The following is a 72089-nucleotide window of genomic DNA, read 5'->3' on the forward strand; positions in this document are numbered from 1 at the left end:
TTATGGATTCCGAAAATGGTGTTGATGATTGAAGTTATGTGATGCATGCATCGTGGACTTACAATTTTAATCCAAATTTTCAACAACAAAAATGAAAATCTGATCTTTTTACGAATGTTAATTTCGTGAACTAATTCTATTTTTTTTATTTAAAAGTTTCACTTCGATGCACTTCAGAATTGTAGATAAATGACAAATCAAATTCCTTAAAAATACTATCTGACTCAGTGCCTAAACCGTAACAAACATCACTTTAGTTCGGCTGTCACTGCAGTCGTCTGCAATCCCACGCTAAAATTTGTTCCAAGAACCCGCTGTAACAGATAGTATAAAGCACCCCAACGCGTCAGACACGCGCCAACGCCGCGCCGCGACGACGAGCAGAAATAATTAAATCAACCGTGTCTCGTGTGGCTGGCTGGACATTGGGGCCCTAAATCAGGCAATTTAAAGTGCCAATGCTGGTAAATCTCTCCCGCTCAAAGCTCGACTTAAGGACGGGGACGCGAGGGGGAGGGGGTGCAATTGCAGTTTAAACACTGTTGACACGGAGTAATTTAATATCGACAACTGTATAAAGCAAAAACACGAACCAACTCTCGAGATTTCACACTCTTCTCTGCGTTGAGCAGGGGCGGGAGGGTCAATATCTGAGGGGGTGGGGTGGCGTTGATCGGTGACTAATAGTGCGGTTTGCAAAGCTGCTTTTTCCTCCCTTTTTCTACTCTTGGAGATTCAATCCAATTCATAATCAGCATTATAGTTAGTACGGCGGCGCAAATCACAATTGCTAACGCATGATTAGCGTGTTTGAGGTGGTAGCTTCTGCCTCGCCGAAGAGTGGTCGATGGGCACAAATTATAACTTGGTCGGGTCCAAACCAGACTTGAACCGGTTCGCACATTACTACTTAAGCCGTGCAGCAGCAGCAGCTCCTCTGTGTGTCCTCATCATCATCATTATCGACCCCGCGGATCTTGTGAGTTGTGAATGAAACCAACCCAGCATCAACACAGGTAGCACTTACACTTATTATTATTAAAAAAGGCTACCGTGCGTTGCGTTTGTGCGTACCTACCTTGAGGAGTGGAATTGCGTTTGGGAGTCTGAGCGCGCGCGCAAAAAGCTAATCAAAACCCACTTCTCCCCCCTTCTTGCTAAGAGTGGTCCTGAAGTGGCTTTTATCGTAACTTGGCTGGGTGGCTTGATGAACTCTGGGGAGGGAAGTCGACGACGATGCAGCTAACAGTTCAATTAATATTGCACTCTGAAATTGTCCACAATTATCGGTAGATCAACTCTTCATTTATATGGATGCAATTATTTCAGCTTTTACTGAGTGGCTCTTATATTACTTTCTTTACATTGATTTCTTATTAAAAATTTAGTGAGATTGAAACATGAACAAATTTTATTTTGAAAATTACTAAAGTAATTTGCTTTGATCAAACCCTAAAAAAAATCGAAGCTTTTTATTTCCCTGATCCTTTTCAATATTTCGTCGCCGTCGTGCTATCTTGTCACACGTGCATTTTGGGCCAAATTGAGTAAAGAAGAACGCCATTTTGTGCAGCATGCAACAACGCCTCACCTTTTGACCTTCAACCAACCAACTTCAACCTAACTTCGGGACAAGGCACATAATGATAAGCCAAACAAAACGTGTTTGTTATTGTTTACATTGCGTGCTCTAGTTTTTGTTTATTCAAAGTCAAAATAAAACACGTTTTTCTTGGAACGTCAAAATGGCGGGTGCGACAAGATAGCACGCCAGCGTCGATTTAATGATAACATTGAAGTTATTGGGTTTGTTCTTCTATATGTGCAGTTTAGTTGTAAAGTGTAATTGATTCAAATGAAATTACAATTGAAAACAAGGAGAAATTATGAAACATAAATCCAATCCTGTATCGCCCTAGAATTCGGGAGAAAATGAAAAAAACCTAAATTCAATGATTCCGTAGTGAGCTGTCCCATTCATGAAGTTTAAATTTTATTTTAATAAAACATTTTTAAAATAATCAAAATGAAAGAAAGATTGTAGAACAATTTTATCCCTCGAGCCTGAACAGTTGAACAAGAACTAAAATATTTCCACAAAGAATTGGCCGTCGAAATTTTCAAAATTATACATTTTGTTTAGGCCAATACTAAAAAACCGCTTCCAAAATTAACAAGAAGATCAAGAATTAATAAAAAAAATCACTCGATAGTTATCTAAAAGGAAAACAATTCGAGACCTATGCTTTTCAAACAATCATTTTGAAGTACAAAAAAAGTAATTCAACGGTTATGTTTTAAAATATGTTTTTGTATTTAACCGGATGTAAGAAAAGTGACCGGAAATCGACTAAAATACCATCTTGTTATACAGCAATTCCATTTGAAAAGAGCCTAAACTTAAAAAAAAGTTCTCCGATCGGGCTCAAAATGTTTCTGGGAGTTCCTTGGCCAAAATTATTAGACCCATATAGGTCATCTCTGAAATTTTAAAGGTATCGCAGTTTTAGTGGAAAAAGTTGATTTTTTACCGATTTCGTCATTTTTTCGGTTTTTGCGCGTGGCGCGTCGAAAAACTCAGTTTTTATTTTCAAAAAATCATATCTCTGAAACGTACGGTTTGACATCGCCAATTTTTTTGATATATAACATATGTTATGTGAAATTTTCCGAGAAATCCGATAAAAATATTTTCAGACATAGGCTCTTTGGTCCAGACACGGTCAAAACGCCATTTTAAGTTTTCATGCGACTTTTTGAAATGGTAAGCAAGATTTTTGAAACTTCTTACTATTTTTTCCAATTATCCAAACTCATCACCTTTTTTTTGCGTCTAAGACAGCTAAAATTGGATGAAATGACGCGGAGATATGATTTTTCGAAAAAAGAGGTTTTTGCGAAAAATGACGAAAATGGCCATTTTTTGAACCACCCTAGCACGATGTAGGTCACCCTAATGGCCAAACAAAAACTACGGGTCTAATTATTTTGGCCAAGGAACCCCCAGAAAAAATTTGAACCCGATCGGAGAACTTTTTTTTCAGTTTAGGCTCTTTTCAAATGGAATTGCTGTATACATCTTTGATTAGTTAATCGAAAGATCTTTCCAACGAGATCTGGCAACCCTGTATCGAGTTATGACCACATAAATAATATTTATGTTCTTTTTGAATAAAACAAATTTTCTCTATTATTGTAAAACTTTCCCTACGTGGGTTTTATTCTCAAAAATTAATCCAATTACTTTTTTCTTCATTTTATAAATGTTTGAAAAATTTACTGACTTTCGTAAAAGAATTAATATTTTTTGTCAAATCTTGATTCTCAAGTAACATTTTTATCCAGGAGTTCTACAAGAGCTCTTATACATAGCTACAGCATAGCAGTTTGGACCGCGGTAGGATAAAATTCTCTTCAAAACTTCTTCAGGAGTTTGGAAGAGTACTTGAAGAGAATTTTATGCTACCACGGTCCAAACAACTATGCTGTAGCTATCTTGAAGAGCTCTTGTAGAACTCCTGGGAAAAAATGTTACTTGGGTTATTAAAATCTTTACAGCTATTGATACATTTGAGACAAAGTTGAACAGCCAACTTCCCGCATGGCAAAATTTTTAACTTAAATCGTCTCTTACTCAGTTTAATCATGAAATATCTTCATGAAATTTTCAGGAGTGATTAATAATCATATTTTGAATGGATTTATCAAATATTCTGTAATATAAAATTTTGTGATTTTCTACATGTATGTAACCCCTTAATCAGAAGGGTTTTTCCTTCCTCACCTTACTGAGGAAAGCTATAAAATCACTCGAAAAATGAACTTCTTAATTAGACCTTCATGTATGCCTATCGACTCAGAATCAAATTCTGAGCAAATGTGGGATGTTGATCAAAAAATTGTCACTCGATTATCTCGAGACTGGCTTAACCGATTTTGTCCATTTTAGTCGATCCGTCTTGGGGTCCTATAAGTCGTTATTAAAAATTATGCAGTTTAGTTATAAGTACTCCAAAAGTTATGCTAATAAAACGATTTTGACTAAAGTTCGGAAGATCGTAAAAACCACTTTTTTACGATTTTCCGAACTTTAGTCAAAATCGTTTTATTAGCATAACTTTTTAAGAAATCCCGTCATATTATACATTTTTAGAAAGGTTTTAAAAATACCTTTCCAACGCATCCAAGACATTGAAGATCTGACAACCTTATCAAAAGTTATAAGCACTTAAGTGTTACTTATGCACTTTTTCCAGGCCGGATCTCAGTAATTTTGATGAAAACGTTGTCCGGATCGCCCTGCAATATGGAGATCTGACTACCCAATCTAGTGGTATGAATAATGAGTCAAATTCATAAAACACTGAATGTGAGGAAGGCACCAACCACCTAAGGGTGGATTAAGAAACGTTTTTCTGATCGATTTAGAGTATTCGGTACATGGAACAATAACCATTCTTTAAATAAACTTTTTATCCCGAAAATTCCATATGAGCTTCAGGATATACGGGACTAGTGTTTTTCGTTATGATTTAAAAATAAATGTTATTTAAATTGATGATCCTCCAAAAACAAAAATCGCCAAATGAAAAAAAGTTATGAGATGATATTAAAATTCAAAAAATACGTTTTTTAAAAGGTTGAGAACATTTCTCACAAGTTATCCTTTGAAAATACAGTAATTATAACTTACATCATTTATAAGAGACTAAATGGATTGGAATATCCTTTGTAGTAAAAAACAACTTTATATCTTACTTCAAGCCATATTTTCAACAAAAAGAGCATTCTATTTTACAAAATGCTCTACTTTTATACAGTTTGCTACTCTCACAAATTTGTATGATAAAAAAATCTTTTATGTTAATATTCCAGAATGTCAAGAAAATCTGATCAAGAAACCGAGGTCCGTTTTTTGATATCTCGTGACGGAGGGGCAGTACGACCCCTTCCATTTTTGAACATGCGAAAAAAGAGGTGTTTTTCAACAATTTGCAGCCTGAAACGGTGATGAGATAGAAATTTGGTGTCAAAGGGACTTTTATGTAAAATTAGACGCCCGATTTGATGGCGTACTCAGCATTCCGAATAAACGTATTTTTCATCGAAAAAAACACTTAAAAAGTTTTAAAAATTCTCCCATTTTCCGTTACTCGACTGTGAAAAATTTTGGAACATGTCATTTTATGGGAAATTCAATGTACTTTTCGAATCTACATTGTCCCAGAGGGGTAATTTTTTCATTTAGAACAAAATTTTTCATTTTAAAATTTCGTGTTTTTTCTAACTTTGCAGGGTTATTTTTTAGAGTGTAACAATGTTCTACAAAGTTGTAGAGCAGACAATTACAAAAATTTTGATAAATGAATATAAGGGGTTTGCTTATAAACATCACGAGTTATCGCGATTTTACGAAAAAAAGTTTTGAAAAAGATACTTTTTGCATTTTTCTTCGTTTCGTCGTCCGTGTCTGTCGCGGGTGACCATGAACGGCCATGATCGATGACGGCCAACTTTTTCAAAACTTTTTTTCGTAAAATCGAGATAACTCGTGATGTTTATAAGCAAACCCCTTATGTCTATAAATCAAAATTTTTGTAATTGTCTGCTCTACATCTTTGTAGAACATTGTTACACTCTAAAAAATAACCCTGCAAAGTTAGAAAAAACACGAAATTTTAAAATGAAAAAAAAATGTTCTAAATGAAAAAATGACCCCTCTGGGACAATGTAGATTCGAAAAGCACATTAAATTTCCCATAAAATGATATGTTCCAAAATTTTTTACAGTCGAGTAACGGAAAATGGGAGAATTTTTAAAACTTTTTTAGTGTTTTTTTTTTTGATGAAAAATACGTTTATTCGGAATTCTGAGTACGCCATCAAATCGGGCGTCTAATTTTACACAAAAGTCCCTTTGACACCAAATTTCTATCTCATCACCGTTTCAGGCTGCAAATTATTGAAAAACACCTCTTTTTTCACATGTTCAAAAATGGAAGGGGTCGTACCGCCCCTCCGTCACGAGATATCAAAAAACGGACCTCGGATTCGTGATCAGGGACAAAAGTTACCCCTTAGGACAAAGTTTCACGCAAATCGAAGAGGGGTCGGGGCAACTGCTGTGTGAGTGGGCGGAGAATTACCCAGCTTTGATTCGAATAAAAATGCATACTGCAATACTCGTTCTAAATCGTTTACAAACTATTTGAACTTTATTTTTATTAAATTAATATCAATTTTTATTTACAAGTTTGGTTTTGTGACCTGATTTTTTTGGGAAAATATTGCAGTGGAGGAAAGATACAAAAACTTGACATAATAATTGCATTGGCCTAACGTTAGAATTTTGTGAAAAGGTGGAGTTTTGTACATTTTTTTATCAAAGTACTAAACTGCTGCTTTTATCTAGTCCGTCCCATATGTAAAGACAGCAAGCCGAGAAAAACGCAAAAATAAATTGTTGGCTCTGTTTTACGATTTTACGATAAAGTGAAATTTCCTACTGTTTTCTGGAATAAACTACTATATTTTGTTAGTTTTTCTGAAACTTCACATGATTTGGTTCAAACTGCATCATTGACTCAAAATTGACGAAATTACATATGGGACTGACTTGATTTGAGCGGCAGTAAATTTATATGATATTTTTTTTCTGAAAGTTAAACTCAAAAGTGATGAAATCGCATTTGAGACATTTTTGCGAACAAGTACAGTATAGCTCTTCAAGACATTGGACCAACTAGAACAATGAAGTCACGTTCACCATTGAACCGTTCAGTGTTCATAAACTTGATCCAAAATCAACTGAACCGTTACGGAAGATTTGCTCTGCTGAAGTTGCTCCAGATAAGTTAACTGGCCCCCCATCATCAACTGGGGCCATGTTGTCAGCTGATTGGGTTTATGATAAGACTTGCGCTGGATGCATCTCAGCACCATTATCAAGTATGCGAATGTAATTTCTCTAGCCACATGAATCACGCAAACTCCCTTTGCAATCGGACAATTTCCTGTGCGCTCCAACAACCTTGGAATGAAACAAATTAAAAATCATTTAAATGTGAGACCCCCTCCCCTGCTAGGACCTGGATCTTCCAGAAGCGCTCATTACCATTAATAAATTCAACACCAGCCACCGAATGTTGGGTGGGGAGGAATGGAGTACAAGCCAGCGTCACCGCTGAAATTAATACCTGGCCTGCCAACCAGCAGCAGCAAAAGTAGTCACGTGGCCATCCCGGGAGGTCCTCACAGTCTGACGACCACGGTACGGTTCTTCCAAGTCATTCACAGTTCATTAGAGACGAAAACATTCCGTTTCTGTGTGTTTGTGTGTGCTTGGAGTTGATACTTTCTTCCATTTTCTGCAAATCATTATTTATCATAGCCCAGCCAGCAGGAGCGTGCGAGGAGACAGACCTGGGTGTCCTACCCCCTTGGATTCCGAAACCCTCCCCGAGAGACCTCCACAAGTGATGGTCACGCAAAACGCGAGCACAGTCGGAGAAATTAGTATTCTATGCGTTAATTATTTTTATCGTATTCATTTATCTACGCTCATTGAGCCGTGTTTCCTTGGTATTTTTCGAAACCTGGGTCTGGGTTTGCGGGGTGTGCAGCAGGTTGCCAATTGAATATCAGCGCGAGGAAATTGTAACGGGACTAAGGCTGGGACCACGTGAAAAACTGCTCCCAATATATCAAAACGAGCCCCCAGTCATTAGCCCCCTGTCGAAGTGTGGCGACGAGCAAAAAGTTATTGGCGCGATTGTCGACATCTGTGACTTCTACTAGCTGGTTGGGGGTCTCCGTTTGGTTGTGGTTCATGATATTATCGGTCTGAAATTATCACAAAACTAGGCGGTAGATAGCGTTCAAAAGCCAACAAATGCCATGAATTGTTTGCATACCAGAGAATAAATAAAATAGAATAAGAAATTAATTTATAGATTTTTTTGAATCTTCTTAAGCGCAAACAATTTGACAAAAACTCTAACCGCACGGAGAAAAATCAGTTCCCAAAATCGTGAACAAGCGTCCATGTAATTCGGAACAAGGAACAAAGTGTTCAAATTTCATGGTACAATTTTCAAAAACGTGGAATTAGAACATTTTTTCGGTTTTATCCCATATTCCCGAATCCCACTTTCCCGAATCCCATATCCCCGAAAATCATTTCCCCGAAAATTCCACATTCCCGAAAATCATTTCCCCGAAAGTGCCATTTCCCCGAAAATCATTTTCCCGAAATTTACACATTCCCGAAAATTCCATATCGCCGAATGTCATTTACCTGAATGGCCATTTTACCGAACTGTCGTTTTCCCGAATTTACATATACCCGAATGGTTATTTCCCCGAAAGTTCCATTTTCCTGAATGATATTAACTTAGATATAAACTAAATTGTTTTTAGGGATATTTTTACAAAAGTATGACCTTAATATTAAATTCTCCTACGAGTGTTTTTAAATATGAAAAAAAAAAAAACAAATGACCGTAGAAGGCCATTCATAAACCACGCGGAAACTTCAAGAAAGCGAGGTTTTGAGATCATCCATGTTCAATAAAAAAGATTTTTTTTTGTATGGACAATTTTCAGCAAAGCACAATTTTCCAAAACGGTATCCACGTGGTAAGGATTGCACAACACCGATATCTTTAAGCGACGACTCGAAACGCAGGAATCAGTTTGTTCTAGATTTTGTTTAACTTTTTAGTGAAATCTAAATAGTTGATTATTGAATTACAAAATGCATTTTTTTAAATATTTGGGTTTAAAATTACTAAATCACTTTAAAGTAGTTTAGGGGTTATTACCCGAAGTGAACTTTCGACAAGGCCTTTTGATATCCGAGTCTGGACTGTATTTCGATTTTCAACTAAATGCAAAAAAAAGCGAAATGATCAATGTATCAAATCGACGCTGTCATGCTATCTTATCGTTTGTCGCTTTTTGACGTTCCGAGAAAAATGCGTGTTAGTATTTGACCTTGAATAAACGAAAAATAGAGCACGCTATGTAAACAATAACAATCACGTTTTATTTTGTTAACCATTCTGTGCATTGTCCTGAAATTTGTTTGAATTTGGTCGCTGAGGTCTAGAGTTATAATTACAAACGTTAACGGTAGTCGGGCATGTACGTGTGTCAAACGCATTCTGATCTGAAACCTTTTTGGCCAGTTGTCTCACTTACAGCAATTTTCAGAGTGTGTCAAGTTAGCACGAGACAAAATTTTTCGGTTTTTATTGAATATCTCAGAATTGAAATCGAGTTTTGGGCATTGTGAGCTGCACAAAATGGCTTTCTTAATTCAATTTGGCCCAAAATCGACGTACGACAAGTTAGCTCGACTGCGACGAAATGAGAAAAGGCAAATGAATTAAGCGGCACGCAGCTATTTAGATTTGTTCATTAGAAATAAGGGAGCATTCTTTTATTACGTAAAGCAAAATTTGGGATTTTTGACCCCCCTCCCCCCCCCCCCTTCGTAACAAATCGTAACAGATGAGCGACCACCCTAACCCCCCCCCCCCCCTGTAACGTGTAACGCAAGGTCTTTTTGCATTTTTTTAAGAATTCTTATATGAAAATTTTGCGTTACATAGCGGAATTTTTCAGAACTCCCCCCCCCCCCCTCCCCCTATTTTCGTAACATTTCGTAACATACACTGACACCCCGTCTCCGCCCCTAACTGCGTTACGTAATAAAAGAACGCTCCCATATGTACTCGGCTCAAGATGTTCTCCTTCTCTACATCATTTGTCATAATCGGAGTTTTTGTTGGATTCGGCGGAGACAGTTCTTTTTGAAAGGCAGTTGGAGTAACTAAATCTCAGAATCCGGGATTCGAATCCTTTAATTCCACAGACTTAGAAAATATTCAAAACTCAAGTGGAGCTGGAATAAAACGCTCGTAAAAATCTCGGAATTTTTTGAACGTTCAATTGTGGACATGATATTTGATTGATCGCCACGGCCCCGAACCCGGTCAGGCGGGTATGCCCGTTGTCCAGAACCGCGCGCGCGGTTCTGGGCAACGGGCATACCCGCCTGACCGGGTTCGGGGAAGTGGCATTCGGGGAAATGGCCGTTCGGGGATATGGTCATTCGGGAAATTGATTTTCGGGGATGTGGAAAATTAGGGGAAGTGGCCATTCGGGAAAATGGTTTTTAGGGGAAGTCGCCATTCGGGGATGTGGCCATTCGGGGAAATGGATTGTTCGGGGAAATGATTTTCGGGTAAATGTCATTTCGGGAAAGTGTCTTTTCGGAGATGTGGCATTCAGGGAAATGTCTTTTCGGGAATGTGGGTTTCGGGGAAATGTCATAGATTCCATTTTTTCGTGTTTCCCAATTTCATGAACACTTGTTCACTGATTTTTCTCCGTGCATCAACTTTGTAAGTCTCTTGGATTGCCAACCCATTGAACACGGTTGAAAACTTGTAGTCGACCAAACTAGACCAAAAACCACAACTCGTCATCGTCGTGTGCTCATGAAAACTAGCCAACAATTTGAATGGAATCTCTTGACGAGAAACCAGAGGAAGACCATTACAAACCACAACTTGAACTTGATCGCACTAGCTGCTGTGACCATAGAGCACTACCAGCGGTTGATTTTTTCTCCCCTTCTGCACTGAACAAGTGAAGCAAGTCATGCTGGATCATTGTAGGTAATGGAAGTTCCAATTAGTTTGCTAGTTCCATTCGACTCACCATTGATTATTGTGGTCTGGGTTTTGTGAATGAATTTCAGCCCTCTACATTGTGTGTCGACAATCGAAGGAATTCTAGCGAGGGAGAGCCGTTAAAAGTATAATGTTTCCTGTTACAAGGTTTTGCAATCTCGATTTAGTTGATCCTTAAAACAAGTTTTATCGTCACCGAAGGCATCATTTTTAATGCTTTCATTGCTTTATAACTCATTTATCGCTTAATGTCATCATCAACCGCCGACTTGCAGCGAAATAATCACCCTTTCCTGGCGGTCATTACCGGATTTCGTAAAAGTTAAAAATTCCCGAAAAACACACAAATTCTGAAGCACCACGAAGAAGTTGGCCTCATTTCGCCCGGTTCGCTTGGTGTCTCGTTTTGTTTTAATGTCACGTAATTAAAAAGATGCTAACTAAAGAAGACAGGTAAGATGATCTCAATCGGCTTCTTGGCGGCGGGTGAGTTGAACGACAGTGGAGCTGGCAGCAGAAGCGACGAACCCCAAGATCTTGCGCGAGTGCGCAGTTGAGTTGGAGATCTTTTGCGAAGGAATAAATAGTGGTCATTACACTTTTGAAGATGGTTGGGATGGGTTAAGGATTTTGAAAAATGAAAAGTTATCTTTTACTCAAAATGTTATATCTACAAATCAAATGAATTGTGTATCAATTCTTCTTTTCAAGAGCGGTAGGAGTTCTCTTCTAAAAGAGGAAGTTTAAAATCAACCTGCACCAAGGATAATTGATTCGTTCGACTTCCTAGAAGCCCCTGCTAACAGCATACCGCTGCAAGTCACCCTCGCAAAGCACGCTGACTGACCCAGTTTCATCGAGGCCCTTTTTTGTACAGTTACATAAAAAAAACCGTAAGGATTCCAGCAAGAACGCCCCCTTCTTCACAAAGAATCACGTGGTCGTTGCCGCCGCCAACGCGCTAAAAGGTGCGATGCTTATCAATCAATTTACCGACCTGTTTTTCACCTGCCCTCAGAACTTGTCTTCGTGAACTGCTTTTAAGGACGACCCAGACCGTTTGTTTAGTGCTGCGTGATCTATTTTGCTGATTCGGAAGAGGCCAATACGGGCCAGTCATGGCCAATTAAGGTAACAGGTCGTCGGAGGATCCCACTCCTAATGTTGCGTCAAATTACAATGGTTTGAAGAATTTCTTCTATTCAAGGCAGCTGCAAGAAGTCAAATGGTCAACCCCCAGGAGAGGGAGTAATAACAACCGTCTTGAAAGCACCTCTCGCGTTTGTCTGCCAATTTTGGACCAAAAAAGAAGCATCTTCACTGAGTTAAAGAGAAAATGATCACTTTAAGAGAAGTAGGACCAACTCATGAGCTCATGACGGCTTCATTTGAATAATAGGTTGAATCTGTGAGTAGGTAGTACCACCACCTCATTACGAATGTATCAATGTCTAATGGGGATGATCGTAATCATGAGCGTGGTCCAAGTCGCTTGAAGATGGTCGCGCGTTTGTCTCTTTGATGAGCACGTGCTGGCTTTTGGCTTCCATCTTCCAGTCAAAAGAGAAAAAAAAGAAGCATAAAAAAAGATTTGTGGTGGTGGAAGCTGTTGCCACCGCCAGGTGATGGCGGTTATTGTGGAGTGGTGGTATAGTTAATGATAGACAAAACACCTGCACGACTCTGCGCTATGGGCATTACTGTGGGCGCTGCAGAATGCCGGAGAGGGAAGTGATGGCAGTTTGGTGGAGATTTAGAGTCTGCTTTAAATTTAGATTTTTATATATTCACTTAACAATAAACGGGTTCCATTTAATGAATAATCTCTAACATCCTTCAATGACCTTTAACTTAAAAATTAAGTTGTTTTTGAAATTGTTCGATAATTCCAAACTGTTATGTTTTTCTTTTCATCGAATAAGTAAAGTTAGAGTATTTTTTCCCATGACCCATGGAGAGTATCGGGCCCGCATTTTCAAAGCGGATTCAGTGACAGTTTATTTAACAACTTAATATAAACATTTTAAAGTTAATGTTAATATTCCCTAGGTCACCTTCCCCCCTACTGTGGCATGATAAGGAGCAGCTTGTGACGATGCACTACCTTCCCTTTACTAAGAAATCGAATCCTGAAGGGAGAAGATCACCAGTTGTGTTGGTCCGAGCCGAGATTTGCACCCCGATCTGAGGCGGAATCGTTGTTACTAGGCTAAGTGGCTTGGTCAAGGCTAAAGCAAATTATGATTAAAATTTAAGGCTTCAAAGAAAAAAATACCTCAAGGTAGCAACAAACTTATGCACAATATTTTTACTTATATAATATTTATTCGTTTCATTTTTACCTGAAAAAATCGAATTGTTGATTATTTACCAATAAAAACTAATTAAATTGAATTTTAATAATAAATCTGGGGCCTTCTATAGGATGGGGAAGTAAAACGTCGGTCCATTAGCGTAAAAGAGGTTTTGAGTGACTCACCACACATAACCTTCGGACGCCTAGAAATGAGTAGAAACTTGCAACAGAGCCCACATAAGACCCGGGGTCGTTAAAGTGGATTGCTTTGCTTTGCTTTGATAAATCTGGGGGCAAAAAAACATATCTATAAAAATTTCAAAATTTCAATGGAGTTTTAGCGCAACCAGCTGAAATCAAAAATTAAAATCCCAATTTTTCTAGTTTTTGCATATCGTACCGTTTTTCAACGATTTATATTAAATTTCAGTTAACTGGCCATTTTCTATCACTTTAGAAAAGTCATAATTTTTGTAAATCATAAATTGAAGTCTTTATTAGTTTGATTCTTTCTTTATTCAAGCAAAACAATTTGCAAGCCTGTTTTGCTGCCTAAGTATGTAACAGCTATGAATAATTTTTCATTGGAAAATCAATGTTTTTTTTATTTGGGATGTTGTTTTAAAACATTTTAAAAGTTTTGATATTCAATTAGTTCAACCCACAAAAAAAAATTGTTCCTGAAAAATTCAACCAAGTTGGAAATCAAAAAAAATTAACTGGCTGCAATTTTTATTGTTTTTTAATTTTCGTTGTTTTTATTCAATTGTTAAAACCACGACGGGCCGGGACCGTGGTGTAGGGGTAAGCGTGATTGCCTCTCACCCAGTCGGCCTGGGTTCGATCCCAGAAGGTCCCGGTGGCAAATTTTGAGACGAGATTTGTCTGATCACGCCTTCCGTCGGATGGGGAAGTAAATGTTGGTCCCGGTCTAACCTAGAGGTGTTAGGTCGATAGCTCAGTCCAGGTGTAGGAGTCGTCTCCCTGGGTCCTGCCTCGGTGGATTCGCTGGTAGGCAGTTGGACTCACAATCCAAAGGTCGTCAGTTAGAATCCCGGGGTGGATGGAAGCTAAGGTGTAAAAAGAGGTTTGCAATTACCTCAACAATCAAGCCTTCGGACACCTAGTTTCGAGTAGGAATCTCGCAATCGAGAACGCCAAGGCAAAGCTGTAGAGCGAATAATTTGATTTTGATTTGATTTTTGAAAACCACGACGGATAAACGTACTGCTGTAAAAATCCTCATTTTCAACTCATCTTTAAGCAACCGTTAACAAACAATTAAATCTATTTTTAGTTAATTTGGCAAATATTTTCAAATTTATCAACAATTTTTAAAATCGACTAATATTGATATGAATGATTTCATGCATTCCTCTCAGAAAAATTTAAAACTAATAACTTTAGCTGAGCTTAAGTGATTTTCATCCAAAATAGAAAATAATTTTATAAGTTATTTGAAATATTGTGCAAATTACTAGTTTGCACAGTAATTGAGGTAAAAAAAGGAATTTCTCAAAGAAAAAAGAAAAAAAGCTCAAATATCGTGTATTGAATTTGGATGTGCAACAAAAAATCGAAAGACATAAGGTCGAGTGGACAAAAGGTCGAATGCCAAAAGGTCGAAAGACATAAGGTCGAATGGACAAAAGGTCGAAAGTGGACAAAAGGTCGAATGGACAAAACGTTGAAAAAAATAAGGTCGAATGTGAAAAAATGAAACAAATAATTGTAATTATAAACTTAAACAAAATCTTGAAAAAAAAAATCTTGCAAACAAGTCTGATTTTTTTTCTGTGAGTTAATCCTTGGTTTATCCATCCTTTTAGTAATGATCTTTATTTTAAAAATTAGCAGAATAATTTCCAAACCAGTTTTTGAGAAGATTTCCATTCTTCTAATTCTAAATAACCTATTCTTGATTGTCGTAATATTTTGGTGAAATTTTCCCTTCTTTCAAACATGAGCAGTTCCTTAAAACAAAAAATCGACTTATAAAATATTTTGGAAGTTTATTTTAATTTTAAAAACAAAATTTTCTTGATTGTCAAAATATTTCTTTGAGTTTTTCCATTCTTTCAAGCATGAGCAGTTCCTTGAAAAAAATGTTCAACTTCTGAAATTTGTTGGAAGTTTATTTTTATTTTCAAAAACAACCAATTCTTGACTGTCAACATATTTTTGTGAGTTTTTCCATTCTTTTGAACATGAGCAGTTCCTTAAAACAAAAGTTCGATTTATAAAATATTTTGGAAGTTTATTTTTATTGCAGAAAACAACAAATTCTTGATTGTCAAAATATTTTTTTTTAGTTTTTTCAGTCTTTCAAACATGAGCAGTTCCTTGAAAAAAAAAGTTCAACTTCTGAAATGTGTTGGAAGTTTATTTTGATTTTCAAAAACAACCAATTCTTGACTGTCAACATATTTTTGTGAGTTTTTCCATTGTTTTAAACATAAGCGTTTCTTCCAAAAAAAGTTGGACTCCTGAAATATTTTTTTAAGTTTTTATTTAATTTTTAAACAACTTGTTCTTGTTTGTCGTAATATTTATGTGAGTTTTTCCATTCTTTCAAACATGAGCAGTTCCTTAAAACAAAAGTTCGACTTACAAAATATTTTGGAAGTTTATTTTAATTGTTTAAAATAACAAATTCTTGATTGTCAAAATATTTTTGTGAGTTTTTCCCTTCTTCCAAACATGAGCAGTTCCTTAAAATAAAAGTTCGACTTTTTAAATATTTTGAAAGTTTGTTTGTATTTTTATAAACAATCAATTCTTGATTGTCAATTTTTTTTTATTTTTAAAAACAACTTACTCTTGACTGCCGTAATGTTTTTGTGAGTTTTTTCTATTCTTTTCCAATATGAGCAGTTCTTCAAAAAAAAGTTCGACTTCTAAAATATTTCTTAAGCTTTTATTTTATTTTTAAAAACCTATTTTTGACTGTTGTAATGATTTTGTGAATTTTTCCATTCTTTCAAATATATTCGGTTCTTTTCTTTCTCTCCGTTAGACCCAGGTCACAATAGATCCTAAGAAAAATCTGACTTCAAAAACATAGCTGTATAAATAAAAAATAATCGTATTTATTTATTTATTTATATTTTTGAAGAAAAACCCCCTCTATCCCCCCCCCCCCTTTTTCAATAAGCCTCCAACAATCCGGGGGCAAGTTTTTATTCAGAAGATTTCTAAATTTTTAAAAATAAAGAGGTGAAATTAATGAAAAATGTTAAATCACCTTATCATTATTTGTTTATTTAGGCTCAAATCAAAAGTTTTGTTTGGTAAAATGATTTTTTTTAAGTTCGACCTTTTGTCCTTTCGACGTTTTGTCCATTCGACCTTTTGTCCACTTTCGACCTATTTTCCATTCGACCTTTTGACATTCGACCTTTTGCCAATTCGACCTTATGTCTTTCAACCTTTTGTCATACATTCCGGACCCAATCCTGCAAAATTTTGATTGTAAAAACATGCAAATTTTGTTGTAAATCGCTTAATAGACAGTACGTTAGGGGATGAATAAAAAATTATATCGATAGTTCCCATAGCTTTGAAAATACTAAAATATCTGTAACAAAAATCTTGGTGCAAAAGCTCTGGTTAATGTGCACCGATAAATTGTTAGCATTTAGGCAAAATCTGTAAAAAAAATGTCAGAATTTTTTTTAATCTTCGGATAACCGAGGCTTCATATAATCAGGTCTGTAACTGCTCAAATTTAGTTGAAATATCACTTCCAGAATGACTTTTTGTTGATCGTAAGATTGGTATTAGAATAATATTCGCTAAAAGTCGTTAAATTTAATTTAAACTTCTTCTAGATGGATATGATAACAGTATTATTATTTGAAGAAAAGCAGACAAAACATTAATTTTTCTTGTCAGTAAAGCTGGCACCACTTCCTCCGGGTTCACCTCATACGCTCAGATATCCCACTCGTTTTTTAAAGTGACCACAAAACCATTTTCGGGAGACCGTAATGAAAGAAGATCATTACCGCTAATTTGGACCCAGACTCCAGCACAAACCGGGCGGTGTGATTGGTTGTTTTATTTTCTCCGTGGTGTTCTGCGTACCAACAACCTGACGTAAATCTAGTCGTGGTCAAACTTTATTTTTCTGAAAAGCACAAAAAAAGAAATCCCCAACTTGTTCTGATCTTAACCGCGCACGTTCCGTTGCTCCAAAAAGCTCGTAAGCTGCGGCTGCGGGTCGGTGACTTCAACGAACCTCTGTGGTCCTTTTACGAGCACGATTTTCGTCGTGTCCCGCTAATGACCCGTTCTTCGGGCCCTACCGGTAACCCGGTTGGCCACTACCGTCAAGCGGGGGACGGAGCTCGAGGTGTTAAAGGTGCAAACAATAAATCAATTATTCTTCCTGTCTACTGGGCGCGTTGAGTTGAGCTTTTTTTTCTTGGGGGAGGGCCATTAGAGGTCGTTAATGAGCTCCGTTGACCGGTTTCGTTGGGTCAATTTGAAATGCGTGACCGATGTGATGGTTTTTTTTCCTTTACGGTTTTTTGGAAGGGTCAAATATCGCGGCGACTAATTGCCAAGTTTGAAGTTTGGGGGGACTGTGACAAATAGAACGACAAAACACTTGTGAAGTGAGGCAAAACAGTTGTGGGGGCCCTTCTAGTCAAAATAAGCAGTGACCACCGCGCAGGTCTAAATCAGTCAACGTTGAAGGTGCTATCCTTCAGCCACGACCAGCAAATCACCTGCGTGTTTTAATCAACTGCCGTTTGATCGAAAAAGGTATTGGCCGCAAAAGAAACACAACAACGAAAAAAATGAATTATTAGACACCATTTAATAGTGACCGAGGGGCATAAATTGACTTGTCAGAAAAGGTCTCTAGCTTTGGGGTCTTTTGTTTGAGGAAAAGCCAATCTAGGACCAATGTTGAGTGTGTGTGTGTGTGTGTGTGTGTTTACCATTTTTTTGTTTCGTTCGGGGCCAAAAATTAAGTAAGTCGTTATGGGACCTAACGAGCCAGCTGCAATTTTAATTTGATTTCTTCCCCCACCCCTCCGGGATTTGTTCAAAGTAGCACCGTTTATGTTAATATTGACATACTTTTAGGCTTACGATTGTTATCTACGACCCGATCAATCCATTTTGCTGACCTAGCCGAATCGAACTCCCCGAAGTGTTTTCTGACAGAGCGTGAGACAGCAACTTTTGCGGCGCGCTATCGAATGCTCAAAAGTGCTGTCTGCTCCTGTCAGTCAGTCGGGCTGTGGTTGCACGGTTCAACACTTGTTTTGACATTGATTCTGTCAAGCAGAGTGCGTGACACGCGCTGAAGGAAACAATGGATTTGCAGGTGGATGAAGTTGAACGCAACTAGAACTGATATAGTCTATTTTTTTTAACCTTTTATTCTAGCAGTGTCCAACCTTTGTATGACAGGCCTGACAATTTTGAAATGTTATTTTGAAATAAAAATTTAAGTTATATTTATTTCTATTTTTGCTTCTCAAATTATAAATTCTAAAAATAGAACTTCTTAAAATTAAAAAGTGTACAATTTTGACTTAAACGCCTTCTGATCTAAGATGAAGAGGACGAGACGGCGTGGCAGGATCCATGGTGAGTAATTTAGTCCATTTCGCTCGTGCCACTTCCACTCAAGTCAGCTCTGCTTGCTCGTGCAAAGTTAGCTTGATTAAGGTGAAGTGAAATGGTCTGCACTTGTTGCAACAGCCAACAGCAGCCGCTAACGCTAACACGATGAACACGCGAGAGCCTTAACCCCGTCATCTTCGCGTGAAGCCCAACAACAGGAGAAGCCTTTTTTGCCTTTTTTTTTTTGCTGCCTAGATCAGATTTCAGCCAACTTGTCTTCGCGTGTGCCTCGGAGCTGGGCAGCGAAAAAAAAGAGAAGCACAAAACATCCAGCTGACGCGTGTTTGAAATATTTTCCTTTTTTCCCCCTGCTGCAGACCTTACTCCAAACTACATACTACAAACAGTGAGCGTTATGTTGAGCATTTAGTTGAAGAACTCGACCTCTCTCGGTCAGCAGGAGTTCGTTTCCTGCGCAGCAGTAGTGGAGTGTGGAATGATACTCACGTCTCGCAGCATTCGAGGGCACTGTGAGAAAGCTTACCGTTGCTAAAAATGAAACTGACTTGCTTAAAATTAGTATAAATCTTAGTTATAACACTAAACAGTTACTTTGCCTAAAGATTTATTTATTGATTGGCATAAGAAACTCCTAAAAGTAAATTAAGTTTTTGTATTCTCTGAGTATGATTTTATTTAGGGGAGAGTGGGGAGACTTGATCCCCTTTATTTGTATCACACATAACTCTGTCAATTTCTCACAAAACTATGATTTATTTGCATGAATTGAAAGCTTAAACATTTATCTATGTTTGGCTAATAAGGGTATTCCATCAGATGAACTCTTCGATTCATGCCAAGCGTTTTAAAAAAATATTTTAAACCGGCATTTTAAAAATGTTAGGGGTAACTTGATCCCCTTTTCAACATTTTGAAGAAATCTTAAGCAAAATGTTTCTTATTCATCTAAACTTTTTATTTTCTATAAGTTACAGCAATTTCACATAAAACATGAACGTTTGTGTTCAAAATATAACAAGTTTTGTTTGTAAAATATTTACAAACTTAAAATATTATTTTTAGACCAAAATTAAGCATGTTTACAAAAGCTGGAATTTTTTGATTGAAAAACTTTTGAAAAAAGGTTCAAACTGTAGTAAGTTATGTACAAATATACTAAAGAAAACTATGTATGAAAACCCTGCCCAATTGATTAATCTTGAGGCTGATTCCAGTGACTGTAAAAATGCAGGGATCAAGTCTTCCTAAACGCACTTTTTTAAATAATTGATTGTAAAAATAGTATGACGATAAATTTAACATCAAATGCGTAAGGGTTTTGGATTTGATAAGTTTATCAAACAATTCATGTATAAAAAATATTTTTTTGAATAATTTTTGAGTGTTTTCTATACATACCAAAACAAAGAAAAAAAGATCTCTTGGAAGTTTTTTGCAGCTCGTTTTAGAAAAATGTCAATCTGAATCTGAATCAATCTGAAATTTTTGTAATTTTTTTTCTTTGTTTTTTACAATGAGTTTTAGTTAATTTCGCACAACTTTATAGAACAAAGCTAATTGTTTTACCCACATGCTGACGAGATACAGGCTTGGGATCAGGTGTCCCCGGGGATCAAGTCTCCCCACTCTCCCCTAAATCAGAAATTTAACAATAAAGTTCAAGAATTACAATCATTTTCATAGATGTTTCACATTAAACAAATTTCAAAAGAAGCTTTAACTGACTTAACGAAATGCAGCAAAATGAAACGAGAGCTGAATCGCTGTAAAAGGTACCAAGCTTGATAGACTCGGTTGAATCATGATCAGTTTTAAACTTGTTCAAAACTTTAAAAAACAAGTGAAGAATCTAATCTTAAAAATAATTCTGAGAAAATAATTTATTCACCATCTAATATTTTTTTATTCGTGCAATCATGCCAAATTTTTAAACAATTTTGGTTTTAGGATTATGTTGTTGGAAGAAATTTTGCCATGCATTTCAAAATAATTATGAATATTTGAACATTTGGTTCTATCCCATTCCCCAGAATTCCATTCCCCAGAATCCCACTCCCCAGAATAGCCCATTCCCCAGAATGATCCATTCCCCAGAATGACCCGTTCCCCAGAAATATTTAGGACCTTGAAAAACATGTTAAGTTTCCCATTTGGTATAATTCCATTTAGCATAACGCCGTTTGGCATAACGTAATTTGGCATAATGACCCATAATAGTCAATTGGCATAATAATATTAAATTTTCAACATTAATTCAATATTAGAATCGCTTTAAAGAAGACATCGTGACTTGTGACAACTGCTGACACTAATTTATTTTTTTCATTCTTTAAGAAGGGAAAACTCTCTTTACTATGGATAACTGCTAAAGGAAAATTCAACTTGTGTCAGCATGCTGCAGTTATCACAAGTCAAGGGAGTTGTCCCTTCCTTAAAGAAGGCAAAATTCAACTTTAAAGCGAAATTTCAACTTTTGCCCGCATTTAGACAGTCAAGAGAGTTTTCCCTTCTGTAAAGAAGGGAAAATTCTACTTAAAAGGGAAATTTAAGCTTTGGCAACAGTACTGACAGACCAGAGAGTTTTCCCTTCTTTAAAAAAGGCAAAATTCAACTTTAAAGGGAAAATTAAACTTTTGTCAGCAGTTATCACAATAAAGGCGAAATCCGAACACTCCACACTTTAAAACTGTTCACTTTTCGAAATAAAGTACATTCATAATAAAAATAAAACATTTCTGGGGAATGAATTTCTGGGGAATGGATCATTCTGGGGAATGGGATAGAACCGAAAAGTTGTATCTTCAGAAGGGATTTAATTATCTATTTGGTGTCTTCGGAAAAAGTTGATTATGAATTGGTTTTGAATAGGACTTTATCAGGAAATCTTAGATACACGGATACAATAATCCTCTATTTTTTATTTGATTGTTTATTATTAAAAGTTGAATTCACAAATACACATTTATTATTTTTGAATTTTGTTGATATGCGATTAAAACAGATATCTTATGTGCAATAATTTAGGATGGAGCAAAATATACTACCAAAGTTATATAATTTCTTAAATGTGACTTTGAAAAAAATAACATCAAAAATGTTGTAAAATGCAAAATCAATTGTAATTTAAAAATACTCCACAATATATTTTTTTTGACTTTGTTGATCTAATTGCTGTTTGCTGAGAAAAAGTTTATGTTTTATGAAAACTGTGTTTTATTATCAGCTCATTTTTACACTCACGATATCTCAAAAACTATTGGTTCAGTTTTTAGTGTAAAAAAGAATAAAACATGAGATTTTTTCTGTTTCGCCATAATAAATCTCGGGCGAAATTTAAGAAAAAAGTCCAGCATGTTAAATTGAACAAATTAAGTAATTATTGGCCCTTTTGGAAGCTTGTTCAACAGATTACTCTTGAATTAAAAACAAAATCCAAATTTATTTAATTATAAATATGAATTTTATCAAGATAAAATTACGTTTATTAAAGGAGTTAAAAATTAAAGATTAAATAGATGACACTCAGAATTATTTTGGTTTTCACAAAATTTAAACCTTATAAGGCTGTTTTTCAACAAAGTAAAACAGAATTCGATGTTTTCTCATCCTAAAAAAATATTTTTTTTTCAGGCAGCTTTCACTCAATAACGTTTTTTTTAATTGCAAATCGGCGCAATTCAACTAAAACTAATAAGGTAAATTACGTTGAACTGCAATTTTTTGCGTCTTAAAATAATATTTTTGTTCTTTTTAAACCACTTTTCTTCAAGAAAACCAGATTTTATCACATTCCAACATTGGCACCAGAGATGCCTATTTAAATCTCCTATATTATAAAATAGTATCTGGTACATTTCGCCGAATGTCGTTTCACCGAATGGACCTTTCGCCGAAGGTCGTTTCACCGAATGGGTCGTTTCGCCGAATGGGTCGTTTCACCGAATGGACATTTCGTCGAATTAAAAAAAAAGATTAAAATTAAAGGTAAACAAAAATATAAAAACACCAAAATTACCAAAAGCTGAAACAAAGAATGATTAATGTTTGAAACTTTGCCGAAGACACTGACGCGAACAGAAGATTCCTTTCATTTTCGGATCTTGTTCATTTTGTATGACCCGCGCGCAATAAATTGTGTGTACTCTTTCACGGATAAATTTATGATGCAAAAAAAATTACTCTGACGAAAGGAATGCATGGACAAAGTTTCATCCACATAAAAAAATCAAATAAAAGTCAATCATAGACAATTGCCCTGAAGATTGAATCCAAGGGCTTATATCTTTTGACAGTGACAAGCAAAAAACTAAAAATTGTCTAAGTCGACCTATCCACCTAAATTTCATTAAACTTTTCTTTAAAATTGTAGCAGATTTCACCGAAAAAAAATCTGATTTAAAATAATCAGTATCAGTACTCGGTGATCAAAACAATTATGGAAATATTTTATAGAATTCTATAAAATCAGCACATTTAAAAACAATATTATAGAAATTTTGATGAAACTAAACAAAAACAAACTTTTAATGAGAAGTTCACTCAAAATTTCATTGAATGCGACCATCTTTATTAGGGTGTTTCATCCAAAACCAAAAGTTCTCAGAATCAGGCAAACCGAGGTTCCCTTAGTAGAGGATACCCATCGGGACTCTCATGCCAAATATCAGCCCATTTGGTTGAGAATTGGCCTGTCCCCAGCGGTTTAAAGTTTACATGGAAATTACTATGGGATTTTTGTGATTTTCGTTCAATCGTTCCTACAGGTCTGGGGACAACATGGATTCACTCGGAATAAAGACAGGTGTGTAGGGGATGGTCCAATGAACACATTCCAGAAGGAATTAGGCTTGTCCATTCTGTCCCCAAGGTGCGCATTGGATCGACGTCCGGTGTCTCCAAAACCAACGATTCATCCTTCAAATGCATCGCATTTCCTTAGTATGCTATGACGGCTAGGTGAAAACCACGACGCCCCATATGAGACGGTGAACACGTGGAGAGGCATCGATTGCATTATTAACACAAAATCATCATTTTACGTTATTTAGAATAGTTGAAATTCTTCCAGGAACAACAATAATTATAATTTTATTACTTTAAAGTATGTTTCTGAGCCAAAACTTGAGTGAATGCTCTGCCACGTGTTCACCGTCTGACATGGGGCGTCGTAATTTTCTCCTAGCCGTCATAGCATACTAAGGACAATGCGTACATTTGAAGGGTGAATCGTTGATTCTGGAGACACCGGACGTCGATCCAATGCGCACCTTGGGGACAGAATGGACAAGCCTAATTCCTTCTGGAATGTGTTCATTGGACCATCCCCTACACACCTGTCTTTATTCCGAGTGAATCCATGTTGTCCCCAGACCTGTAGGAACGATTGAACGAAAAGCACAAAAATCCCATAGTAATTTCCATGTAAACTTTAAACCGCTGGGGACAGGCCAATTCTCAACCAAATGGGCTGATATTTGTCATGAGAGTCCCTATGGGTATCCTCTACTTGGGGAACCTCGGTTTGCCTGATTCTGTGAACTTTTTTGTTTGGCTGAAACACCCTAATCTTTATTTAACTAATTGTTTTTCACAGATATTCAAATAAATTCTATGTTCTGCACCAAAATTAATAAGCAAATGCCGATTGCATTTGAAGGCACTGAAGGGATTATTGTTCTTAGTATTTTTATGTAACGAATAAACAAGAAACAAATCAATGTTGGTTTACAATGACTATTTGAACTATTTTTAAATTGCATTTTTTTTTCAACTGTGCAAACTCAACCATCTCTCACCAAACTGATAGCGGGTCTCTGGGTGACGGTGGTGGAAGCGCTGCCCAACAGGCGAAACATGAAATATGCTGTTTCGCGGTTTAATACCAGCATTTTTCTCCCTCATTTGAGTACGCTACCGGGTGGAGGTTTGCCCGGTCTGGTTCGCAGACTGGATGGATGCTGCGAGGAGCAGCAGCAGCAGAGATGTTATCTCCGGTGATCTTTATGACATTTGAAAAGACAACTCTGACAGGCGAACACCACCACCACCGCTGCTGAAGTAGCTGGGCACGCGCTCCACTCCAACTTTGCGTTTGAGTTGAGGTGGGCTTGGGCTGGGTTGATGGAAGAATAGATCACCAGCCGAGAGCTAAATATGTTGTTATAATTTTACTTCTTTCTTTGCTGGTGGGGGTTTGGGTTTGGGCTGACGGTTTTCGCCAACTTCCTGGAAAGTACGACAGGCTAATTAACCCATGGGCAGGTCGTGAATTATTATCGTGTAAAGAGGTGGGTGGGCTTTGTACCGTGTTCCGATGTCAGCTCACAATGTTGGAAGTTGTTTGCGAATTTGTACTCCTGACAGGGGGGCTGCTTGTCAAGATGCGATCTTGGTGTGTGCAATTTTGCTACAATGTTGAGTAATTGACTGTCAATTTTGAAATTAGCGAAACAGCACGATCTAATCTTGGGCAAAATATTTTTTATTGATGTTGTGATATATTCATCTCAAGAATTTTGTGAATATTTTTGAACTACTGACTCACAACCCTTTTGTAGAACCCAGCAGTCTGCATTCCTGAAAAGGTCGTTAGTTAGGTCCGCCAGACTTGAATGCATTAGACACGCGCAGAACTTCAATAACGCATTCGCGCTCTTCACATACAATACTTCACAGAACTTCAATCAATAAAATTGATGATATTTCGCTCTCAAACTAAACCACGACCCGAACAATGGAACCTGCTAATGACCACATCGCGAGATCCGACCTTAAGCAACGGGTGTTACTCCTTTTCCAGTAATGACCAAAGGGTGCACAAAGGCCCTGGTTGGACAATACCCCTTCACCAACTGACAGCATCAGCAGCAGCATCTTGGCAACAAGTAGCAGAAAATTTCCAATATTTCATCACTCATTCCAGGGGGATCGATTCGTCGCGGTCCCCGGGAAGAAGAACGTTTCCTTCTGGATGACGATCGAAAAGGGTTTCTTGATGATCATCATCTGGTACCACCGTTGCCTCGCCTTGGACAAATTGTTCTCGACATGACTCCCGCCGGCCATCACTGCTGACGATCGAGTTCCATTAATTTGAGCTAAATTTGATTGGAAAAGACATTTTTCAGAGTCCGGTCAGCACAAAAGAAGCTACTGCGCACGTCAATTGCCCCGGAGCAGCGAGCCCCCATACGGCTTTTCCCGGACCCGGAGAAGATGAACGAGGTTCGATTTTTATTGTTAAGTGGATTTCAATTACTGCCAACAATTGGAAGGTGAACTCGTTCCATCGATCTTTTCTCAACCTTGCGCGAGCGCACTCGATCTCCGAGCCGGAACATTAACCGCATGTGGTGATCTTTATTACCCCTTGGCAGTGGGACCTGGGGTACGCATTGGTTGGCTATGGTACTCCTTCCCAAAAGTACTCTCATAACCGGGAAAATGGGAACTGTCTCCGGGTTTAGATCTTCTAAAGCAACGGGGTTTTGGGAGTGAATGGAGCTCTCTGGGAACTAGCTTTTACAAAAATCAGCATTAAATTTAAATTCCAATTTGCGCCTTAAAAGCAGCACAATTGCGCCATAAAAGCAGCAATTTATTTTAAATTTTACTATCATAAAAATACATTATTTTATATGCCACAAAACTTACTTACAAGAATAACAGCAACAAAATTCTGTAATCAATTGATCGAATTTTTATGGTATTAACTTTCAATTCGTAAAAGATAGGTCATCACAAATAATAAAAATCTACTGATGATAAACAATTTTCAATTTATTTGAATATTGTTTTACAGGAATTCTCGAGATTTACAGCAAACACCTTTTCTTGCAAAAATATTAAAACAGAAAAATCGCTTGTGAATTTTACATTATTCGAAAGCATAAACTAACAAAATTTCTAATAAACTTTGAACCTGATTCATTAATTAAAAAATATCAAATCAAAATCTTCAAAAATTGACCAATTCAATCAGAACAACTGTTTTCTGAACATAATTAAGCCCCAAAACAACCTCCTTAAAATTGGGAGAAATTCATTTCAATTTGTATGGGTATTTTTCTACGAACCTAACTTAGTAGCTATTTGATTTTTGTAATTTTATTTTTTCTATCAATTGAAAAACTATACTTTCTCGAAGCATGTATCGTGCTTGTCTTGGTAAAATATACAGATTTTTTAAAACTATCATGATCATAAAATATACTCCAAATTTTCATAAAACTTGGTATTTGAAAAAAAAACAAAATTTTAATTATTAAACAATATCGTTATCAATTGATCGGAATTTTTTTTTAGAAGTAAAAATACAGTTTTTTGAAAATATTTTTTTTTTCAAAAACTACTTTTTTGAAAAAATAACTCTAAATTACAGCGATTGCGATATAATTTGTTGACCTATTGACAGTAACAATCTTTTTTGAAGCTGATAAGAAATTTCAAAAAATTACGTATTTTCAATTTCAAATTACTGAAAATTCAGGTTTTTACAATATGGATTTAAATTACCGGAAATGGTTCAAACATTCCGAAAATAATAATATTTTTTTGGAAAATACTCTTTTTTTACAAAACTACGTAATTATCAAAATTTTAGAAAACTAGTAATCATCCAAATTTGAGAAAATACTAAAAAAATCACAAAACTACAAATTTTTGAAAAAGTACTGAAAATATTATTTTTTTACAATATGGGTACCAAATGATCGGAAATTTTGCATGCATTTCGAGAGTAATAATACTTATTTTTTCATACTCAATTTTTTCTCATAGCTACGTATTTTTGAAAAAATACTAAACATTTTACGAATTGCAATCTGGGAACCAAATGATCGGGAATGTGTTTTAACTATCGCCAGTAATTTCCCAAATTTTAGAAAATACGGAAAAAATCACAAAACTACGTATTTTTGAAAAAGTACTGAACATTTCATTTTTAAAATACTCAATTTTTTCACAAAACGTATTTTTGAAAAAAAAAAGACAAAAAATATTACCAATTGCAATCTGGGGATCAAATGAGTAATTATCCAAATTATAGAAAATACTTTAAAAAAATCACAAAACTCCGTATTTTCGAAAAAAGTACTGAAAATTTTGTTTTTGCAATTCCGTCGTGAAACTATTTACTTTTCCTGTCATTCTTGAACGACGAAATAGCCTACATTTCTGTACCAAAAAAAAACAGAATCGAATAGCAACACTTTTCAAAAAAAAAAATGAAAAGTTCTACTTTTCAGCACTCAAATGGGTGCTGAAAAGTTGAACTTTTCAGCACTTGTTTCGAAAAGTAACACTTTTCAACATTTTTTTGATTCAAACGATTTATTGACAAAATACATGAAAATTTGACATAAAATTTCACTCAGTGTGTGTTTTTTTGGAATTGCAAAAAATGTTGTATGGAATTCGATGCAAAACTTGATTTTTTCAGCACTCTTCGTATTTATCCAACTCGGTAAACCTCGTTGGATAAATGTACGACTCGTGCTGAAAAAATCCCCTTTTTGCAACTTGTTGCATAAACTACTATTTTTTTACAATATGAGTATCGAATGATCGGAAATTTTGCATGCATTTTGAAAGTAATAATACTTATTTTTAATGTTCAATTTTTAAACAAAACTAGGGGAGTTTGGGGTAATATGGACAGTGGGGGTAATTTGGACACCCCTTTAAAAATCACGTTTTCTTCGGATATAAAGTGAAAACGGCAATTTAAGTGATATAGCTAGTACTAGTAATGGCCTAGAAGTATGAATAAACCAAAAAAGTTGGAATAGGTTAAGTAGTTTTGGTATAATATGTAAAAGATTCCAAAGGCCGGTTGGCCCCGCCTTAAGTTCTAATATTTGAGGGTTGGGAAATAAGGTTTTGCAGGGGTTATATGGCAAAAAAGAAGTCAATTTTTGTTTAAGGGGGTTGCTTGGACGATGCCTGAGATATGTACGTATAAAAATTGTGCATTCTATCATTTTTTTTTCATCAAAAATTGCAATTTATGATAGAACATGCTATGGGGGTAATTTGGACATGGCTTGTGGGGTAATTTGGACATACCTGAAAGTCTACCTGTCAGGTAGAAAAAGAAACTTTCATGGTTGGTTGAGTTTTTAAAGGGATTTTGTAAAATTTAGAGGGATTTAAAATGTCAAAACACTCAAAAAGGAATGTGGACAATGAGAACTTTCACAAAACCCCTTTTTTTAATTTAGATAAATTTATTCCAATATTCGAATTGATGAAAATCTGATTACTGTACATTTGGCGTTCAACTAGACTCTAATGTTGATTGCTTTCAATTAATTTCTTTGACATCTCTAATTTCTATGCTGGTTTATAATATTATTTAAATTTGAAGGGCCACAGAATGTAAAACTAAAAAAAATATGGATAGTTTCAGGTTAATTAGTTCTATATAAAGATTGATTTATATAAATCTAAACGATTCCTTAATGACTAAAAACTATACTTGTGCCTTATCCAGAATCAATGTTTAAATCATTTCAGAAGGAATGATTAAATTATGTATACTACACTGAACAATTTGTTATCTTCCTATTGAATTATAGTTCTATCACAAAATCATTATTTAAACCTTTGATGAAATATTGTGAGCAACACTTCAAAATATAAAGCAATTACAAAACCAGGTTAAGGATAAAAAACATGCTCAAAAAATCAAATGTTAAACTTTTTCTTCAACATGTGTCCAAATTACCCCGCAAAAGGTGTCCATATTACCCCACAATGTCTGTCCATATTACCCCACAAGGCATGTCCAAATTACCCCATAGGGGTGTTCATATTACCCCCACACAAAAATGTGGGGGTAATTTGGACACCTTTTAATTTTTGCGATAAAAATGGGGTTTTCATCAAAATTTATCGAAATGAACGACATTTTTCTATCAAATATGGTCTCTATTATCCTCTGGTGTCATCCACATTCCTTTAAAATATCCATACAGCCCGTGGCAGAGCAATTTCCTTAGGGTGTCCAAATTACCCCACACTCCCCTACGTATTTTTGGAAAAATAACTCAATATTTTACCAATTGCAATCTGGGGATCAAATGATCGGGAATGTTCTTCAACTATCGTCATTTATTTTCCAAATTTAGAAAATACTGAAAAAATCACAAAACTAATTTTTTTTTCTGAAAATTTTGTTTTTTTAATGCTCAATTTTTTCACAAAACTACGTATTTAAAAAAAATCCAATTGCAATCTGGAGATCAAATGAGTAATTATAAAAATTTAAGAAAATACTACAAAAAAAAAACAAAACTACAAAACTTTTTCGAAAAGTACTGAAAATTTCGTTCAATTTCATATGAGTATCAAATGATCTTCAATTTTGCATGCATTTCGAAATAAGTAATAATTATTTTAATTACTATTTTTTCACAAAACTTTCTTATTTTTGAAAAAAATAGATAACTCGAATTTCTACTGATTGCAATATGGATATTTAATCACCGAGATTTTTTCTTCCCTAGCGACAGTAATAACACACATTTTTGAAATCTCTCCAATTTTCACAAATCTAAGTGTTTTTGAAAAAAAAAAACTCAAGATTTTACCTATAGCAATAAGAGGTTTCGAATTATCGATTTTTTTTGTCTGTCGACTATAACAATGAGTTTTTCAAAATATTAAAAATTTTACAAAACTAAGTATTTTCAAAAAAGTACTGATTTTTGTTTTGTTTTTAAAATTCCTTTTTTTAAAACATCATTTTTTAAATATACGAGAATTATAAAAATTAACTTTAATAATGAGTATCTTTGAAAATACGCGGTTTTGTGAACATTTTGATTTCTTCAAAATAATTATTTGCGAATAAAAGATGTACAAGGTTGAGAAAATATAAAACAAATCAATTTTTTTTAAATTATTTACGTAGTTTGGTGATGATTTTGAGGATTAAAAATAATAATATTACTTTCAAAATATATAGTTTTGTGAAAATTTTGATTGTTTTTGGCGATTTTATTCTTTTTTCGTGTTCTTTATACATCCATGTATGAATTTTGAATTTCTGATTGTGCAATATAAAACTGAGATCAAATCCAAATTCAAACATTCCAACTTTCCATAGAAATCCCCGAGACTTATGACAGCTCGTTCCCCCCTAACCGCGTGGCTTTATAGAAACCTCTGGCTAGATCACTGTTAGCTGGTGGTTCCTGCTCCTCCTTCTCCTATGGGAAGTTGATCTATGGAGCGATTCTCAGAGATTAAGAAATTTCCAGCACAGCACGAATAATTGGGACGAACGCTGGGACTCAGTGGCTGCGATTTTTCACCCGTCTGCGCGCGACGACTCATGCTGGTGGGATCGATGGCTCCGATCTCTTCGACTCTCTAGGTCTCTAAATGATTGGTTTTCGGTTTGAACGCTGCGCTGCTGCTGCTGTTGGAACCAATCGAGAGAGCAATGGTATCAATTTTATATGATTGAGAGAGCGAAAATTGACATAAGTACCATGTATCGTTTGTGCGCTCCATTCAGCTATCGTTCTGGCATTATCGGAGCGTTGGGATTGACCAATAAATTACGCTTTCTGACTGTTGTGGATTGGGTCTAGAGTAACGGATAACCGGTAACTACGGCGAGGTGAACCTTGAGTCAATTACGTATTCAAATGGACGTTGTTACATACAAGCGTGCTAGATAGGTTTAATACTTTGTACAAGAAATTGAAAGGATTTTTCTAGTCTTCAACATTTCACGTAGGTGCCATATGCACCCAAGTGTAACGCTTTTTACGCCACACAAAGCTCCCCTTCATTCCTGGGGGCATTTACGACGTCATAACGAGTACAAGCAAATACCTCTCCCTTTTCTCCCCACCCAGAGAGAGCCATCCCCGGGGCTCCATTTAACCATCATCAGCACCGAACCCAACCCTCAGCCCACAGCAATCATGGTGACTGACTTGTGCTGCGCGCCCAGACCAATATATTTCACGGCGTGTCCACCCCGAAACAATGGCCCCCTTTCATTGGAAATGACCGCCTTTGGCTTGTGCAGAAATTCACACGCTCAATCTTCCTGCAATCACATCATTCCCTGTGTTTTTTTTTCTTTGTCCTCACGTGGCCCCGGCTCGGCCCAACTCATCAGCCTAGACGAAGAAGAACTTCAACCGCGTCGGGTTCGTCTCCTGTGTGCGTTCAAGTCGCTCTCCTAGGAGAATGCGACCGTGGGAGAATTTTTACGGTTTGTGGATTTTTGGACCCATTGTTTGAGGGCTTCTGGACTTGATGTTCTCATTTTTTTTTTGTTTTCTTACAATCTGGTTCTGCCCCAGAAGGTGTAGTTATATGTGCGCATACATTTTCCGGTCATTTCACCTCCCACTGACTGGGCTGGGCTGGGTTGGCCACGTCTTCATAAAGTGCCCCTCGCAGAGTCTAAATGTGCTTCTTTTAATGGCAAGTTGCAGTTTTCATTACATCATCCCGGCATCAGCAATTCTTCAGAAGTCGTCGTCGACGACCGTGGGGGAGGAAGAAGACAGATTAGAGCGGATCTTTACGGTTCCGAAAATGGCGGTTTCGCCGCCCCCTCTCCCCCTCTCGACGTCCAGTGACCCTCATAATGGCAAAGCAGAACAGGCCAATCCCTCTCCACCTCTTCAAATAAGGTGTATGTTTAGTGTCGTTTATTGGTCCCTCGCTCGTTGTTTGTGTGGATCTCTTGTACACTTGAGTGGTAATTGTGGGAAGAGTTACGCACTGGTGACTTCATGCTTTATGGTCAGAATAATAATATGGTACCCCCCTCAAACCCCAGCTCAGTGCTTTTGCGGTTGTTTAGCGGGTTGACCTGTATGGACCTTGTGATGTAGTAGTGATGAGCTGACATCATCGCCGTAGGTTGATCTACAAATGTTGTTAGGGTTCAAAATATGATTTGATAAATGAAAAATGAATGAAATATTTACTCGAGAAAAAAATCTTGAAAGTTATAGAATTTTCAACGATAGCAGATAAGTAATTTTAAAAAATAATCTGGCAATGCACTGATTCCTCAAAAAGGAAAAAAAGAATTAAAAATGTTCGACAACTCTCCAGCAACAATGTTTTCCCTCGTCAGCCCAGTCGCCCCGTTTGGAAATCCTCCCTCCGGACAAATTGTCAATTAGCCGCAGCTTTCCAAGGGCCTGTCGCTTCCGCACATTCTTGAGCAGCACCTTTCTCCTCCGCAGCACTCATCAATTAGTCTCGGCAGGTACCTGACACAACAGTTGCTGCTGCTTAGCTGTCTTTTCTTGTGGTCTATTTCACCTCAAATGGATCTTCGCACCTTCCGTCATCCGTCTTCGTATACATTTTGCACAGCATCGCAGATGACTCCGTCCAAACGCACGCAGCACCTTCTTGAATGGACCTCCCCGGAGGATGACGACCGTGACGTTGCTGGAAGGTGGCGAGGGAACGACAGCCGGAAAGTACGCACTCGCCCGGGCTACGGCTACAATTATAAACCAATTATATTATTCCTTTTTTGCAACACTGACTGACTGACGGTCGGGTTCTGGGCTCTTATGGCGATATGGGTTGATCCTTCCCAGCCAAGAAGGTGGATGAGAGATAACGAATAGGCTAGCCGAAGCAGCACGCAGGTTTGGATTGCTTGTGGTGAACGGGTGTTGGTTGTTTCCAATAACTTTTCCAGGGTTTCTACTATGAAAGATCATAATATCTTTGTTTTGGAACAACATAAACAAAATCGTTCGATTTTTTTACTTTTCTAAATGCCAATTTGTGCTTAAAAAATACTGAAAGTTTAAATAGATAAAGAAATTCCAGTTTATCAGAGTAATCAACTCACATAAAATGTTTAATGTTTAATGCATTAATTCAAATTAACGGTACACATCAAGCAAAGCTTTTTGTACCTAGATTTTTATTACATTCATTTTATTAACTACGGGAAATGTCACAGTAATTTTGATATAAAGGGATGAAATCTACAAAATGTATTACAGTCATCCCACATATTCGGAACGGTTTCCAGATCGGCCAATGTTCAAAAGATCATAGCAAATCGATAATTGAACTTAATGATTCGCTTTTGCCTTCATTTGAAAGCTTTTCTTGCGATCTTTCGAATGCTGTATCAAACATCTGCAAATTTTAACTTTTATATGAAGTTTTTGAAGAATTACTTTGACCCTTGAAATCCACAAATTCGGAACACTTTTTTCTTACGAATGTAAACAAACTTTGGATCTCTCCAGGAGTACATATTTATTACCAAATAATGACTTCACACACTGAAACCAATGAAACTCAAGCTTAGTGATGTTTTATACATGGTTTGATAACTTTTTTGTGAAAATATCAGTTAAATTCAGGTGTTCCACAATTGTGGGAGGCACAATAACATCCCACAATTATGAAACAGGCCATTTGGAGGCGGTGTTTTGCTGCTCTGGACAAAATAGTCTTGGAATGAAGTTTTTTGTTCAAAACATACTACTTTTACTAGTGAAATAGCAAGATAATGTCCAAATGAAGGTTCTAAAAATAGTAAGGTCGACAGAAAAGCTACTTTTGGCATGCTATTGACAAATTATCATAAAAGTGTTCCGAATTTGTGGGTGTTCCAAATATGTGGGATGACTGTACAACAAAGAAGGGATTAAATAATCACAAAAAAATCATTTTTGCAATTCCGTCGTGATACTACTTACTTTTCCTGTCATTCTTAAACGACGAAATAGCCTACTTTTCTGTACCAAAAATAACAGAATCGAATAGCAACACTTTTCAAAATAAATGCTGAAAAGTACTACTTTTCAGCACTGAAATGGTGAACCTCGTTGGATAAATGTACGACTCGTGCTGAAAAAATCCTCTTTTTGCAACTTGTTGCATAAACTACTGTTTCGCCTGCGAACTTTTTTCACCCGCGAAAGAGAGAGGAGGCAAATCACGCAAAAGAAAATCGCTCCCGAACTTCTCCAAAAAATCAATCTGTGGATGATTTTTTGTGATTTTCCTTGTTAGCATCACTTAAAATTATTTATTCCACTTTGTTTACACTCGTTGCCCAACTACAAAAAGTGACAGTTCATTTTTCGACCTGTGACGTTACACATGCAAGTGTTGTAGTGAAAAAGATGTTCCGCCGAATAATCAAGATGATGATTTTTTTGGATTCCTTTTACCGATCTTTCGTGTGCGAGAGAGGAGAGCCATGCTCCTTTTGGATTTTTTTCTTGATGAACGTCCAATGATTTTCTTTTGATGATGATTATTCCATCGCTGCAACAAAGTATGACTATATTAACAATCAGATTATAGCAGATTATTGCACTTACGTACCCAAGTTTGACAATTTTAGAAAAAGAAGACACCAATTTCCTTGGTGGCTGTGCACGAAAAAACTTGTCTTTTTCACTATTTTAAAGGAATATGCTGCACCATTTTTAAAAGAAGATTGTATTTCCTTTGATGATGGGAAGTATTGAAATAATTTTTGATTCAAAATTAGAAAGAACTCCTGAATTCAGTCTATTGGGCATTTCTCCAAGAAACAGCATGATTTGAAAAAAAGTTCCCCGAGCTTGCTGAAATAACAAGATTCATATTTTTTTGTTTGGCCGTTAATGCGACCATATTAGGGTGTTCAAATCAATGACCATTTCCGTCGATTTCCGTGAAAACAAAATTAAAAAAAAAGACGAATCATAAATCACGCCATTTCAACCGAATTTAGCTATCTTGTACGCAAATGAATGGTCATTAAATAAGCATTTTAGGAAAAATAGTAAAAAGTTTCAAAGATCTAGCCTAACATTTTAAATGGTCAAATGAAAACATAAAATGCTGTTTTGAAGGACTCCGGTCCAAAGAGCCTATGTTTGGATTTTTTTATCTGATTCCTCGGAAAATTTTGCATAATGTTATAGTTACAGGATTCCGAGAAAATTAAGAAAACAGGGAAAAACAACTTTTTTCACTAAAACAGTAACTTTAACTTTACAATTTGAGCGATGACTTATTCTTTGTTGTGTTCCAAAAATTTCGTCTTTCAATAATACACGTAATTTTAAAATGTTTTTTTTTTTTGTTCTAAATGAAAAAAAAAATACCTCTATGGGTTATTGCAAATTTGAAAAGCACACTGAAACTCCCGTAAAATTGCATGTGTTTTTGACAGTTAAATAACGGGTAATGGCAGCGACTTTTTTTTATTTTTTTTTCTAACTTTTTTCGATGAAAATATTTGTTTTTTTTGAATTTTGAATACGCCATTGAATTGGCCGTCCAGTTTTAGCATAGCACAGCATTAGTGTCTACCCGTAGATGCTACTTCGTTATTGACCAGGACCCCCAAAAATTGCTCCGTGGACCAAAGATGAAAAGTAGGAACCAATCATCACCCCTTCGCAATTTTCAAAGATCCCTATCATGCTGATCAATACCGACGCCGGCCACGACCAGTGCACAGTGGTCCGAAACCGAAATCTAGCGTGACAAAATTGATAGCGGCCATAAGTTAAGATTTAGAGCTTTGGTGTCTTCGGGACAAATGATCAGGGTCAATAGGGGCATCTTTTGGTAAGGTGGACATTAGGGTGGTCCAAAATTTAGGGTGGTTCAGAATTTTTATATTGGCGGGATGACGAGATAACGCATTGGTGTCTTCAGAAAAGTTGTAGAGAACACTATTTTGAGCAACTTTGCTGAAAAACACAAAGCTCTATCTTCAAACGGGAAGTTTCTAGAGCCATTTTTGTAATTTAGTTTGAAGTGCTTATGAAAAAATGAGTTTTTTGAATTTATCAACTCAGGCTTGTGTCGTAGCGAGTTGGTGTCTTCTAGACATTTGTAGAACTTATCAAAACACACATTTATCTTTCAAGAAAGCAAAAATCGAACCTTTAATACGAAAGTTATAGCCAAAATACGACGAAAAAGAAGCCACCTCGCTCTTAGAAGCATCTGAAAGTATACATTCTAGAGTACATTTGCTGAAAATATCTCGGGTTTCTTTTTTGTTTAACTTATTTAATCTCAATTTGAAAGTGATCATTTTTTAATCGTTTTTTGCCCATAACTTTTGATAGAATTGACCAAAATTCATTTTTCAAGAATAAAAATGTTCATTTTGACAAACTCTACAATTGTCTAGAAGGGTTCAAAAATGTATAAAATGATCTAGTGGTTGTAAAAGAAGACAAAAGTTTTGGCTGAAATATTTCAGGATTCAACAAAATAATTAATTTTTTTCCTGATTTCCGACTTCGAGTGAGTTCGCCGAAAATTACCCATTAATCATTTTTATTGTAATTCTTGTCTAATTTTTGGTTAAACTCTTAAAAATAACTTTGCTTTGCAAATAAAACATGAGCAGTTCTCTAGGATTTCGGTCATTCGATTTTTTTTGTATTTTTTAATCCGACTGAAACTTTTTTGGTGGCTTCGGTATGCCCAAAGAAGCCATTTTGCATCATTAGTTAGTCCATATAATTTTCCATACAAATTTGGCAGCTGTCCATACAAAAATGATGTATGAAAATTCAAAAATCTGTATCTTTTGAAGGAATTTTTTGATCGATTTGGTGTCTTCGGCAAAGTTGTAGGTATAGATACGGACTACACTGAAAAAAAAATTATACACGGTAAAAAAAAATTGGTGATTTTTTTATTTAACTTTTTATCACTAAAACTTGATTTACAAAAAAACACTATTTTTAATTTTTTTTATTTTTTGATATGTTTTAGGGGACATAAAATGCCAACTTTTCAGAAATTTCCAGGTTGTGCAAAAAATCATTGACCGAGTTATGAATTTTTTAATCAATACTGATTTTTTCAAAAAATCGAAATTTTGGTCGCAAAAATTTTTCAACTTCATTTTTTGATGTAAAATCAAATTTGTAATAAAAAAGTACTTAAGTGAAATTTTGATAAAGTGCACCGTTTTCAAGTTATAGCCATATTTAAGTGACTTTTTTGAAAATAGTCGCAGTTTTTCATTTTTTTAAATTAGTGCACATGTTTGCCCAGTTTTGAAAAAAATATTTTTGAAAAGCTGAGAAAATTCTCTATATTTTGCTTATTCGGACTTTGTTTATACGACCTTTAGTTGCTGAGATATTGCAATGCAAAGGTTTAAAAACAGGAAAATTTATGTTTTCTAAGTCTCACCCAAACAACCCACCATTTTCTATCTTCAATATCATAGCAACTAATGGTTCGATTTTCAATGTTAATATATGAAACATTTGTGAAATTTTCCGATCTTTTCGAAAAAAATATTTTTGGAATTTTCAAATCAAGACTAACATTTCAAAAAGGCCAAACATTCAATATTACGCCCTTTTAAAATGTTAGTCTTGATTTGAAAATTTTGAAAATATTTTTTTCGAAGAGATCGAAAAATTTCACAAATGTTTCATATATTAACATTGAAAATCGGACCATTAGTTGCTAAGATATTGAAGATAGAAAATGGTGGGTTGTTTGGGTGAAACTTAGAAAACATCAATTTTCCTGTTTTTAAACCTTTGCATTGCAATATCTCAGCAACTATAGGTCGTATCAACAAAGTCCGAATAAGCAAAATATAGAGAATTTTCTCAGCTTTTCAAAAATATTTTTTTCAAAACTGGGCAAACATGTGCACTAATTTAAAAAAATGAAAAACTGCGACTATTTTCAAAAAAGTCACTTAAATATGGCTATAACTTGAAAACGGTGCACTTTATCAAAATTTCACTGAAGTACTTTTTTATTGCAAATTTGATTTTACATCGAAAAATGAAGTTGAAAAATTTTTACGACCAAAATTTCGATTTTTTGAAAAAATCAGTATTGATTAAAAAAATCATAACTCGGTCAATAATTTTTTGCACAACCTGGAAATTTCTGAAAAGTTGGCATTTTATGTCCCCTAAAACATATCAAAAAATAAAAAAAAATAAAAATAGTGTTTTTTTGTAAATCAAGTTTTAGTGATAAAAAGTTAAATAAAAAAATCACCAAATTTTTTTTACCGTGTATCATTTTTTTCCAGTGTAGTCCGTATCCATACCTACAACTTTGCCGAAGACACCAAATCGATCAAAAAATTCCTTCAAAAGATACAGATTTTTGAATTTTCATACATCATTTTTGTATGGACAGCTGCCAAATTTGTATGGAAAATTATATGGACAAACTAATGATGCAAAATGGTTTCTTTGGGCATACCGAAGGCACCAAAAAAGTTTCAGTCGGATTAAAAAATACAAAAATTAAAATTGAAGAAAAAAGACCGATTTCGTAGAGAATTGCTCACATATAAAATTTATTTAAAATAAAAAAATGTAAACTTTCTGGGTTATGCCAGTTTCGAAAATTTTCCATAAAATGACATGGACCATGAAAATTTCATGACGAAAAATGGAAGTTTTTTCTAATCACTACTTCTTTACGATAAAAAAAACGATTTTTAAGAATTTTGAGTGTGCCTTACGCACTTACTTTTTTATAGTTCTCGGTAAAAAATGTTCCAAAATCTCAAAAGCCGAGCGCTCGGAAACCAGCTCAGTTAAATTATAAATTACTGAATGCTCAGTAAAAAATAAACGTGTTCTCAGTTAAATTTATTCTTAATTACCGAAATAACATTAAAACATAATTTTCCCTTTTTCTAAAATAAATCCTTGAGGTTAGAATGAGATAAGTAATTAGTTTCTAATTTATTTCGTTACAATATTACACAATTTAAGAGCATTTGTTTTTTGATCGAGGTAAATTATTTCAGGACAGGCCCGCGATCAGATTCTGTACGTTTCTTCAAAAATACGTGAAATCTGATTCCCTGATCATTCACTATGATGGGCCTGAAAGAAAATCAACATTTATCAGTACTCTTGCCTTGTAAAATGTAGTTAAAGGTTGTTCCCAATTTACATTCTTTAAAAACAATTTTAAGATTTGGTTGCACTGATAGAAAAATAAACGGAAGCAAACTTCGTTTAATAACAGCTGAGTTTGAACTGCAATCTATGTAAAAAACTCCATAGATTTACCGATCTATCAGCCTGCAAAAAAAAAAAAATACTGATATCTTGTGTTTACAACATTTACCGAAAGCGGTGAAGTTTCTTTGGGAAAATCGTTAAAATGTATGAAAAGCCTAATATTCTTACGGGTTTGTCTTCAGGTTATTTCCAATAGAGAGATTCTCGTTGGAAATTTAATGCTCTACAACTTTGTTGAACATACCAAAGCTGTAAAAGATGATCCCAAACATTGTATTCATCTACTTCAATGGCGGCTAACATTGAGTTAATGTTATCCAATTGTGCTCGAAATTGGTACAGTGAAACCTCTGTTTACGCGGTGCGTTACGTTTTTCTTATTTGTCGATTTCTCTGGAACGACGCAACATTTTTGCAATCTTTTAGAAGCAATTTGTAGGTTTTGTTCAGATCTACAAAACGCTGTTTGAGCTTGCAAAAATATTGTATGGTTTTCGAGAAATCAACGAAACAAAAAGCGTAACGCCACCGCGTAAAAAGAGGTTTCTCTGTATAGATAACTAAAATAACCCAAGAAACTGTTTTCCGCTTGTGGAGCAGGGATAATTTTTTCGGGGAACCCTACTGCCGATACAAAAAAGGTATCTAGATATAAAAAGAGATTAATTACGAAATTTCTGTTGAAAATGATATCAAAAAAATAATAATTCGGCTTTTAAATGCACAATCGTTAAAACTATATTTTTTCCAAAAATGATGATCTTGTTCTATATAACATATTCAATAAAGTAAATTTTCAAAGAGTTTTTGTGCAAATCGAATTTTGCGAACCCCTTCCCAGTCTGTAATCCAGTAAGTTACTAGCCTTGTCTTCGCTACAGCTGGTAATGCCAAAATTGCACTTCTCACCGTTCCCTCCGATACCACGAATGACTTCGACGACGTGAAGATCGTGCAGTTCGCATAATTCAATGCCAATCCGTTCGACACAACCCAGGATTAAGTGGAAACTTGTACGAGAGGAAGCCGGGCTCTTAATTCAAATGTCAGGTGGCGCACTCCGAATTCGGCGATGCACTAGTTTCCAGCGTCTTTGATTTAGGTTTGGTGGTGAGAAAGTCTTATTGAATTGTGATCGTTAGTGTTTCTATCAATGTTTAAACTTGAACAAAAATCGAGCGAGGTTCAAGCCGCTTCTCAGGCCAACGTCACGATCCGGGTGACAATTAGCGATCCCCGCCGTCGTCGTTCCGCTCTCAAATTCGGCAGTGGCGGCAGATCTGCCGAAAAAAAGACGGGTTCCCGTCTTCTCGGCGGCATGAAATACCGTGACATCACGGACGTGCCGCGGTTCCTTTCAAGTCGCTGCCGCACAAAGCATATTTCACTAATAGCTCACGTAACACACCGGTCGACAATCTTCGATTCCAAGGATCGCGACAACGACGACGACGGTTAGAACTCTGGATGGCCCGGGTCCTGATGGCCACCGACCGGACCAATTAGCCACCGCCGGGGAAACACTTTCGATATTTATATCAGCCGTTAACCCTCGAGGGGCCATCAAATGTTATCTTCATAAAAACATAATTTCCAAAGTGTAATTTGAAACAAAGATTTTTCTGATTTTCTCGAATTTCCAAATTTCAATTAAATTATTATTTTGAAGATGACCGGCTCAGGGTTAACCAGAAGCGCACTCGCCCGAAAAGGGATGCCGATTGGACGGCAGGAATTTGTGCAATCTCGTTTTGTAGTGGCGGTTCTCCTTCACGCGCCCGGGTAAGATCACTGGTCAACGATTTGAGGGTTTTAATGAAAATAATAATGCCCCTCTCGCTCCTTCATTGGGGGGTAAAACACCCAAGCTGCCTGATGGGACGAACGTGCCGGACGATCGCGATGACGACCTACGGAAGGACATTGCTGGTAATCGGTTGGTGAGCCAGGGCTGCCAGTTTTATTTATTTGATGATATTGAATTAATTCAAAATTATTTGTCTATTATTTTAGAAACCGCAAAACAGATTTTAAAAAAGAATTACAAAACAATATTTTTCAAATCTGGCATCCCAGAACCCAACTCTACACCAGCTTGGCGAAATTTTCACATCCGCGATCGCGATGGAATTCCGACGTGTTTCCGACGAGGCCGAGAATTGTTCACAAATTAGATTGAAATCAATTTTTGGGGAGCTGCCTACTTCTTGGCAGCTTCTGAATCCCAAGCTGCCGAATGGTTCTCGAGGCAAAATAGAGATATAGCCGGTGATTCTCAGCAGCTGCCGATGCTCGGTTGATCGTGTACCCAAAAGTGGGCCCAGGAATCCCTTTGAGAGATCCCGCAGAATTGAGATATGCCCGGGCAAGAAGCGTTCTGCTGCGGGGTCAACAATTCGCGGGAACCGATTAATTTGCACTTTTTATGGGTTCGGATTTTGATCTAAACTTTTCACGCGATTTCGTTGAAATCGTTCCCAGAAAAACCCTGGGAAATGATTTATCGGGAACGGGCGATCAAAAATCATTCCACTGCGACTTGATTTATAGCGGATTAATTGACTTTCGTGAGCAGTATGGAATTTGTTTTGCGCTTTTGTTCGAGCTCCCACTGTGAAGCGCCAGGTCGATAAATCGTTTACCAAGTTACGTGGTGACCACCTGATTGGTTCGATTGGTTTGCCATAAATCAACCCGCCGAGCGCTGTTAATTGTGGCCACTCGTGTAAAACAGCACACCGGGAATGAGTTTCAAATTATCCCGAGATCGCCAAATTCCTGCCCGGTCCAACGCCGCAAGAGGGCGATCCCCTAGAGTTACGCGTATATTCGTTGATTTTTTGGTTCAGCGGTTTGGCTTTGGGGAGTGACCCCTGCCCAGCAGGGTTGGACCGCCAAGTCTGCCAAGTGAATACTTCTGTCGATAGACAACTTGTGTGTGTGTTTAAAAATAAGTCCAAGCAGCTTGGGAACAAACCGTACAGCAAAGCAACTTTGAATGGTTTCTTTTAAAAAATAAATGTTTTTCTTGTAACTTCTAAATCGACCATTTTACGGTACCAACAGTTGAAACCGTCACTGCCGACTTGGAACTGGTGTCCAGCAGGTGTTCCATATGGTTCCTTCGTGCTCGACCAGCAGGTTTCTCCCGTTTTTTATGCCTCTTGCCTAAAAAAAACAACATTCGTAGCCAGCCTTTTTACTTCCAGCTAAATTTACACACACCGAGACAATGTTGAGCTGGGTCCTGAATATTTTTTCTCAAAATGTGGTCTTGTTGTGTTGCTTTTTCGGGTTATTTCTCAGTTGTCTTCTTGGCGGCTACTTGCTAGACACATTCGTACCTGGTGGTCAGCAGAAGTGGTCGGTCTGTGTCTCATATGGCACAGCAAGAGGCCCCGTCAGGATTGACGTAAAACAGCAGCAGCAGCAGCAGCAGGAACAATTTCAGAAACGTTAATCAATATGTGTCTTGCGGTGGCAATTTGGTGGCGATTCGGATTATCGCATGGAATTAGATCCTTTTTGTATTTTTATGCTAGATGCAATAAATTAAAATACTGTGAAATAACAAAACGTATTCTAATGGAAAATTTAGTGATTTTGGCAGGTTAACCATTCTGCCTTATTTCTATTCAATTTGCTGAATTTCACCCTTGCCAAGATATTTTGCATAACATTAAAGAGTATCCTGTATGAGCACTTCCCATTATTCTGCAAAACACATAATTTTGAAGTTGTTAGATGCTCTTTCCATATTATTAAATTATCTCCCACTGAAAACATTTTCAATCTTTTAATTTGAAGCACGACAAATCCTAGATTTATCTTTTTTTTGAAAAGTGTTGCTTGAAATCTAAAATTAAATCGAAATCGCGAAAGTAATCTAAAACAATAGTCAGTTTGAATTGCAAGAAAAATATTGTAAAAAACGTTACATTAATGCAGTTAAATTTCTAAATAGCAATTGTCAGATCCCATGACTCAATTTTCATAAAAAATTTAGATCTGACCTAAAAAAAAAGTGTTAAGTTAAAACTTAAGTGCTCATAACTTCTCATAGGGTTGTCAGAACTTGAATATTTTAGGCTAATTTGAATGGTGTCCGCTTTGTAAGCGGATGTTTCTGTGTTCGATTCCCATCTGCTGCAACCTTCCATCGGATGAGGAAGTAAAATGTCGGTCCCGGCCTTGGTTGTTAGGCCGTTAAGTCAATCCACGTGTAGGAGTCGTATCCATGCCAGAAGTACAAACAACACACCAAACCAAGCCTACTCCGGTGGAATCGCTGGCGGCGGTTGGACTCGCAATCCAAAGGTCGTCAGTTCAAACACTGGGGTGGAAGGTTCCTTGGAGTAAAAGAGGTTTGGGTGCTCTCCCCATTCAAGCCTTCGGACTCCTAGGTTCGAGCAGAAACTTGCAATAGAGACCACAAAAGACCCGGGGGTCGTTAATGTGGATGGTTTGATTTTTTTTTGAATGGTATTTAAATAGTTCACCCAACGTTGAGCCGCATGCTAGATCAGGACATTATTTTCATCGAAATAATTGAGATCCGGCGGCCAAGAAGTGTATAAATAACACTTAAGTGCACATAACTTTTGATAAGGTTGACAGATTTTCGATGATTTATGCTCTTTCAAATACCTTTCTGAAAATATAAAACAAGAAAAAAAATCTTACAAAAAACACCCTTTTTGCAATCTTTCTAACATTAGCTAAAAAAGTTTTTTAGCATAACTTTTGAAATACTTTTCAAAAAAATTGAGACAGTCCGGAAATACCCAGACACACGCACTGACATTTCGTCTGTTGTGTGCTATCTTGTGAAAACGACCATTTAATACTATTCGAGAATATCTTTTTTTAAAGTTTGATGAAAAATATTTTCAAAATTATGGATGATTGAGCCAAACTGTATGGAGCAATCGGTTCGTATAATATCGCTTAATAAACGCTCCAAATTTCAACTAATTTGGTTACACCAGTTAAAAGATACAGTAAATTATGTAATCGAAAATCTGAAAAGCACGTGTCACAAGTGTGTTTCGAAAGTAAAATTGTACTACGTGTCACAAGTGTGCAGAGAATTCCCATACAAACTTAAATAGGCTGAAATCAATAGTTTAACCGACTTAATCAGTATATTTTCAAAAACAAAAGATTGCATTGTCTTTAGAAAGTGTGTATCATTATAAATTTGTGAAAAACAAGACAAATTTTACCTATGTCACAAGTGTGTTTTGCGATATCCGGGAAACGGAAGTGAATTTCCAGAATCGGATTAAAGCATCTTGTAGTGTTTGTTAAGTATAGGAAAACGTCATCATTAACTCATTTTCGACCAAAATATTCGTTGTCACAAGATAGCACACAGCAGACGATTTGTTCAGAATTTGATTCTGAATCGATATGTATGCGTAAATTAAGAGGTTCATTTTTTAACTGATTTTATAGCAGGGGTGCCTAACCTTTTGGCCCTGCGGGCCAGATCTGATTTTTCTGAAGCAGTGGCGGGCCGAAACTAATATTTTTTTTTTTCATTTTTTATGATTGGGTTCATTTAAAGTATGTAAATAGAAAAAATAGTGTTGCCAAAACAAATTCATAAATCTTGATTTTTAGAATGATAAACAAAGATAACATTCAAAAATGTGTTTATTTGACTTATTTTAATTTTTGCTTGTTTTATATTGTATAGTTATTGTTTTTCAAGACTGCAATTAAATACCTTGGTATTATTTTTCATAAAAAAAAAACATTCTAATTTCAATGGTCGTTACATTTTTTTATAGTTTAAAATCCTCACCACTACGATGTAGAAAAACCAATGAGACATAATAATATTTATTCAAACAAAATTTTGATTCGAGTATCCTTTACAAATAATAAACACACACCTCACTAAAGTGAGGAAAGCAAAAACTTTCGACATTTGTCTGAGCATCCTAATTCTACAGAGCTTACAAAGCAGAAGCCTTAAAAAAATCAAAAATGCAAATATCATCGCAAAAAAAAAAATACTTATTCGTCTGTTGACATAAAACGCAAACATGCCTAATAGGGTAGGGGTCTCAGTTTTCACTCAATTACTGGATCTATACTGTATTTAATTTAATTTAGAACAAAAATTTACCAACAATTTATTCCAAAAAAAAACACTTTCATTGAATTTCATTCAAGTTATCTTCATTTTCATAACAAAATGGACAGTATCTGGATATTCTCAATATTCGAATTTTAATAACACAAATCAAGGGATCGTTCAAATATCAGATTACACAGAGGTATACTGCCCATCATTGAAAATTCGACTATTATGCCAAATCAAGTATTCCTAGAAAAACGCGTTCTAGTGTTTGTCACAAAATCTCCTTCAAGGCAATTTCCCATAAGAGTGGCATATTAGCCGTTTGGTTTTTCGCATTGGCAGCCATGACTAAACACTATTTCAGTGAAATTCAATTTCCAGAAGATGCGTTACAACATCCTCTACCACCTAGTGCTAATATCTCGTTTTTGCCAAAAGTGGATATTAGCCGTTTTTTCAATGGTGGGCAGTATAGTATTAAAAGTTATTGAGAACAGTCAACCCCTCAAAATTTCAACCAATTAAAAAAAACTGTCCAGGAGATTTGCACATGATTGTGACATTGTTTTTCTTCTAAATTCTATAATACACTACAATTAATTTGTCATGATTAAATTTCACTACGCATCCAGCTGATTGTATTTGATAAATTTTCATCCATGCAGTTTTTCTTATCACACACCGGAAAAAAATACAAAAGACCTTTTGGTTGTTTTGCCTTCCTCACTGAGGTAAGGCTATAATCCTGCTCTAAAAATGAACTTTGTATAAAAACGTCGTAGACCCACCTTCATGTATACATATCGACTCAGAATCGAAAACTGAACAAATGTCTGTGTGTATGTGTGTGTGTATGTGTGTGTGTATGTGTGTGTGTATGTGTGTGTGTATGTATGTATGTGACCAACAAACTAGCTCATGTTTCTCGGCACTGGCTGAACCGATTTGACCCGAACCTGTTGCATTCGACTTGGTTAAGGGTCCCATAGATCGAGTTTTATAAAGATTGAAGTTTCGATAAGTAGTTCAAAAGTTATGTATAAAAATGTGTTTTCACATATATCTGGATCTCACTTAAATGTAGGTAAACTATGTCCGGATCCACCATCCGACCCATCGTTGGATAAGTTATCAAAAAATCTTTCCAACGAGTCCAAAACATTGAAGATCTGGCAACCCTGTCTCGAGATATGTCCACTTAAGTGATATTTATGTGCTTTTTGTAGCCGGGTCTCATTTAAATGTATGTAAACTATGTTCGGATCCACCATCCGACCAATCGTTGGTTAGGTTATCAAAAGACTTTTCCAACGAGTCCAAAACATTGAAGATCTGGCAACCCTGTTTCGAGTTATGTCCACTTAAGTGATAGTTATGCATTTTTTGGAAGCCGGATCTCACTTAAATGTATGTTAACTATGTCCGGATCCACCATCCGACCCATCGTTGGATAGGTTATCAAAAGACCTTTCCAACGAGTCCAATACATTGAAGATCTGGCAACCCTGTCTCGAGATATGGCCATTTAAGTGATATTTATGCACTTTTTGGAAGCCGGATCTCACTTAAATGTATGTAAACTATGTCCGGATCCATCATCTGACCCATCGTTGGATAGGTTATCAAAAGACCTTTACAACGAGTCCAAAACATTGAAGATCTGGCAACCCTGTCTCGAGATATGGCCATTTAAGTGATATTTATGTACTTTTTGGAAGCCGGATCTCACTTAAATGTATGTAAACTATGTCCGGATCTACCATCCGACCCATCGTTGGATAGGTTATCAAAAGACCTTTCCAACGAGTCCAAAACATTGAAGATCTGGCAACCCTGTCTCGAGATATGTCCACTTAAGTGATATTTATGCACTTTTTGGAAGCCGGATCTCACTTAAATGTATGTTAACTATGTCCGGATCCATCATCTGACCCATCGTTGGATAGGTTGTCAAAAGACCTTTCCAACGAGTCCAAAACATTGAAGATCTGGCAACCCTGTCTCGAGATATGCCCATTTAAGTGATATTTATGTACTTTCTTAATCCGAATCTAAAAAATAGATGAAATTTGTGTACAACCCCATCAAATCAGCCATTGTTGGTAATGAGTGAGGAAGGCTCCAACCACATAGGTGGATTGAGTTAGTTTTTGTAAATGAAATGGGGTCATGAACGCTCAATTTGCATTAAATAAATTTGATTTTAATATTCTTTGGAAAATCAAGAACCTTTCAATGGTTGCAAATAATCGAATTATCCAAATCAAAACCCATGCAAACATTCTTAACCAGCACTTTTTTGCCTCATTTGAACCACTTCAATCGCTCAATTTCCCTAACGCAAACAGCAGCCCAATTACTTGTATAATAAATTTCATCACCCAACTAGTGCATAAAAACAGCCTCCAAACAAGTTCCCGTTTATTTTGCTTAACAAAAAAAACTCCAAAACATCTGTTGCTGTTTGGCACGCGTTCGCAAGGTAGTTCAAGCCCCAAACAAATAATCACGATTAGAAGAACCCAAAGAGCCAGCTTACATTACACCCAACAGCAAGTCCGGGTTCAGTTCAGTTCTGGCCAATTGTTGATTACCATCATTATTGTGTGGAGCGAGCTGAAAAGAGCTTTTCCACGATTCGGTTCGCGGGCGCTTTTTTCACAATTCATTGAGCACGTGCTGCCCGCACGGTATTGTTCAGTTTAGAGGGGAAAACAATTTCTGTTTTGTGGCTATGAGCGGTCTTGTTAGATGGAACGAAGAAAAAAGAGCTCGGGCGCCATAAACAAACCAGATCGAAAAGTGTGCGCGCAAACAAGTACTTTCTTGTTAAGCAAAACAGGGAGGGAAACGATCTTTGGTTATGCTAAATGGGTAATTGTGCAGCGTTTATTTTCACGGTATTGTTCTGGAAGGTTGCGGTTGAGGATCTTGCTTTTTGCTGGTGCCGGTTCTGCACAGAAAGTTGCGGGAAAGAAAGTCTTTTGTATATTTAACGGATTTGAAGAACAAGGTGTAACTTAAGTTTAATGTTTCAAAAACATGTCTTATCTTTTGTAGAGTGATTTTTTGAAACTGAATTCTTTTGTTTCAAGATATTCTGTATAAATTTAATTAAATAACAGGTTTTTTTTTAAATTGAAATAGTCTCTGAATATTTCAGAGTTATTTCTTCAACTCGTGCCCACTTGTTCACCCAAGCACAACCAAACTTCCACCCCAGAGGTCTCTCGCGTCACCACTCAGGCTATCACGCCTCGATAATTTTTCATACGGCACGACTTGCCACCGAGGTTCGTGTGCTGTGCCTCCAGGGGAACTTCGTCACTTGTTCAGGTTGACTGCGCCTACTTTGGTGCCACACGAGCTAGTGGTGGGCGTCAAGTATTGGAAAGCACGTGTCACAAGTTCTATCTTCGGGGGGTGATTTACCGACCCTCTCACTCTAATTGATTAATTAGTAGCTCCCTTCTCTAATAGACACGGGCTAATGAATGCAATGCTGAACCCAGCTATGTTGCTAATTAGATCAGTGCCTGGAGATTGCTCTATTAGCCGGGCATTTAGGAGTGTAGTTCGAAATGTTGTTCTACACCACACTCTCAGTCGGTGCAGCAAGCATGAACATGAGTTCGCTGAATGTCGGACAGAATGGCCAAGTTTTACAACGCTCGATAAAGCACACGATTTCTCGCGCTTTGAACGGAGTTTGTTACGCTCGACTAGCTCGGTAGAAGCCTAGCTGCCTGCATTTACTACAGTGATAAGGAAGTGATTTTTGTGGCACGCTTTTCGCGCTGGAATTTGTTTTTATCATCTCCGAGCGAGACGGGTTTAGGCGGGGGTTTATTGTTGCATTTTACGGTACTGAGAGGGAATTGTTTTTTTTTCCTTCCTGGTGAGCGAAACAGCTGTTTTGATTCAGCTGGAAGCTATGGAGACTTACATAAGGTTGAAAGGTAGCTTTTGTTTGCTTATCGATTCAAACTAAGGGAGAAAACGGCTTTCAGATAGAGATACAGATACAGATACAGATACAGATACAGATACAGAATTAATGGACCAAAACTAGGTGAAAAGTTTATTAGTTGTGACACATTTAAATACCGTGTTAACGGTTAGAAATTGTTCTACTTGATTGAATTGCTCACATAGCAGCAAAAACTATACTTCTTTTCTACAACAGAAAATTCCAACTAAAAATTCCCGGTTATATTGATAACCGTCGAAAGGCTATGAACACCTACGAACTTCCAATTGCTTGTTAAATTTCATACAAAGAAGTGGCAATTATTAAGATTCCATTATTATTTTAACCGTTAACCCTTTTATTAAAATCTTTTATCAAAAACAAAAACAAAAACAAAAACAAAAACAAAAACAAAAACAAAAACAAAAACAAAAACAAAAACAAAAACAAAAACAAAAACAAAAACAAAAACAAAAACAAAAACAAAAACAAAAACAAAAACAAAAACAAAAACAAAAACAAAAACAAAAACAAAAACAAAAACAAAAACAAAAACAAAAACAAAAACAAAAACAAAAACAAAAACAAAAACAAAAACAAAAACAAAAACAAAAACAAAAACAAAAACAAAAACAAAAACAAAAACAAAAACAAAAACAAAAACAAAAACAAAAACAAAAACAAAAACAAAAACAAAAACAAAAACAAAAACAAAAACAAAAACAAAAACAAAAACAAAAACAAAAACAAAAACAAAAACAAAAACAAAAACAAAAACAAAAACAAAAACAAAAACAAAAACAAAAACAAAAACAAAAACAAAAACAAAAACAAAAACAAAAACAAAAACAAAAACAAAAACAAAAACAAAAACAAAAACAAAAACAAAAACAAAAACAAAAACAAAAACAAAAACAAAAACAAAAACAAAAACAAAAACAAAAACAAAAACAAAAACAAAAACAAAAACAAAAACAAAAACAAAAACAAAAACAAAAACAAAAACAAAAACAAAAACAAAAACAAAAACAAAAACAAAAACAAAAACAAAAACAAAAACAAAAACAAAAACAAAAACAAAAACAAAAACAAAAACAAAAACAAAAACAAAAACAAAAACAAAAACAAAAACAAAAACAAAAACAAAAACAAAAACAAAAACAAAAACAAAAACAAAAACAAAAACAAAAACAAAAACAAAAACAAAAACAAAAACAAAAACAAAAACAAAAACAAAAACAAAAACAAAAACAAAAACAAAAACAAAAACAAAAACAAAAACAAAAACAAAAACAAAAACAAAAACAAAAACAAAAACAAAAACAAAAACAAAAACAAAAACAAAAACAAAAACAAAAACAAAAACAAAAACAAAAACAAAAACAAAAACAAAAACAAAAACAAAAACAAAAACAAAAACAAAAACAAAAACAAAAACAAAAACAAAAACAAAAACAAAAACAAAAACAAAAACAAAAACAAAAACAAAAACAAAAACAAAAACAAAAACAAAAACAAAAACAAAAACAAAAACAAAAACAAAAACAAAAACAAAAACAAAAACAAAAACAAAAACAAAAACAAAAACAAAAACAAAAACAAAAACAAAAACAAAAACAAAAACAAAAACAAAAACAAAAAGGCAATTTAGTTAGTCGATCTTCCAATAATTGAATCTTCGTATAATCGAATCTATAATCGAATCTATATTGGAAAAGATGTTTCAATGTGGTCACAGAAATTTTGTTATTTGGAAAATGCTTTCAAACAAAAACAATTTATGTTTCAATGTTCTGTATTTAAAAATAAGCCAAAAATAGTTATTTATCAATGCAATAGCGCATCCAAAATAATCGTTTAAAAATTTATTTTGTTTTAGGCGAAACGAAACAAACACCAAGTTTTAATGTTGTTGCAATTTTGTTGCCATTTTCACCTTGCTCATTTAATTTCCTTTCAGGTTTCACCAAATGAAGGCATTCCCCCAAGATAAGAACCACTCAACATGCATTCCTCTGGTGATCGCCTTGTTTGTACAACTTTCGCCCCGAAATTCTGGGCCCGCTGCGACATTACCACTCTTCAGCAGGTTGAACAACCCCCCAAAAGTGCATCATGATTATCTCATCTCACTCGAAGAGGCAAAAAAAGAAACAAGTCAACCTTCACTTTTTAGCGACCACAGTGACCGCGTCCAAATGCCCTTTCGCGGGAAATAAATCTTTCTCCCCGTTCCGGCGATTATCTCTTCCGAGGTTCTGGCTTTTGATTTTTATTACTTTTGATAGTCCCCAGACGCAAGGGGGGGGGGGCGAAACGCGATGAGCTTGTTAAAATACCTTCCATCATCGCGGTGCGGTGCCCCGGTACGACCATCTTGGGACCCCTCGGCAGCAGCGGGAGCAAAAAAGATCATGTCGTTTGATCCCTAATTGAATTTACACTCGTCCAGCTCCAAATCGTCGCGAGTCGGGTTTGTTTTATTCTCTGTGGGCTTCAATCCTCTGACCGTAAAAGGACGTACCAGCTAACGTCAATTCGATGAGGGGAAAGTCTCTGTAAAGTTTCGGGTGGAAATCAGAGGGTGAATAAGTGAGGGAGTGAGTGAGTGAGTGAGCGAGTGAGTGAGCGAGTGAGTGAGCGAGTGAGTGAGCGAGTGAGTGAGTAAGTGAGTAAGTGAGTGAGTAAGTCAGTGAGTAAGTGAGGGAGTAAGTGAGTGAGTAAGTGAGTGAGTAAGTGAGTGAGTAAGTGAGTGAGTAAGTGAGTGAGTAAGTGAGTGAGTAAGTGAGTGAGTGAGTGAGTAAGTGAGTGAGTAAGTGAGTGAGTAAGTAAGTGAGTGAGTAAGTGAGTGAGTAAGTGATTGAGTGAGGGAATGAGGGAGTTAGTGAGTAAGTGAGTTATTGAGTTATTGAGTAAGTGATTGAGTTAGTTAGAGAGTCAGTTGTGGTGTCATGCGTGATTGAGTGAGTGAGTGAGCGAGTGAGCGAGTGAGTGAGTGGTTAAGTTAGTTGGTGAGTGAGTGGGTGATTCATTCCTGATGGAATGAACGATTGACTGAAAGACTGAAGTGTTTTGTTTTGTTTTACAAAGTTGCGGATTTGCAGTTTGCCAGAGAATCCCTACCAAATGGATCAGCCAACCAACCTCTGCGGCCAACTCAGTGATATATGGAAATATCGCGCCGCTCTTCAGAGTCTGTGTTCACTGGCGTGAAGTTTGCTGCGTTGACGACGCCGATGGAGAAGTCTGTCGAATAGAAAAATGAGGATAGATTGGCGAGAATAAATTATCATTTTAATGGAAATGGTAGCACGCAATAAATCTTTTCCATCCGCCACCGCCGCGAGAGTGTGATCTGTCATGGATCCCCTTAGTCCGGCCGTTAAGTTATAGGAGTGGGAAATGAACACGATACGGCACTTGGAAGTGCATTTCACACCGGCTGGGCTCGGGGTGTTAAGTGCAGCAGACGCTGGCACTTGGGTGCAATATGACGGTTTTGGAGCGGAATTGAGTTGCAACTTATTGCTGGTTTTAGTGCAGGTGTTGAAATATTTGATAAATGAGCATTTTTGACATGAAATTTAATTGAATATGTAAAACATTCCAGATCTTATTACAACTTGTAGTTAATGCTTCCCAATTAATTGAGATTGTACAGAATCAATGTTTTTCAATTTACTCCATCATTGTTGCAAAAATTAATCTAAAACAATTTCTCTTATTCTACCAAAGCAAGCATCTGATCGCTGAATCAACCATGACTTCCTGCGATCGATCGACATTTTCGCACATACTTCGACACTCTCACCAGTTGTTTGCTCTCTCGTTGAACCTGCTGCTGATCACGGACAATGATCATCGCCCAAGAGTCGGCTCGAGGTCTTTGATCCTCACGAGGTGGCCATTCCGCCGTGTGTCGCCAAACAAACTCGTACCCACAGGAATCCAGCCGTGTAATTTCCGCCGACCAGGAATCGTTGGTCCCCTGCTACGATCGCGCGACCAACTCATGAACACTTTTCGGATGTTCGGGGTCGATCACACATATGTGTGTGAACCTCGCGACGCAACTGATCTGGTTTTTAAAGGTTGGTTTTTGCGCCGTTCGATTTCGTTTAAGTAAGTGATCAATAATGGTTCGATATGACAGCGTGCGTAGCAGAACAACTTGTCCCCTGCCTCTCTCTATATCTGTGATATCCCAGGGTAGCTGGTCTAGTCTACTGGACTCCCTGCTGATTGCTGCTCGATTGGCGCAATAAAATTGTCGTTTCCTACTTTGCGACGCGCGGGTTCAAGACTTATGATTTACGACATTTCACTGGAGGCTGCTGGGGACCCGGGGACACAGAACGTCGTCGTCGTCGTCGATGAAAGAACCGGTCCTTGCGACATCCTTCAATAAGTGAGGAGCAGGGTTGCCAGTTCTAAAAATTCTTGGAACATGAACAAATATTTAGAAGAAAGAATTGAAATCTTAATTAATTGAAAATCTCTTAAATGGCTTAAATTTTTTAAACTCTGCGAAAAAAAACACAAAAGATGACAATTGAAATTCTTCAAATATTGATAGTATTTAAACGTGTCAGACTCTATCAACTCACACAAATTGTGGCAGAATTACCTACAACTCTTCAAAATTATGATAAATATTTATCTATGGTTTTTACAATCTACAATAAATTATCTAAAGATATGAATTATGTAACTAATATCCCAGCCAATGTTAATTTTAAATTAATCAAATAAAATTATGAAGAATTGGCACCACTGCCCTTGGGACGTGGGATTTCTGATATCTCGACCAACATTGTACATTACCGTCCGGCTACAGAGTTGACTCGATTGAGTTGACCAGCTGCTTCTCGAAACCGCTACAAGCTCCTCACCATCATCGGTCCCAACCGCACTCACTCACTCACTTATTTGCGCTCATTCAAATGAATCACTGCTCGGATCGATCATTCGCGCGCTGCAAAACGAGGGCTTCCTAGAGTCTGGCGCTGCCTGACTGACTGTTGTACTCTATAATTGGAAATAATGACAGGGAACCTTCAGTCGCTGCTGCTGGTGGAGGCTGACGGAAAGAACCGGTTCCAGGAAAGAGAGTGGTCTGCCGGGCGTGAACGTGTAATATGGATCCAGATCACTACCGATCAACCCGGCTGGCTGCAGAGAACCACGGGGCAAATGCAGAGAATCAATAAATTAGAGATCCATCATCGGGCGCACAGGAAATTGTCAATCAATTATTACACACGTAGATATAATTAACTTTTTTCCCTCTTTGTTTTTCTTCGTTTGGAGGGTTCGAGGTCGTCGGATGACTTCTTCGGCGCGAGAAGCGGGGTTTCGGTGGTCACTTCGGAATGGACCCCTGCTGGAACGATCCCCAATAAAAGAGAAAAGAGAGGAATACATGGCTCCACCGCACCGCAGACCGCGGGAGCAATCGATCATAAAAGTTACGGTCCTGCTGATGGCCCGCAGATCAGATGGGGTCGGCAGGTTGACGTGTTGATTCCCGGGAAGGCCAATATTGGATCATTGATCTGTCAGTTGTAAGGGAAGCGACAACGACGATCTCACGGAGATGATGAGTTCGACGAAATGGAAATATGTTCATTTGGATGTCAATTGATGAGGGCGGTTGGTCGATTTTCATAGGGTGACTCAAATTCAAAAAGGTCATTGATGAAATAATTGAATAATTTAATAAATAATTTAATAATTGAAGATTGTTGTGATTTCAAAAAATAAGAATCTTGAAAATCTAAATAGAATAATTTTAACAACAGCCCTGCCAAATTTGAGCAGAATTGGAAATGGGAAAATTCAAATTTGAATTTTCTTGCACACTTCAGATGGAATGACCCCTATGTCAAAAGAGACCATTATGAATCATCAGTTTTTCCACACAAGTCTAAGAAACTTGCAATATAGACCTCAAAAACGGTGTGCTGTTTATGTAGTTTGTTTATTGTTACTAAAATTTACAAAATTCGTATTTATTTTATTTTCAAGATTTTTTGCGGAAAATAAATGCATTTTTTGCGTTTGAATTATGAAAGATATAAAATTTGGTATCTGTAATGCATTTTTGAAAAAAAAAAATGATGAAATCAGTAAACATTTAAAATATGGTCGTTTAAAATTTAAAACTTAATTTTTGATCAAAACCAATCATTCAAATTGGAATCAAAAATGATTTTACACATTTTTTGATAAAATGTTCCGTTTTCAAGGCACATCTACCAAAAACATTTCTGACAAGCTGGTAAAATCTTCTACATTTGTTATAGATGTTATTCATTTGACAACTTGTTTTCGAGGTACAGCCCACTTCAAAAGTAATAATATTTTGAAAAATGAGCTTTTCTCAGTGTCACATATTTAGCACTCTTTTTAAAATTGATGGTATCTGGGCAAATGTTGGTTCGATTTTCAATGTCTACAAATGAAATTGATTTTAAATTTTCCGCTTTTTTTAATAAAATGATTTTCGTTATTTCAAAACCAAGCCAAATGAACAAAAAGGGCTGAATTTACTTTATTTGATTTTTTTTTAACTTGTGTTCAAGCTTGATTTTCGAGATTTTTTGATATGTTTTAGGGGACAAAATCCGCAACTTTTGAGCCATAGAAAAACATGGTCAAAAAATCTGCCGCCGGGTTATGAATTTTTGAAAAAAACAGTGATTTTTGGAAAAAATTGAAGTTTCATGCAAAAACAAGTTTGACATTATTTTTTAATGCAAAATTGAATTTGCAATCGAAAAGTACTATACAGATTTTTATTATAAAGGGATCCGTTTTCAAGATATAGCCACCGAAATTTTTTTTTAGCGAAATATTTGCAGTTTTTCAATTTTTAGAAATAGTGACCATATGTGACCGTTTCTAAAAGTTTTTTTTTAAAGGTTCAGAATATTTGCTATAAAATTGTCTAAGAGACATTGAAGATTGGACTCCGGGTTGCTGAGATAGAGCCGCTTTAACGTGAAGACTTCCATTATTGTCATGATTTTTCGTTCAAAGATATAATTTTTGCGTCGCTTTCAATATTTTGACAAAATTCCTTCAACAAGTTGTTTAGAATAGTGCCCTACACATGCTGATTCATTTTGGTAACGATTATCCCATTTCTTGTAAAGTTATGGAAATCGTCATTAATCAATGATTGCCAACTATGACGTCAATGACTGTGCCACAAAATTATATAAATTTTGAAGCACATTTGATTTAGATCAAAAATTCTTTCAGTGGCTCCAAGAAGGCAACAACCGGCACATGCTGATTCCTTTTGGTGCTGAAATTCGTTAAATTGAATTTAATACAGAATATTTTATAGTGATGATTAATTTTCTTCGAAAATGATAAACGGCTTCACCTTAAGAAAAAGAAACACGAAAATTTAAGTTTTCTTAATCTCACCAAAATAACCCACCATTTTCTAATGACGATATCTCAGCAAATAATGGTCCGATTTTCAATTTTAATGCATGAGAATTCGTGAAATATTCCGATCTTTTCGAAAAAAATATTTTGAATTTTTTTAATCAAGACTAGCATTTTAAATGGGCGTAATATTCAATGTTTGGCCTTTTTAAAATGTTAGTCTTGATTTAAAAATTTTCAAAATTTTTTTTTCGAAAACATCGGAAAATTTCACGAATTTTTCATGCCTTAGAATTGATAATCGGACCATTATTTGCTGAGATATCGTTTTCTTAAAGCGGCTCTATCTCAGCAACCCGAGGTAAAATCTTCAATGTCTCTTGGACAATTTTATAGCAAATTTTCTGAACTTCTCAAAAAAAATATTTTTAGAAACGGTCTTTTATGGTCACTATTTTTAAAAATTAAAAAACTGCAAATATTTCGCTAAAATCAAACTTTCGGTGGCTATATCTTGAAAACGGAGCCCTTTATCAAAAAATCTGTAGAGTACTTTTCGGTTGCAAATTCAATTTTGCATTAAAAAATAATGTCAAACTTGTTTTTGCATGGAACTTCAATTTTTTCCAAAAATCACTGTTTTTTTTTAAATTCGGCAGATTTTTTGACCATGTTTTTCTATGGCTCAAAAGTTGCGGGTTTTTGTCCCCTAAAACATATAAAAAAAATCTCGAAAATCAAAAACTACATATTTTGGGAAATTGAGTTTCAGTGAAAAAAAGTTGAAAAAAAATCTGCAGTTTTTTTTCCGTGTACCTTGTTTTCAAAAATTCACTCAAAAGTTACAGCTGTTTGAATATTTACATACCATTTTTGTATGGACAGCAGCCAAAATTGTATGGAGACTTGTATGGGTGAACCAATGACGCAAAATAGCTTATTTGGTCATAGGGAAGGCCCCCACAAAGTTTAAGTCAAATCAAAAAATACAAAAAATTCAAATGGTCGAAATCGGACGATTTCGTAGAGAGTTGCTCATTTGAGAAAAAACGGCAGTTTTAAGCCATTGTTATCCAAATAATTTTCCATATCACGAAAAAATTTTAGATCGCAAAATTCCTTTTTCAATAAACATTTAAATTCTTTGAAATTTTCTTTCATTTCAATAAGTTTACAAAATGAGAAATAAAAAATTCCCTTGATTTTTCTTGTCTGATTTATTATTATTGTTGTTGTATTAGTTTGAATGTTGTAACAAATTGTGTTTGGCTCAAATCCGGATAATATCTACAAACTTTGAATTTTGAAGTTTGAAACATACCAAGTAACGAAACTGTTTACAACCTGATAATTTAATTGTTTTTTTTTCATATTGTTGAAGAACTTAAGCAAATAAAAAAATCCGACGAATTAATTCAAACTGAATTTGGGAAATGTAAAGGATATTGTAATAACCGTACGAAAGCAAAACAAACAATGGATTTAGCTCATACAAAATTTTACAAAAATAATCTGCAATTAGATTAGACTTTTTGTATATTTTCAAAGAATCTAGCACATCAAACTTAATTCTCAATCCTATTTTCCAACGATCACAAATTTTCGTTTCCCTTTGAAATTATGGGCTCGTGCCCGCCACAAAAGCCCAAGGCTGATCCATTCATCAATCAAATTTGTCCGTAGCAATTAGCCAGTATTATAATTATGCCGCCAAACAACTGTTTGCAGATTTCTAGTCCTTCCCTCTAGCAAAGCCCATTCAAAAACAAATACCAAATGCTCCAAATATCACACCTTAGCCATACATTTTTTTGCACAATTCAGGTCAAACCCGAATAGAAGAAACAGCCCCGCGTGAACCGGATCGTTTAGGGATTGTCATTGTTCTGGTTGATGTTGGTGGTGGCGGCGACTCGCCAAAAAGAAAGAAACTATTCCCATTCACACCTTTGAACTTCCAAACTTGAGGGTCGTAAAAAATAGCGGACCTCACTAGGTCTATTTATTCGTATGCCAAAAATTGAGTCGTTTGCGACATGGTTGGCATTGGCCACAAGAGGGAAGTTGGTCATTTATCACCCAGCAGCAACGACTCCACACACACACAAATGGCCAGTGGGTACAAATTGTGGTTGTCCCAGCCCTGGTTCGGTCCGATCCTCCGGAATGGATCAATTTCAACTGGTTCACAATACACAATGAAAGTACGAACGCGAAACGACCGAGTGCGATGAATGGACAATTCCGTTGAGAAATGGTCACCGGTTGACCCGGGGTTGGATTGATTGACTTGAGTTGTGTGGGGTTGTGGGATATCGATTGTCCAATAGGGGCCATTCAGTTGGGAAACAATCGTCAAATCACATGTTAATCGATTTATTCTGGAGTGGGAGAAATAAGGTGACCTTGCTGGAACAGCTTGAACTAGACTCTGGTCTGGAAAGAAAGAATTTCAGAAACATGCTTCAACCACGATAAAACAACTAAATTATTGCCAACACCTGTGTCCACCGCCTTAAACCTAAGACAATTTTCCCATAGCCTACTGTGACAGCTGCTTAAGACCACCTTCGCAACCGGTGCGCGCAACTAATCCGACGAGATGAATACGTTTGTACCAGCTAAACTCGTTCACAGTCCTGGCCAGGTAGAGTGACCCAAGACAGTCAGTCCATAAATCCCCCAGCGCGGACCCCGGCGGCCACATGACCGCTGTAGTGTCCCATGTGTGTTGTTGTGTCTGGGGCCACAAAAAATGGCAAGAATCCCGCAGAACAAGAGTTGTTTGAGCTGCTTAATGAACTGTAAATTCCTATAAATCACAACAGGTTTCTGTGTTGTGGCAATCTGTGTACCGTTTTCTTGTAAAAAAATAGAGCTGCTGACCACAAAGTCTAGGTCGGGTCTTGGCCCGGTCGGTACGGTATGGAAATTTGACAGGGGAAGGACGTCTAATAATAAATGGAGTCGGTGTTGGATTTGGATCTCGGTGAGGTATTGCTGTCAAACCGTGATTTACTCGAATTTGCTTGAATCTTTGACATAAATTAGATTTCAAAACAACAAAACATGCAAATTGAATTCACTGAATACATAAAGCTTCATTTCTCTTCCATAAATCACCCATCGATAGCTTTAAACGCCCGCAAACAAGATCATCTGCAAATTTATTGCTTCTCACAATTTATGGCAGCAACAAACCACCGTTTCAGCAGAGCACCCATCAAGATTCGCCATCATCCCGGGTGTCGTTTTTCACCTCAACTGATGAAAATCATAACTGCCATTTTTCTCGCCGGCCATAATTTGTACCCACAATGTGAAGACTGAAGAGTGACTGAATGTGGGGGAAAACGTTCTGCAAAAGGGTTCATATTGTTTTATCAGTCACTCGTCATCACCTTGTTGGGGTCTCTCAACGCGCTGCCTCCTTGTTTGATGGGCAGAGTTGTGAAGTTTTTGAATATTTTTTTAGAAATCTCTACGGAATGACCAAATGATCAAAATGATCAAAATTATCAAAATGATCAAAATGATCAAAATGATCAAAATGATCAAAATGATCAAAATGATCAAAATGATCAAAATGATCAAAATGATCAAAATGATCAAAATGATCAAAATGATCAAAATGATCAAAATGATCAAAATGATCAAAATGATCAAAATGATCAAAATGATCAAAATGATCAAAATGATCAAAATGATCAAAATGATCAAAATGATCAAAATGATCAAAATGATCAAAATGATCAAAATGATCAAAATGATCAAAATGATCAAAATGATCAAAATGATCAAAATGATCAAAATGATCAAAATGATCAAATGATCAAAATGATCAAAATGATCAAAATGATCAAAATGATCAAAATGATCAAAATGATCAAAATGATCAAAATGATCAAAATGATCAAAATGATCAAAATGATCAAAATGATCAAAATGATCAAAATGATCAAAATGATCAAAATGATCAAAATGATCAAAATGATCAAAATGATCAAAATGATCAAAATGATCAAAATGATCAAAATGATCAAAATGATCAAAATGATCAAAATGATCAAAATGATCAAAATGATCAAAATGATCAAAATGATCAAAATGATCAAAATGATCAAAATGATCAAAATGATCAAAATGATCAAAATGATCAAAATGATCAAAATGATCAAAATGATCAAAATGATCAAAATGATCAAAATGATCAAAATGATCAAAATGATCAAAATGATCAAAATGATCAAAATGATCAAAATGATCAAAATGATCAAAATGATCAAAATGATCAAAATGATCAAAATGATCAAAATGATCAAAATGATCAAAATGATCAAAATGATCAAAATGATCAAAATGATCAAAATGATCAAAATGATCAAAATGATCAAAATGATCAAAATGATCAAAATGATCAAAATGATCAAAATGATCAAAATGATCAAAATGATCAAAATGATCAAAATGATCAAAATGATCAAAATGATCAAAATGATCAAAATGATTAAAATGATCAAAATGATCAAAATGATCAAAATGATCAAAATGATCAAAATGATCAAAATGATCAAAATGATCAAAATGATCAAAATGATCAAAATGATCAAAATGATCAAAATGATCAAAATGATCAAAATGATCAAAATGATCAAAATGATCAAAATGATCAAAATAATCAAAATGATCAAAATAATCAAAATGATCAAAATGATCAAAATGATCAAAATGATCAAAATGATCAAAATGATCAAAATGATCAAAATGATCAAAATGATCAAAATGATTAAAATGATCAAAATAATCAAAATGATCAAAATAATCAAAATGATCAAAATGATCAAAATGATCAAAATGATCAACATGATCAAAATGATCAAAATGATCAAAATGATCAAAATGATCAAAATGATCAAAATGATCAAAATGATCAAAATGATCAAAATGATCAAAATGATCAAAATGATCAAAATGATCAAAATGATCAAAATGATCAAAATGATCAAAATGATCAAAATGATCAAAATGATCAAAATGATCAAAATGATCAAAATGATCAAAATGATCAAAATGATCAAAATGATCAAAATGATCAAAATGATCAAAATGATCAAAATGATCAAAATGATCAAAATGATCAAAATGATCAAAATGATCAAAATGATCAAAATGATCAAAATGATCAAAATGATCAAAATGATCAAAATGATCAAAATGATCAAAATGATCAAAATGATCAAAATGATCAAAATGATCAAAATGATCAAAATGATCAAAATGATCAAAATGATCAAAATGATCAAAATGATCAAAATGATCAAAATGATCAAAATGATCAAAATGATCAAAATGATCAAAATGATCAAAATAATCAAAATGATCAAAATGATCAAAATGATCAAAATGATCAAAATGATCAAAATGATCAAAATGATCAAAATGATCAAAATGATCAAAATAATCAAAATGATCAAAATGATCAAAATGATCAAAATGATCAAAATGATCATAATGATCAAAATGATCAAAATGATCAAAATGATCAAAATGATCAAAATGATCAAAATGATCAAAATGATCAAAATGATCAAAATGATCAAAATGATCAAAATGATCAAAATGATCAAAATGATCAAAATGATCAAAATGATCAAAATGATCAAAATGATCAAAATGATCAAAATGATCAAAATGATCAAAATGATCAAAATGATCAAAATGATCAAAATGATCAAAATGATCAAAATGATCAAAATGATCAAAATGATCAAAATGATCAAAATGATCAAAATGATCAAAATGATCAAAATGATCAAAATGATCAACATGATTAAAATGATCAAAATGATCAAAATGATCAAAATGATCAAAATGATCAAAATGATCAAAATGATCAAAATGATCAAAATGATCAAAATGATCAAAATGATCAAAATGATCAAAATGATCAAAATAATCAAAATGATCAAAATGATCAAAATGATCAAAATGATCAAAATGATCAAAATGATCAAAATGATCAAAATGATCAAAATGATCAAAATGATCAAAATGATCAAAATGATCAAAATGATCAAAATGATCAAAATGATCAAAATGATCAAAATGATCAAAATGATCAAAATGATCAAAATGATCAAAATGATCAAAATGATCAAAATGATCAAAATGATCAAAATGATCAAAATGATCAAAATGATCAAAATGATCAAAATGATCAAAATGATCAAAATGATCAAAATGATCAAAATGATCAACATGATCAAAATGATCAAAATGATCAAAATGATCAAAATGATCAAAATGATCAAAATGATCAAAATGATCAAAATAATCAAAATGATCAAAATAATCAAAATGATCAAAATAATCAAAATGATCAAAATGATCAAAATAATCAAAATGATCAAAATAATCAAAATGATCAAAATGATCCAAATGATCAAAATAATCAAAATGATCAACATGATTAAAATGATCAAAATGATCAAAATGATCAAAATGATCAAAATGATCAAAATGATCAAAATGATCAAAATGATCAAAATGATCAAAATGATCAAAATGATCAAAATGATCAAAATGATCAAAATGATCAAAATGATCAAAATGATCAAAATGATCAAAATGATCAAAATGATCAAAATGATCAAAATGATCAAAATGATCAAAATGATCAAAATGATCAAAATGATCAAAATGATCAAAATGATCAAAATGATCAAAATGATCAAAATGATCAAAATGATCAAAATGATCAAAATGATCAAAATGATCAAAATGATCAAAATGATCAAAATGATCAAAATGATCAAAATGATCAAAATGATCAAAATGATCAAAATGATCAAAATGATCAAAATGATCAAAATGATCAAAATGATCAAAATGATCAAAATGATCAAAATGATCAAAATGATCAAAATGATCAAAATGATCAAAATGATCAAAATGATCAAAATGATCAAAATGATGAAAATAACGAAAAAAAAATGAAAATGACGAAAATGACAAAAATGACGAAAATGACGAAAATGAAGAAAAATGACAAAAATGGCGAAAATGACGAAAATGACGAAAATGACGAAAATGACGGAAATGACGGAAATGACGGAAATGACGGAAATGACGGAAATGACGAAAATAACGAAAATGACGAAAATGACGAAAATGACGAAAATGGCGAAAATGGCGAAAATGACGAAAATGACGAAAATGATTAAAATGACGAAAATGATGAAAATGACGAAAATGACGAAAATGTCGAAAATGACAAAAATGACGAAAATGACGAAATTGACGAAAATGACGAAAATGACGAAAGTGACGAAAACGACGAATATGACAAATATGACGAAAATGACAAATATGACGGAAATTACGGAAATGACGAAAATGACAAAAATGACGAAATGACGAAAATGACGAAAATGACGAAAATGACGAAAATGACGAAAATGACGAAAATGACGAAAATGACGAAAATGACGAAAATGACGAAAATGACGAAAATGACGAAAATGGTGAAAATGTCGAAAATGACGAAAATGACGAAAATGTCGAAAATGACGAAAATGTTGAAAATGACGCAAATGACGAAAATGACAAAAATGACGAAAATGACGAAAATGGTGAAAATGTCGAAAATGACGAAAATGACGAAAATGACGAAAATGACGAAAATGACGAAAATGACGAAAATGACGAAAATGACGAAAATGGTGAAAATGACGAAAATGACGAAAATGACGAAAATGACGAAAATGACGAAAATGGTGAAAATGTCGAAAATGACGAAAATGACGAAAATGACGAAAATGACGAAAATGACGAAAATGACGAAAATGACGAAAATGACGAAAATGACGAAAATGACGAAAATGACAAAAATGACGAAAATGTCGAAAATGACGAAAATGTTGAAAATGACGCAAATGACGAAAATGACGAAAATGACAAAAATGACGAAAATGACTAAAATGACGAAAATGACGAAAATGACACATATGACGAAATTGACGAAATTGACGAAATTGACGAAAATGACGAAAATGACGAAAATGACGAAAATGACGAATATGACGAAAATGACGAAAATGACGAAAATGACGAAAATGACAAAAATGACGAAAATGTCGAAAATGACGAAAATGACGAAAATGACGAAAATGTTGAAAATGACGAAAATGATGAAAATGACGAAAATGTTGAAAATGACGAAAATGACAAAAATGACGAAAATGACGAAAATGACAAAAATGACGAAAATGACGAAAATGACGAAAATGACGAAAATGACAAATATGACGAAATTGACGAAATTGACGAAATTGACGAAATTGACGAAAATGACGAAAATGACGAAAATGACGAAAGTGACGAAAGTGACGAAAATGACGAATATGACGGAAATTACGGAAATTACGGAAATGACGAAAATGACAAAAATGACGAAATGACGAAAATGACGAAAATGACGAAAATGACGAAAATGACGAAAATGACGAAAATGACGAAAATGACAAAAATGACGAAAATGACTAAAATGACGAAAATGACGAAAATGACACATATGACGAAATTGACGAAATTGACGAAATTGACGAAAATGACGAAAATGACGAAAATGACGAAAATGACGAATATGACGAAAATGACGAAAATGACGAAAATGACGAAAATGACAAAAATGACGAAAATGTCGAAAATGACGAAAATGACGAAAATGACGAAAATGTTGAAAATGACGAAAATGATGAAAATGACGAAAATGTTGAAAATGACGAAAATGACAAAAATGACGAATATGACGGAAATTACGGAAATTACGGAAATGACGAAAATGACGAAAATGACGAAAATGACGAAAATGACGAAAATGACGAAAATGACGAAAATGACGAAAATGACGAAAATGACGAAAATGACGAAAATGGTGAAAATGTCGAAAATGACGAAAATGACGAAAATGACGAAAATGACGAAAATGACGAAAATGACGAAAATGACGAAAATGACGAAAATGTTGAAAATGACGAAAATGATGAAAATGACGAAAATGTTGAAAATGACGAAAGTGACGAAAATGACGAATATGACGGAAATTACGGAAATTACGGAAATGACGAAAATGACGAAAATGACGAAAATGACGAAAATGACGAAAATGACGAAAATGACGAAAATGACGAAAATGACGAAAATGACGAAAATGACGAAAATGGTGAAAATGTCGAAAATGACGAAAATGACGAAAATGACGAAAATGACGAAAATGACGAAAATGACGAAAATGACGAAAATGACGAAAATGACGAAAATGACGAAAATGACAAAAATGACGAAAATGTCGAAAATGACGAAAATGTTGAAAATGACGCAAATGACGAAAATGACGAAAATGACAAAAATGACGAAAATGACTAAAATGACGAAAATGACGAAAATGACACATATGACGAAATTGACGAAATTGACGAAATTGACGAAAATGACGAAAATGACGAAAATGACGAAAATGACGAATATGACGAAAATGACGAAAATGACGAAAATGACGAAAATGACAAAAATGACGAAAATGTCGAAAATGACGAAAATGACGAAAATGACGAAAATGTTGAAAATGACGAAAATGATGAAAATGACGAAAATGTTGAAAATGACGAAAATGACAAAAATGACGAAAATGACGAAAATGACAAAAATGACGAAAATGACGAAAATGACGAAAATGACGAAAATGACAAATATGACGAAATTGACGAAATTGACGAAATTGACGAAATTGACGAAAATGACGAAAATGACGAAAATGACGAAAGTGACGAAAGTGACGAAAATGACGAATATGACGGAAATTACGGAAATTACGGAAATGACGAAAATGACAAAAATGACGAAATGACGAAAATGACGAAAATGACGAAAATGACGAAAATGACGAAAATGACGAAAATGACGAAAATGACAAAAATGACGAAAATGTCGAAAATGACGAAAATGTTGAAAATGGCGAAAATGACGAAAATGACGAAAATGACGAAAATGACGAAAATGACGAAAATGACGAAAATGACGAAAATGACGAAAATGACGAAAATGACGAAAATGACGAAATGACGAAAATGACGAAAATGACGAAAATGACGAAAATGACGAAAATGACGAAAATGACGAAAATGACGAAAATGACGAAAATGACGAAAATGACGAAAATGACAAAAATGACAAAAATGACGAAAATGTTGAAAATGACGAAAATGACGAAAATGACGAAAATGACGAAAATGACGAAAATGACGAAAATGACGAATATGACGAAAATGACGAAAATGACGAATATGACGGAAATTACGGAAATGACGAAAATGACAAAAATGACGAAATGACGAAAATGACGAAAATGACGAAAATGACGAAAATGACGAAAATGACGAAAATGACAAAAATGACGAAAATGTCGAAAATGACGAAAATGTTGAAAATGACGAAAATGACGAAAATGACGAAAATGACGAAAATGACGAAAATGACGAAAATGACGAAAATGACGAAAATGACGAATATGACGAAAATGACGAAAATGACGAAAATGACGAAAATGACAAAAATGACGAAAATGTCGAAAATGACGAAAATGACGAAAATGACGAAAATGACGAAAATGACGAAAATGTCGAAAATGACGAAAATGTTGAAAATGACGAAAATGACGAAAATGACAAAAATGACGAAAATGACGAAAATGACAAAAATGACGAAAATGACGAAAATGACGAAAATGACGAAAATGACAAACATGACGAAATTGACGAAATTGACGAAATTGACGAAATTGACGAAAATGACGAAAATGACGAAAATGACGAAAATGACGAATATGACGAAAATGACGAAAATGACGAAAATGACGAAAATGACAAAAATGACGAAAATGTCGAAAATGACGAAAATGACGAAAATGACGAAAATGTTGAAAATGACGAAAATGATGAAAATGACGAAAATGTTGAAAATGACGAAAATGACAAAAATGACGAAAATGACGAAAATGACAAAAATGACGAAAATGACGAAAATGACGAAAATGACGAAAATGACAAATATGACGAAATTGACGAAATTGACGAAATTGACGAAATTGACGAAAATGACGAAAATGACGAAAATGACGAAAGTGACGAAAGTGACGAAAATGACGAATATGACGGAAATTACGGAAATTACGGAAATGACGAAAATGACAAAAATGACGAAATGACGAAAATGACGAAAATGACGAAAATGACGAAAATGACGAAAATGACGAAAATGACGAAAATGACAAAAATGACGAAAATGACTAAAATGACGAAAATGACGAAAATGACACATATGACGAAATTGACGAAATTGACGAAATTGACGAAAATGACGAAAATGACGAAAATGACGAAAATGACGAATATGACGAAAATGACGAAAATGACGAAAATGACGAAAATGACAAAAATGACGAAAATGTCGAAAATGACGAAAATGACGAAAATGACGAAAATGTTGAAAATGACGAAAATGATGAAAATGACGAAAATGTTGAAAATGACGAAAATGACAAAAATGACGAATATGACGGAAATTACGGAAATTACGGAAATGACGAAAATGACGAAAATGACGAAAATGACGAAAATGACGAAAATGACGAAAATGACGAAAATGACGAAAATGACGAAAATGACGAAAATGACGAAAATGGTGAAAATGTCGAAAATGACGAAAATGACGAAAATGACGAAAATGACGAAAATGACGAAAATGACGAAAATGACGAAAATGACGAAAATGTTGAAAATGACGAAAATGATGAAAATGACGAAAATGTTGAAAATGACGAAAGTGACGAAAATGACGAATATGACGGAAATTACGGAAATTACGGAAATGACGAAAATGACGAAAATGACGAAAATGACGAAAATGACGAAAATGACGAAAATGACGAAAATGACGAAAATGACGAAAATGACGAAAATGACGAAAATGGTGAAAATGTCGAAAATGACGAAAATGACGAAAATGACGAAAATGACGAAAATGACGAAAATGACGAAAATGACGAAAATGACGAAAATGACGAAAATGACGAAAATGACAAAAATGACGAAAATGTCGAAAATGACGAAAATGACGAAAATGACGAAACTGACGAAAATGACGCAAATGACGAAAATGACGAAAATGACAAAAATGACGAAAATGACTAAAATGACGAAAATGACGAAAATGACACATATGACGAAATTGACGAAATTGACGAAATTGACGAAAATGACGAAAATGACGAAAATGACGAAAATGACGAATATGACGAAAATGACGAAAATGACGAAAATGACGAAAATGACAAAAATGACGAAAATGTCGAAAATGACGAAAATGACGAAAATGACGAAAATGTTGAAAATGACGAAAATGATGAAAATGACGAAAATGTTGAAAATGACGAAAATGACAAAAATGACGAAAATGACGAAAATGACAAAAATGACGAAAATGACGAAAATGACGAAAATGACGAAAATGACAAATATGACGAAATTGACGAAATTGACGAAATTGACGAAATTGACGAAAATGACGAAAATGACGAAAATGACGAAAGTGACGAAAGTGACGAAAATGACGAATATGACGGAAATTACGGAAATTACGGAAATGACGAAAATGACAAAAATGACGAAATGACGAAAATGACGAAAATGACGAAAATGACGAAAATGACGAAAATGACGAAAATGACGAAAATGACAAAAATGACGAAAATGTCGAAAATGACGAAAATGTTGAAAATGGCGAAAATGACGAAAATGACGAAAATGACGAAAATGACGAAAATGACGAAAATGACGAAAATGACGAAAATGACGAAAATGACGAAAATGACGAAAATGACGAAAATGACGAAAATGACGAAAATGACGAAAATGACGAAAATGACGAAAATGACGAAAATGACGAAAATGACGAAAATGACGAAAATGACGAAAATGACGAAAATGACGAAAATGACAAAAATGACGAAAATGACGAAAATGACGAAAATGACGAAAATGACGAAAATGACGAAAATGACGAAAATGACGAAAATGACGAATATGACGAAAATGACGAAAATGACGAATATGACGGAAATTACGGAAATGACGAAAATGACAAAAATGACGAAATGACGAAAATGACGAAAATGACGAAAATGACGAAAATGACGAAAATGACGAAAATGACAAAAATGACGAAAATGTCGAAAATGACGAAAATGTTGAAAATGACGAAAATGACGAAAATGACGAAAATGACGAAAATGACGAAAATGACGAAAATGACGAAAATGACGAAAATGACGAATATGACGAAAATGACGAAAATGACGAAAATGACGAAAATGACAAAAATGACGAAAATGTCGAAAATGACGAAAATGACGAAAATGACGAAAATGACGAAAATGACGAAAATGTCGAAAATGACGAAAATGTTGAAAATGACGAAAATGACGAAAATGACAAAAATGACGAAAATGACGAAAATGACAAAAATGACGAAAATGACGAAAATGACGAAAATGACGAAAATGACAAACATGACGAAATTGACGAAATTGACGAAATTGACGAAAATGACGAAAATGACGAAAGTGACGAAAGTGACGAAAATGACGAATATGACGGAAATTACGGAAATGACGAAAATGACAAAAATGACGAAATGACGAAAATGACGAAAATGACGAAAATGACGAAAATGACGAAAATGACGAAAATGACGAAAATGACAAAAATGGCGAAAATGTCGAAAATGACGAAAAAGTTGAAAATGGCGAAAATGACGAAAATGACGAAAATGACGAAAATGACGAAAATGACGAAAATGACGAAAATGACGAAAATGACGAAAATGACGAAAATGACGAAAATGACGAAAATGACGAAAATGACGAAAATGACGAAAATGACGAAAATGACGAAAATGACGAAAATGACGAAAATGACAAAAATGACAAAAATGACGAAAATGTTGAAAATGACGAAAATGACGAAAATGACGAAAATGACGAAAATGACGAAAATGACGAAAATGACGAAAATGACGAAAATGACGAATATGACGAAAATGACGAAAATGACGAAAATGACGAAAATGACGAAAATGACGAAAATGACTAAAATGACTAAAATGACGAAAATGACGAAAATTACAAAAATGACGAAATTGACGAAATTGACGAAAATGACGAAAGTGACGAAAACGACGAATATGACAAATATGACAAATATGACGAAAATGACAAATATGACGGAAATTACGGAAATGACGAAAATGACAAAAATGACGAAATGACGAAAATGACGAAAATGACGAAAATGACGAAAATGACGAAAGTGACGAAAGTGACGAAAATGACGAATATGACGGAAATGACGAAAATGACGAAAATGACGAAAATGACGAAAGTGACGAAAGTGACGAAAATGACGAATATGACGGAAATTACGGAAATGACGAAAATGACAAAAATGACGAAAATGACGAAAATGACGAAAATGACGAAAATGACGAAAGTGACGAAAGTGACGAAAATGACGAATATGACGGAAACGACGAAAATGACGAAAATGACGAAAATGACGAAAATGACGAAAGTGACGAAAGTGACGAAAATGACGAATATGACGGAAATTACGGAAATGACGAAAATGTCAAAAATGACGAAATGACGAAAATGACGAAAATGACGAAAATGACGAAAATGACGAAAATGACAAAAATGACGAAAATGTCGAAAATGACGAAAATGTTGAAAATGACGAAAATGACGAAAATGACGAAAATGACGAAAATGACGAAAATGACGAAAATGACGAAAATGACGAAAATGACGAAAATGACGAAAATGACGAAAATGACGAAAATGACGAAAATGACGAAAATGACGAAAATGACGAAAATGACAAAAATGACGAAAATGTCGAAAATGACGAAA

This window comes from Culex pipiens, chromosome 2 (genome assembly GCF_016801865.2).
Source record: "Culex pipiens pallens isolate TS chromosome 2, TS_CPP_V2, whole genome shotgun sequence".
In the NCBI taxonomy this organism is placed as follows: Eukaryota; Metazoa; Arthropoda; class Insecta; order Diptera; family Culicidae; genus Culex; species Culex pipiens.